At 35.2% G+C, this 60,948-nt stretch overlaps 1 protein-coding gene across 1 annotated transcript; it reads right to left on the reverse strand.

The window, feature by feature from the left end:
* Nucleotides 1–3,661: 3,661 nt before the first annotated feature.
* TBC1D8B (TBC1 domain family member 8B) lies at nt 3,662–60,204 on the reverse strand. Its single transcript, XM_082717353.1, has 21 exons — nt 59,902–60,204; nt 43,522–43,632; nt 40,804–40,922; nt 40,070–40,295; nt 38,948–39,188; nt 36,038–36,245; nt 34,966–35,133; nt 28,928–29,077; nt 28,210–28,360; nt 27,533–27,747; nt 19,444–19,561; nt 18,213–18,498; nt 17,119–17,248; nt 16,305–16,403; nt 13,350–13,418; nt 12,942–13,182; nt 12,125–12,190; nt 10,394–10,477; nt 9,082–9,138; nt 7,622–7,719; nt 3,662–6,080 (listed from the first exon to the last, which is right to left on the reverse strand). The coding sequence occupies exons 1-21, from the start codon at nt 60,029–60,031 to the stop codon at nt 5,685–5,687; spliced, it is 3,363 nt and encodes a 1,120-aa protein (XP_082573479.1). The 5' UTR covers nt 60,032–60,204; the 3' UTR covers nt 3,662–5,684.
* Nucleotides 60,205–60,948: the final 744 nt, after the last annotated feature.

A 60,948-nucleotide genomic window follows, 5' to 3' on the forward strand; every position in this document is an offset into this window, starting at 1 on the left:
TCCCTCAGGAGAGAGGATTAACGTATTTTTGTTTGTATGAGGATTTATGTTACAACAGGTAGCAGCTTGTCACTGATGTTATTAGCTGTTATGTATAAATATGGGAAGAAGGGCATGGTAAAAGAGGTGAATAACATAGAGAGGTGCTTACAGTGGACAGTTACAGTTACAGTGGACAGACTCTAGGGTACACCCCCTATGGACCCTGCTTCTGATGTACATGCCACTGTGTAATCTCCCCATGAGAGTGGGTCTTTAACCACTTGCCTTTAACCAACAGAGTATGACAAAGGGGATGAGATGCTGCCGCTGGGAGATGTTACATTATATAAGATACTGTCTTGTTCTAGAGACACTCCTTACTAGATTGATGAAGTAAGTGGCCATTTGGGGGAAGCCCACATGGCAAGGAACTGTGCGCAGCCTGAAGAAGTTGAGAGCAGCTGTTAGGAACTGAGCGAAGCCTCTAGGAGCCAAGGACAGCCTTAAGGAACCATAAGGAAATAAAATTTTCCCAAAAGCCTAAGTAAGCATAGAAGTCGATTCTTCCCCAGTTGAACCTCTATGTGAGAACCAGCCTGGCTGATTCCTTGGTTGCAGCCCCGTGAGAGCCTAATCACAGCACCCAGATAAGTTGAGCCCAGAGTTCTAACCCACTGAAATGGTAAGATAAATGTGTCTTCATAACTTGTTACACGGCAATAGAAAACAAATGCAGTGTTCCGTGTCCATTCTGGCCTCTTGGTGTCCCTTCCTGCACTGCAGAGGCTAAAAAAGCTGCAAGGATATTTTCCAGATTCCCTTGCAACTAGGATTCTGGAAATATTATAGGTCAATCAGATGCACACTCATGAGACTTGAATGGCAGAAGGGAGGCGAAGGCTATGCTTTGCCATTTCTGCTGGTAAACATGGTTGTGAAGATGTTTGCTTGTTCTATTGCAATTTAGTCACTAGCTTGTGGGTGGTAAGAGGTGGGATGCTGGGCATCTCTTTTGCTGCTATAAATCATAGCAGGTGGAGCATGGATCAGTGAGTAGCAGCTGTGGTGTTGGCTTCATATCATGGTAGCAGGAAGTAGCAGTTTCCTAATGGCAGAAGAATTAGCAACTCCCTTGGTGGCCTGGTTCTGTGGTGTGGTTTTGGAAGCTGTTCTTGAAAGTTCAATTTAGAGTCAGTCCTCTTGATAATTCTGTAAGCCACTTAATGTCTGGTAATAAATCTTTTCTGCCTTAACTAGAGTAAATTCTGTGTTCTGCAACCTAACTTTAATAGAGAAGTCCTCAAGTGATAAGTGAGTTAAGTGTGAATAAAAATAGAGGGAACATTCATGAACTTCATCAAATCTATCTATGAAAGACCCACAGCAAATATCATCCTCAATGGAAAAAAGCTTGCAGCCTTCCCGTTGAGATCAGGAACAAGACAAGGATGCCCACTTTCACCACTCTTGTTCAACATAGTATTAGAAGTCCTAGCAACAGCAATCAGACAACAAAGAGAAATAAAAGGTATCTAAATTGGCAATGAAGAAGTCAAACTCTCTCTACTCGCAGATGACATGATTGTTTATATGGAAAACCCAAAAGACACCACCCCCAAACTACTGGAACTCATACAGCAATTCAGCAACGTGGCAGGATACAAAGTCAATGTGCAGAAATCAGTGGCTTTCTTATACACTAACAATGAAAATACAGAAAGGGAAATTAGAGAATCGATTCCATTTACTATAGCACCAAGAACCATAAGATACCTGGGAATAAACCTAACCAAAGAGGTAAAGGATCTGTACTTGAGGAACTACAGAACACTCATGAAAGAAATTGAAGAAGACACACAAAAGATGGAAGACCATTCCATGCTCTTGGATCGGAAGAATAAACATTGTTAAAATGTCTATACTGCCTAGAGCAATCTATACCTTTAATGCCATTCTGATCAAAATTCCACCAGTATTCTTCAAAGAGCTGGAGCAAATAATCCTAAAATTTGTATGGAATCAGAAGAGACCCCAAATCGCTAAAGAAATGTTGAAAAACAAAAATAAAACTAGGGGCATCATGTTACCTGATTTCAAGCTTTATTACAAAGCTGTGATCACCAAGACAGCATGGTACTGGCATAAAAACGGACACAGAGACCAGTGGAACAGAGTAGAGAGCCCAGATATGGACCCTCAACTCTATGGTCAATTAATCTTCGACAAAACAGGAAAAAAATATACAGTGGAAAAAAGACAGTCTCTTCAATAAATGGTGCTGGGAAAACTGGACAGCTTTATGTAGAAGAACGAAACTCGACCATTCTCTTACACCATACACAAAGATAAACTCAAAATGGATAAAAGACCTCAACGTGAGACAGGAATCATCAGAATCCCAGAGGAGAACATAGGCAGTAATCTCTTCGATATCAGCCACAGCAACTTCTTCCAAGATATGTCTCCAAAGGCAAAGGAAACAAAAGCGAAAATAAACTTTTGGGACTTCATCAAAATCAAAAGCTTCTGCACAGCAAAGGAAACAGTCAAGAAAACAAAGAGGCAATCCACGGAATGGGAGAAGATATTTGCAAATGACAGTACAGACAAAAGGCTGATATCCAGGATCTATAATGAACTCCTCAAACTCAACACACACAAAACAGGCAATCATATCAAAAAATGGGCAGAAGATATGAACAGATACTTCTCCAGTGAAGACATACAAATGGCTCTCAGACACATGAAAAAATGTTCATCATCACTAGCCCTCAGGGAGATTCAAATTAAAACCACATTGAGATATCACCTTATACCAGTTAGAATGGCCAAAATTAACAAGACAGGAAACATGTGTTGGAGAGGATGTGAAGAAAGGGGAACCCTCTTCCACTGTTGGTGGGAATGCAAGTTGGTGCAGCCTCTTTGGAGAACAATGTGGAGATTCCTCAAGAAATTAAAAATAGAACTTCCCTATATGATTTTATTTATTTATTTGACAGGGATCACAAGTAGGCAGAGAGAGAGAGAGAGGGAAGCAGGCTCCCTGCTGAGCAGAGAGCCCAATGTGGGGCTTGATCCCAGGACCCTGGGATCATGACCTGAGCCAAAGGCAGAGGTTTTAACCCACTGAGCCACCCAGGCACCCAAGAGTAATATCTTTTAGTAAACAATTTTTCTTTTTTACTGTAGGAGATTTGTAATATTTATTTATTTATTTTTATTTATTTTTTAAAAGATTATTTATTATTTGACAGAGAGAGAGAGAGAGAGAGAGCAAGAGATCACAAGTAGGCAGAGAGACAGGCAGAAGCAGAGGGGGAAGCTGGCTCCCTGCTGAGCAGAGAGCCTGATGCGGGGCTCCATCCTGGGACCCTGAGATCATGATCTGAGCCGAAGGCAGAGGTTTAACCCACTGAGCCACCTAGGCACCCCTGTAATATTTAATTTTTTTTAAAGATTATTTATTTATTTATTTGACAGAGAGAGATGACAAGCAGGCAGAGAGGCAGGCAGAGAGAGGGGAGGAAGCAGGCTCCCTGCTGAGCAGAGAGCCCGATGCGGGGCTCTATCCCATGACCCTGGGATCATGACCTGAGCCGAAGGCAGCGGTTTAACCCACTGAGCCACCCAGGCGCCCCTGTAATATTTAATTTTATAAAGACAAGTAAAGCCAACCTTATAACACATTTAATTTAATATATAAGGTATAACACAGTGGTTCAGTTTAACACAACAACGTAAGATTTTTCATATTAAAACAACTTATTTGCTTAACAAGGTAGCAACTATAAAACTATGTGTTCATCTTATTTCTCCTGCAGACTCTGAAAATAAATGTTTGCCTTTTTAACTTGCATTTATAACCACTTTGCAATTCAAAAATCTAAGTATTTAATTTTAATTAATATAGGCTGAGCTTTAATATTCAGACTTTAAAATCATATCAAATATTAATAACATATGCTTTTAAGAAAGTATCTTTTTTGTAAATATAATTGACAAAATATTCAACAAAGTATGTGTAATAGTGCCTTTGTATATAAGCATAAAACCTTGTGTCTTTCTAGAGCTACTATAATTAAACAATCATTGCAAAATAGCAGATGTATGATAGTTTACATATAAACTATTAAGTAAACTCTAAAATTTGGACACATTTCAGCAAATTATTTCCAAGAAAAGGCATAGATGCGTACTGAGCAACTGTATCTTTAAGTGATAATTTCCTTGAAAAGAAAAAATTGACCAAATCATTTTAAAGACAACACTAGTAAGTATTTGGCCAAGTCCAATTTATGAGATTTAATTGAAAGTAACATATTCTGTGATGAGGAATCCCTTTGTTTTAGGCCTTGTTCACAGTGGACTCTTGTCAGAGGCTGACTATACCAATTCCTTTCCAGAAAGGGAGACGTCTTGGAATACTCTAAAGAATTTTTGCCCTTTTATTGTTTCAAATCTGAAAAGTCAAAGGGTTTAAAACCAAAGCCTTTCATGAAAAAAGAAGCTCCAAAGGATGATCTCTCCCCATAATCTCCTAAATGAATTGATGAATAAATTGCTCTTGTCAAAAATAGCACAGAAGATTGAATAGGTGTGGTTTGCCTGTTTTTGTTTTTTTTCTTTAAAGTGCTAACAAAAGCCCATTATCTCTAAATGGGCTTTCACTGTAATGACTGAAATATAAGCAGCATGAAATATAGAAATCACACATCTAAATCAGACAGATGGTCAAAACTTTTAAGATAGACACCAGCAACTACCTTAACTATTATTACAGACAAGTATACTTTATGAACTTGCCAGAAAAAACACCGTAATTCAGTCTATTTAATGCAGCTTAAAACATGACTGGTGAAAATTCAAAATCTAAAGCTAGAACTAAAGCAGTCACAGGCTACTCTGAAACAAATGCCACAAAAAGCAGTGCTCAGAAGAATTTCAAGTAATTGCTCAGTCTAATGGGAGACCTATATAGTTAACTGAATTGTTTAACCCTTCTGAAGAGACTGGCTTTATCCAGCTTAAAATTAAATCCAACATTTTTTCTCCTTATATTAGTCCAGAATTTTGAGTTCTTGACTTGTTTTTATCACAGAGTTAGAAGTGTGTCAGCAGCTTCTGAACCGCTCTCAGGTAGGAAGAATGTAGAAGTTATTAAAAAACCATTCATTATTATAAAACTGAATGATATTAACTTTAAAAAGTTAGTATTATTTCAGTTAGATAACTTGAAAATGAGGTTTCCGTATGGTAATCACTTAGATAATTAAGGCTACAGATCTAAAGGCCTGGATTTCTAAAGCATTCTAATAGGACCGAGGCAATTTGGAAAGTAAGGTTTATCAATGACATGTCAGCATTACATTTTCAAAATCAGTAATTCATATGTAAATAGCAGTACAAATTAGGTATTTTCTTACTAAAAGTGATATGGTAGTGCCCTCTGGTGGTAACATTTAGCATATTCCCCTGATATTTCATATACTACGAACTATAAAAAGTTCATTTATAATGAAGAATATCAAAATTAGAGATTACCACAAAGCAATGAATCACTGTGCTTCCACATCTTTTTTTTTAACCTTCAAACACACCGGTAACAAGATAAATCCCTGATCCCTATTCCCAAAAATCAAACTGACAGCTATAGGAATCTCAGTAAACTTGTCTATAATAGGCAATTCCTGTTAAGAGATTTACATCTTGGTTCTACAGCTTAACTGAGAGGTTTTTGCATTTTCTAGTTTCACTTTTACATCTATGGGTTTCTCAAAAAACCTCACCAATGCTGGTTCATTCAACAAAGACGCAAGAATCTGTTCAAATGCAAATGACCACTGAGGTTCTTCCTTCAAAGAGGAGGGATCTTTCTTCAAGTGGCTCTCTGTTTTCCCCTCACTGGGTACTCCAGAAGCACAGACTGTACCAGAGAATTCTTTGGCTGATGCTGTAGGGCTATGTAGTTTCCTTCCAACTTCTTCCATCCTGAGCAAAAGGCTGGTTACAACAGCAATGGCTTGATACAGCGACTCTTCTTCAGGGTCCCCATGAAATAAGTTATATAGAGTCTTTGAAAACTGAATGAATTGTGACTGAAAGATATAAGTTAGAAATACCACATTTGATATTAGATTGAGCAAAAAGAAGAGAACTTAGAAGTAAACAGTCTCCTATTTAGAATTTATACCATTTAACCCGCACCATAGAAGTTGCAAAAAACTAAAGACTAATTCCCCAAATAAATCTTGGCTCTAGAGAGATGGGTATAAGCCATGGAGGAAAATGCCTTTTAAATCTTCTCAGATGTTGCCTAATAGGAGTACATTATATACATATATATACAATAATTCTTGGGCAGCTTACCTGTCAGCGTTCCTTCAATGTTAGATGGTACTTCTTTAGAAAAGATTTATTTTGCAGGCGGCAGAGGGAGAGGAAGATTCTTTCCTAAGCCAGATCTTGATCTCAGGACCCTGAGATCACGACCTGAGCTGAAACCAGGAGCCAAATACTAAACCACTGTCTGAGCCACCCAAGAACCCCAGTGGTCCTTTTAATTAGGCAAATTCACCTATTTCCTTACATATGAATTATATATTCATTAACCAATCTTAATGAAAGGCTTAATAAGGAGTTCCCCTTAATCTCTCCAAAGGGCTACAGTGGGCAGATCAGCTAGAAGGACTTAAATTTATGCAAGAATGTTTTGGAAACTATCTAGTAGTACAAGGTAGCTCCACAGGGCCCATTTAGACATGTTTCTCTTTGAAGGCTGAGGTGGGACCCAAATGGAGAAATAAATTGGTGTGTTTGCTAACTGCCCCTAGATAATCCATAGACATTCCTAAAAGATATTTGTCAATTAAAAAAAAAGCTGATTCTAACACAATAAGTCAATCACCCTAACAGAAAAGTTTATCTGTAAATAAAAAGCAAATATAAGGATTAAGAGTTTGGTACTATTTATTTTAAGTACATCCTTAATCAAAATAAATAGTACCAAACTCTTAAGTTTTATTTCTCTTTCTTAGTCTGTAGCACTGCTTATTTATAAAAATTTTAGAACATCATATTGATTCATTTTAAAAAGTACTTATTCAGCTACCATACTGCCCAGTCCATGAGGAATACCGCAGTTTGATTGTTCTCATTTTGGTAAAGTTCTGGAAATCCTCAGTATCTACACCAACAGATTTTAATTTAAAAAACATAAGAGCATAAACTGAACAGTTTAAGAGACAGATTTGGAATTTTGACAAGTAGTATTCATTAGTATTGTTCCAGCAGGTTAAATACAAGATGATCAGAAACCAGCATGTGACCTATTTTAGTAACTTCTTACTCCTAGTACCACCTAACATTAGGTGTATCATCTAGTAGGCACCAAAAAAATGTTTACTGAATAAATGAACACTTCTAATAAAGCTGGAAATAGGAAACATTGCATTAAAGGCATTAAAGCAGAAAATCATTTAAAAATTTGCTATTCTTCTGTGCACATATGAAACTTACAGAGATGATATGTAGATTAACTATTTTTCTAATAGCATGTTAGCTATTTTAGAGCTGAATACACCCATATTCATAAAAACAAACAAGAACCTAGAATTTTTTATTTGAAAAAACACTATACCTGATTCATTCTTGGTAAATCCTTAATGTTTTCTTCTTTTTTGGAAAGCTCATCTTGCCATTGACTTAGATATGCTTGAATATCAACTTTTCCTTTGCCTGTATGAGTGGAATAAAACCATTTCATAATGAACAGTCCACTCTATTTCTTCAAATCTCGGAAGGAATAACTACTATTGGACATTATTTCATTAAGATGTGAGATTCTATTAATAACCCAGAAAATTATCTGAATTTACCTTTTATCTCATCCACTGGCTTTCAGAATCTGTTCTCCATTTCCATTAAACTAAAACTTTTACTTTGGTAAGTCTGGGGACTGGGGAAGATGTAAAGAGAGAGGGAGAAGGATGCATTTTAAATAGTACACCCTGACTTGACAATGTAAATTTCACCTAGATGTTCTCATGCATACTATTAAGTTTAAAATAGCTTCTATATGATGTTCTTATATGCAGATTCTGAAGTGGTCTATAGTGGCTCTTCTTAAAAAAATTCGAAACACTACTATCCATTCATTCCTCTGAAGAGTTTAATGAAGATAATTTATGTGACTATTAATAATTACTTAAAACTCATTGGAAAACTAGGTAGATATACTGAACAACCTAGGGAAGATGTTGTTGTATTTAAATAGCTCTTTAGCAATTTGTTATTTTTTGACTAAATATTACTCAAAAACATAAAAAGGATGATGGATTTTTAGAGAACAATTTGACAGCCTTGATCAAAATATTAAATGTACATATTCTTTGACACAGCATTCTCATACCTCTATGAATTTATCCTATTCTAAAGAAATGTGTATAAAAGTATTCTACAACATAAGTATAAAATGTTTGTTCCAACAGAGTTTGTAATACAAATAACTGGAAGTGACCTAAATGTCCATCAGTACTGGGCTAGTTATTGAGTTACAGTACAACCAAAGAATGGAATACTCTATACCCATTAAAAAGAATAAGACAGATTCAAATGTACTGATAGGAAAACTCCCATGATATATCACAAAACTGAAAAAGCCAATTGTAGAACAGTATTTATGGAATTTTCCTTTCTTTCTTTCCTTTTTTTTTTTAATAAAAGAGATGTCTGTATGTGTGTATACACAGAAATGGGTCTGAAAAGGATATAGAACAAAATGTTTTCACATTTACTTCAGGGTGGAGTTCAGTAGGGGTATGAAGACTTCTGTTTAAATTTATTTTATTATCTACTAATCTCATAATTGAAAATAAATATTTTCAAAATAGTAAAATTAAATGAATATGGGCCATTGACTGTAAGTTCTGAGACTTAATTATCAAGACAAGAAAGATTAAATTGTTAAACACACAGAAAAGTGAAAAGGCTCTCAGGACAAATCAATAACCTTTAAACAGAATCCACTACTTGCCTTTGTAGCTAACCCCATTCACAAAAAGAGTGACTTAAACTAAATGATATTCTTAATCATAGTACCTTTTTCTGGGCTGTTTTTCAGTGATTCTGCTTCCTTCACATTTGTAGGCTTGGAAACTACAGGAAAAAAAAAGGCATTCTGTAAAATATTTAACAAGTAAATACCTTTTGAAAGTAAAATAATATTTTATATAAAGACTTAGGGACATGTTATTTTCTTCAATTCAGGAAGCCAATTTTAGCTGACATGACCTCCTCTCATCAGAAGAAAAAATTCCAAGAACGTTTATAGTAGAGATTTTTTTAAAAGATTTTATTTATTTATTTGACAGGCAGAAATCATAAGTAGGCAGAGAGGCAGGCAGGCAGAGAGAGAGGAGGAAGCAGGCTTTCCGCTGAGCAGAGAGCCCGAAGCGGGGCTCCATCCTAGGATCCTGAGATCATGACCTGAGCTGAAGGCAGAGGCTTTAAACCCACTAAGCCACCCAGGCGCCCCTACAGTAGAGATGTTTATAGAAAAATATTTATGAAAAAAATCCTAGAAGTACACCAATTATTATTTATTTCTGGGTGGTATTTTCTTCCTTATGACCTTCTTCAAACTAAACTGTGTTACTTTTATTATTAGGGGTAAAAAAGCATGCAGAAGGTCAGAAGATTGAGCTACTAATCCTGATTGTGGCAATAACGCATTGTGAACTCTTGCACAAGTCACTTCTCTATTCTGGGTCTCCATGCCCTTACCCATATAAATTAAGGGATTTGATGAGTTGATTTATAAGGACTCTTCAAACTTAATATTCAAACACCAACATACAGTAATTATAAACATATATTAATCAGCACTTATCCCTCTATAAGACATTCATGTTTATTTAAAAAAAAGGCGAAGGACACAAAAATGAGCTCATAACACTTCCAAATTATGTCTTGGAGACAGACTCATCCCTGTCTCCTACACCTACAGTGATTTATAATAAGTATTCACTGCCTGAATAATAGCTATGACCTTCAATCATCAAAGATTCTATTGTTTCCACTGTATTTTAACAAGGCATGAAAATGGTCAGATACATTTTAGAAATTTCTGCAACATAAAGAAGAAACAAAATGAGTTTTCTTTTTAATCCTCCAGTAGACAAAAAAATTCCATAAATCAAAACCCAAAACACATTTCAGTTAATTAGTCAAATATTTATGGGGTACTTACCATGCATTTAGCTCTGTGCTAAGTGTTATGGTAGCATAAAAGAAATATAAAGTAAAATTATCTCAAATTTTATTAATGGTAGCTGGGGTAAAAAATTTTTTAGCCAAGAAGATCCCTATGAGTGACTATTCATCAAAAAAGACATTTTTAACTGATATTTACCATGGAGCTGACTGAAATAAAGTAATTCTTCCTTGGAAAGTTCATCTCCTTGTGAAGGGTCCTTAGAGTTCACTTCAGTATAAGCTGAAAACAGATAACCCAAATCAATTTACTAACAATAACAATTTCCTGGTCAAGGAAATCTGGGGGCAGAAAGTTAAACAAAAGGTCACTATAAGAAAGACATTTGTGAGGAAATGTAGAAGTGGTACTACTCTATAGCAAATAACAAGAAGAACTTGATCACTCTGAGCTCCATGAGTTCTCTTACTTGCTTTTTAAGAGTTTTCTGAGAGGGCGCCTGGGTGGCTCAGTGGGTTAAGCTGCTGCCTTTGGCTCAGGTCATGATCTCAGGGTCTTGGGATCGAGTCCCGCATTGGGATCTCTGCTCAGCAGGGAGCCCGCTTCCTCCTCTCTCTCTGCCTGCCTCTCTGCCTACTTGTAATCTCTCTCTGTCAAATAAATAAATAAATCTTTAAAAAAAGAGAGTTTTCTGAGAAAACTAAGAAAACCTGGCATTTCAAAATCTCTGAAAATGTAACCTCGGTCATTTAAGAACATCTTTGATAATAAGGCAAAATGAAGTTGAGTGCTGTAGCAGATACACAGTTGTTTTTTCTTTCCATTTCTGATCTTCTACTGAAAGCATATTCATTCCATAGCAACATTAAACATTCTAACAGTAATTTGATTTGACAATGTAAAGTCCTTCATAATTAAATTATTAGGTGGTTTAGCTTTGGTTTTTAATGCTCTGTTTGTGATCTGAGTGTGTGAAGAGTCAAAGATGGCTTTTAGATTTTTGGTCGGTAAAGAATGGTTCCTGGCTATCCTGGGAAGACTCTGAAAGAAATCCCAGGTGTGGCTTTAGACAAATTATGAGATGCTGTTTGCTTGTGTGAATTAACCCTATCTAAACTAAATGGTACTTTTGCAATGTTCCTTTAGCTTAAAACCCAAGACTGTTTTCCCAAAATATGGAAAGGTTGGTGGAAAACACTGAAGAAAACTGGCATTATATGGTAACATTAGGGCAATATGGTAGAATAGAAAGAAACCTGAGCTTTTAAGTCAGACCTCGGTTTGAATCCCAGCTATGCAATTTATTAACTATGTGATCTTGGCCCAATAATTTAATCTTTCTGAGCCTTAGTTTCCTTATCATCAAAATTGGAAGGACATTACCACTTCTCAGGGATATTGTGAGAATTAAGTAAAAATACCTTAAAAAATACCTTAAAGTAAATGTCTCAACAGAGCAAGTGCTCAATAAATGGTAGCTTTTATTTTGCTTCCTCTTCCAAATGTTTAATATTTCTGCTGTCTAGTCTCATTTTTTTCTGGATAATCTGCAGTATTCCACAAGTTTGGCAGTTTGTCTAGAGTTAAATTCTACTCCCCAACTGACAACAATAACAACAATATCACATTTCAATATTATACCAATATTCAAATGGTAGGTAGTTCTTATACATGACCTACCATTAAACTACTATCTTTGTTTGCTGGAAGAAAACTTGTGAAACTTGTGAACCCATCTGTTACAAAGAATATCTTCCACAGATTTCACTGTAACTAAGCAAAAGTACTGGACATATGATCCAAGGGCCACAGTGAAGTAATGACCTGATATCATATTGAAAATTATGTTATTAAAATTTAATATCTGCAATTATACTTGTTAAAATGGAATCAACTCCTATACATCACTAAAGACTGTTAAGCTCTTACCTGGAGGAATATGCAGCTTAAAAAGCAGCTTAAGTTTCTCAGTGAAACTTCCATTGTACATTATATCTGTTCAATAAAATTCAATGACAAATTATCATTATTTTCAAAGATCATTCAATCAATTCCAGTGATACAAATTAAGGTACAGATATTAGCCAGTAATTAGGATTCAAAAACCTTCTGTTACTTAACCTAACAGTTAAACCACCACCTAGACAGCCAGATTCTCTCCTTCAAGTGTATAAGCAAAATACCCTTTATCAGAAGGAAAAATGCTGGTTTCCCTTCCCCCAAAACTAAATTTTCTTTTTTCTTTTAAATGAGGCCTTATGCCTCATCTGAGGAGAGAACAACTCTTAAAGGGACAATTCCTGATAAGAAAGTATGCTGGGGTCTCTGGAAAAGCAAAGGAACAATGTAACTGGTGAACTATCTACAGGTACAACATGGTTGTTGGATTACTTCTCTACCAATTTTCTAGGTTATGTGGTTGATTTTTACTGATGGGTGAAGAAGCTCTTTTTGAAGTATCGATGTGCCTGATTGGGGGAAGATACAGATATTCTCTTTCTTCATGTTAACCTTTAAAACATCCATATGTAACAGCTTGCTCTTCTGAGAGGGCTAAGTCAAAATGAGACCAATATACTTAGTTTCAGTTATAAACCCAGAAAAAGGTCCACTTATTGCTCAAGTTGGAGATAATGTAACTCAGGCTGATAAAATCTGACTAAATTAGCAATAACAGGCACTACTAAGTACTTCTAGGAGTAGCTTTATTTTTGGCTTAAAAAAAAATTACTGGACATCATCCTACCAATTGCAGAGGAGAATTCTTTGAAGTTTATAAGGCAGTCAGAGTTTTCATCCAATAATCTGAATGTCCATAAGGCTAGTGAATCTTTGTTTGCAGAATGAGCCCAGGGACTCAACAAGTGATATAACACTCTGAACTGCTGGCAGTCAATCTGATACTGTTCCAAATATGGCAGACTGGGGTCATGGTACTTCAGTACTGGACAACTCAAGCACCAATAATAAGAAAAAAACAGCTCTTTCTATGAAAAATAAAGAGGAAAGTCAGTAAGTCATAAGAAATAATTTTATAAAATTATTTTCTTTTAAGCATGCGTACTAAAAGAATTAAAGATAAAATATTTAAGAGTGGTTGTGGTAAAATTTTGCCTAAAAGTATTATTTTTCACTTGAAGAAGAACAACAGTACCTTAAAGATGACATAAAGTTCATCCAATTCATGAAGGCTCAATTTCACATCTTGTGATACAACACGCAGCTTTAAAAAGATTAAAAGCAGTTTAGATTTTAACACTTCAGTATTGAAATTCTTCTTGAATCCACTGAGAAATCCCCCTCTGCTAGAATAAAATCATTTTCTTCTTTTTAAAAGAATAACAAAGATAAATACACCAATTTTGCCCTTTAAAGAGGTTGTACATAGACTACAATTCAATTCTACTCTGACATGTACTTTCGCCTTCATCACTTCATACCCAGAGATCATTGCCAAAGGACATCCATTTAATGTCTATAAATATAAGCAACAGTATTCTAAGTCTCCTTCCACATATTCCTCTCTTGCCTCTGAGAAGTCATCAAGTGGGGCTGTCATTAAACACTTCAAAGACATTGGGAGAGATGTGCATTCCCCTCTCTGTGCCAAGTAACATAATCCAATAAGTAATAAACTTAGACAATATGCAGCTTTATCCTACTACATGATGAATAAGCATCAATGGTACAATGAGTTTGGTATTCGGTAAATTTAAAAGAGTAAAGATAAAAGAATTAGTAAAACTGGAAATTAAAAATAAATGAAATAATAAAACACTCAATAAAACAAAGAGGTGATTAATTTAAAAAAAGTAAAATTGGCTAATACCTGGCAAGTGTGATAAAATAAAGCAAAAATAAACATCATTGAGAAGTAAAATGAAAATGTAAACATAGGTATAGAGGTCACTTTTAAAGTGTCCAGCACAGAGGAGGTAGCATTAAATATCTATTGAATGAATTCTAGAAACTTTACACCAAGCTATCTGAAAGTCTAGATGAAATGGATAATTTTCTAGGAAAAAAATTAAAATACCGAAGTAACCCAGGAAGAACAAATTCTGGATAGAACTGAAAAGGTAATAAAAAATTTGCTTTCTACCAAAAGGCAGCAGATCCAGATGGTTTTATAGGCTCAATTACTCAGACTTTCAGGTAATGTATAATTCCTATGTGATCTAAACTATTCTCGGGCGCCTGAGTGGCTCAGTGGGTTAAGCCGCTGCCTTCGGCTCAGATCATGATCTCGGGGTCCCGGGATCGAGTCCCGCATAGGGCTCTCTGCTCAGCAGGGAGCCTGCTTCCTCCTCTCTCTCTGCCTGCCTCTCTGCCTACTTGTGATCTCTCTCTGTCAAATAAATAAATAAAATCTTAAAAAAATTATAAAAAAAAATAAACTATTCTCAAGCATAGTAAAATATAATTTATTTCAAAATTCATTTTATGAAAAAAAATTCATTTTATGACATGAGTGCAACAGTGATATGAAAACTAAAGTTAGCACACACACAGAAAGAAAACTGTAAGCCAGTGTCACTTTAACACAGATGTAAAGAACATAGCTATGTAGCAAAATCATCAAAACAGAATGTTAAAATAACAATATGACATGACCAAATAGGATTCATTTCAAGAATCCAACAGAAGCCTAACATTAGGAATTCCTTAATATAATCCACTACATTAACAAAGCAGGAAAAATATATAATCGCAAGATATGGAAAGTTCTTTTGATCAAAGTTAACATTCAATATTCATTTTTTAAAAATGTTTGAGCCTGAGTGAATCAGTAAGGCTCCTGGTCAACAATAGGCTACTAGTATGGTTGACCCTTGGGGGTTAGGAGCACTGAATACCCCCCCACAGTAAAAAATCAACATATAACTTTTGACTCCCCCAAAACTTAACTACTAATAGCCTATTATTGACCAGAAGCCTTACTGATAACCTAAACAGTGGATCAACACATATTTTGTATGTTATTTGTATGTATTTATATGTATATTATATACTGTGTTCTTAAAATAAGCTAGAGAAAATATTAAGAAAATCATAAAAGAAAATACATCCACAGCACTATATTTATCAAAAAAGATCCACGTATAAATGAACCCACATAGTCCAAACCTATGTTGCCCAAGGGTCAACTGTACTTAATTTTTTGGGAAGTCAAAAGTAATAGGTGGATTTTTGAGTGCACAGGGAACTGGGGCCTCTAACCTCTATGTTGTTCAAGGGTCAACTGTATAGTATGTCCATACTATGGTATATTTTCAGTATGTTAAGAGAAGTAAGGGAGGTCTATATGTACTGATATGCAATGACCATCATATATTTCTGAGTGAAAAAAGTAAGCTGCAGAACAAAGTAACTGATATGATCTCATTTAAAAAACTATATCACCCCCCCACACACGAAAACCAAAACAAGGGGGCTTATGCCAACTACATCACAGTAACATCATTGAATTATTTAATTGAAAGCTAAACCTAGAATCTTCAAAAATGTTTTTTTTCCCAGACTGGCATCTCTGAGGACATGGTCTTTAAGCAAGTAGTTTTACAAAAACAGTACATGCTTATGATAAAAGCTCAAACAGAAGGATGCATACACAGCCAAGTAAAACTCTCTCCCTTCCAACCAGCAATTTATTAATCCCATTCACCAGAGGCAACCAATGCTAACAGCTTCTTATGCAGTCACCCTAATATTGAAAGTAGAGTATTTAAAACACAGTTTTATATCTTTTTCACTGTATCTTAGATTTCTGAGGATAATAATATATATTAGCAGCACTGACTGCTATGTAGGTCCGCTGTTCTTACTGATGCAGCACATCACAAATATGTTATGCTTAAATGCCTGTATCATAATATTCAACAGTAAAGGTCAAATAACAAAACATTTTGGAGAAATCAACATAATTCAACTAGAAGAGAATAATTTACTTCCTCTCAAAAAAATTTAGAGTAAGCTAAGCTGTGGCAAGAATCTAGCTCAAAAATTTAGTTATATTCATTTTTTTGCATGCAATGTCAATTTTTTAAAGGAAGTTGGAAAAAAAACTGTTACTCCAATTGCTTCTCCCTCATTGGGTAGAGATACTCACCACATTTTGCTTTGTTGTTTCCTCTAGGGTCTGTATGACATATAACCTATTTCGACAGCGCATGCTGTGTATATCTTCATAGCGAATATTACCATATTTCTGCAAAAAATATGATTTCAGTAGATACTCATTCATAATAAATATCCACTTATCCTACAATTGAATTTCATCAGACTCAATTCTCAGAGGCCTTGGTTCTATTTCTAGCTATTTTCTTAACTTGTTCAGTGGTTATGCCAATTTTCACCTCCCACATTTCAGTTTTTCATATATTTACTGGAGAGAATTCCACCTACTATCTGTCTAGACTAAGTACAAGAACATAGGAAAAAATTCTTAGTCTCTAAGAAGAGAATAATTTTCACCTTTTTATATGGTGATAGATATTTAAAAGTGGTCATTACCTGTGAAAGCAAATGAATTTCGTTTCATTTAAAGAATAGCGAACTGAAGCACAGGAGGCTATATAATCTAGGAACAGTTCACAGAAATCACTTTTATACAATGGACTATTACTCAGTCATAAAAAGAAGGAAGTCTTGGCATTTGCAACAACATGGATGGACCTGAGGGTATTATGCTAAGTGAAATAAGTCAGACAGAGAAAGACAAATATGACATGATTTCAATTATAAGTAGAATCTAAAAAATAAACAAAACAAAATTCAGACTCATAAAGTGAAATTGGATTTTAAATTATGTCTTTACTTGTATTATCATCTTACTTTTAACATGCCACTAGAGATAGAACTAGAGTACCAATCATTTAAATTATACTATGCAATTATATTTGTGGTATTAAAAAAAAACTTACCTCATTTGACTCTCTAATCAAATCTGTAATATCCACTTTCATATGACTGCTTTTTTCATCACTCACATTTGAACCCTGCTGAACACTTGAAGGCAATGGGCTATCCTTATTAGTGACATTGTCAAAGAACCTATCCAAAAATAACAGTATACAAGAATGAGTGGAAGTAAAATGCAAGAGGAAGTAACAGCTAATTTCTCCCTAGTTAGTTAGAGGTTAGTGTCAACTGAGAGAACAGAGGATGGTCTTATGAAGAAGTGGAATTTGAAGGTGGTTAGGAATTAGGAGGACAAGGGAGCAGGGAATGGGATGGTGAAATTATTTCAGAGGCAGGGAGGAGAGTACAAGGAAAGCAAACAGGCTCAGAGAGTACTCAGCAAACACCACATAGCCCAGTAAGGGTGGAATATAGGCTATGTAGAGGCAGGAGAGGAGAAATAAGAAAGGTACACTGAGGCCTTAACACAGAGTATTCTGAATGTTCTGAATGCTCTCAGTGTTTAGCTTTTATTCTGTACAAAATGGTATTTGATGCATCATTCCAGCAGTTACCCTCATCAAATATTCATTCATTTAGCACACACATATATGGTATACACACACACACACACACACACACACACACACACTACACAAGTGCTCCAATATAAAATAACATTCACAGAAAAAGCACTGGATAAATAAAACTCAGCCTACCTGACTGAAATTGCTTGAAAGCCAGAACAATTTCTTCCACTGGATATTTAGCATTATTAACTACTCTTCCCCCTTCAAGTCACTTTTACACAATAACACTTCATGGCTCAACCTGGGACTATGAAAAGTCCCAGCATACTGAACCAACAATAGTAGTATAAATGTGTATGTTACCAAGTGGTTTACTTCAAAAGGGATTTACTCTTATTGTATTCTATTTGGAAATAGAGAAGGGGACTTTAGTCCTAGATTTTTCATGCAACTAGCTCTGTGGCATTGGGCAAATTGTTTGAAGTTTCTAGGGCTCAGTTTCCACATCTATAAAATAAAATAAGGGAGCTGAACAACATCATCTCCAAGCGGCTCTCCAGACTGAAACACTATGATTCTGACAGTACCTGTTTAAAGCTGTCACGGCTTCAGCATCATCTTTACATGTGAGCAGTTTGTCCAAATTATAGTCAAGTATTGCCAATCCCAGCTGTAAAATAGCCTTTATTCCATCATAGAAGAAGCAGTCCACCACATTCACAGCACTTTCAATAGGCAGCACACTAATAAAAAGTGTGAGGAACCATGAGAGAGAAACTGAGGAAAAGAATGTCATATCAGTCATGTGTTCTGTCAGCTGGGGAAGGTGATCCCTGATAAGTTCTTCAAAGACTGCCTGATCCACCAAGGCACCTGGCAAACATAAAAGGAAGTTTAAAAATGAACACTTTCAAAAGGATTTGTTTCTGAGACCTTCCCACTTATTAGTATGCCAATATATCTCATTTCTATTCCTTAAATTATGAAATTCTTCAGTGCCTTTTCTGTATTTCACACATCTCTTTAGCTGCTAGCAAAGTGTCATGCATCAAGAAGCACTTGAGAGCCTCAGTTCAAATTTGTTTGAAGAGTAATTTATTGAATCTTTATTATGTGCAGAAACCTGTAATAGGTACCATAAGAGATATATCAATTAATGAAATAGCCTCATCTTCAAATGGCTTAATATCTGGTAGATCTAATATCTAGTAGATTTATCCAGTAAGATAAATATACAAACTGTAATGAAAGACAATATAATCAATAGCCCAGCCATGATACTGAAGGCTTACAAGGGCACAAAGCAGAGACTACATATGGTATTGTGGTAGTTTCAAAATCTACAAATATCTGATGACTAAAGAAAATATCATATAATTAACTAACCAAGAACTTGATCCTTCTTTCAAATCTGGCAAGTATAAATACAGTTCGTATAAACATGAAGACTTTAAGCTGGTTAAAAATCTACCTTTCATCAAGAAACAATTAACAATGTTCCAGTAGCTCTGGATACTTTAGATCACCACTGTTTCAGCAAAACAGAGAAAGTAAACCTAAAATTTCTATTTAATTAAGAAACGGACCAAGTATTTTCTTAGAAAATCAATGTATTAAACAATCTTTCCAATCATATACTCAGTACAAAAAGCACTTCTCTTCAGCATGTCAGTGAAGAGACATTTTGATACTGCTTGCATTTTATATATTTCAAAACCTAATTGATCAGTTCTCCCATCTGATATGTAATTGGATAGATAACAGACATATAAGAAAAGAAATATGTGCTTATCTATGGGATGTATGTGTGTGTTTTACCAATGATTCGACGGTTAAAATAATCAGGCAACATTCGTTCACACACAGCAACCAGAAGCCAAAAAGCTTCTTCCTCTTTTGCATAGAGAAGCAGCACTGAAGTTAAGATGTTCATTGCCTAAAATTCACAGAAAAAAAATGATAAACAAACAAACAATAAATAAATAAATATTGTTTGGGTGATAATTACATTTCTTCTTCAAACCCTAGTTTTCAGCAATAAAAACTATGAAAAAATAATCATAATGGAAACATATAAGAACTCTGAGCCAGTCCAAAGCAAAACAAGGTGACAGGCTAATATTGGCTGATCAGTTTACTTAAGAGCAAATTCAAAGAAAATAAAGCAGTAATACAAATGTAGAACAAAATAAGTAAAACCTCTATAATCTTAGACTAATTTCAATGAGTAAAATATGTTAATTATCACAAATCTGGGAAAAAAATAATGCTCAAAAACACATTAAAAATTGGAGAAAGAAATTTCATCTGTATTTTTTTTATTGTGCTGTTAGTCACCATAAAATACATCATTAGTTTTTGATGCAGTGTTCCATGATTCATTGTTTATGCACAATACCCAGTGCTCCATGTAATAATACATGCCCTCCTTATTCATCAGTATTTTCAACTACCAACAGAACATCCTTCTATCATCCTCAATTATGTTCAAAATGACGTCAATTATCCTCAACTGTGTTCAAACTAAACTTATTTTTTCTATTAAATAGGATTCTCTTCTTTGCTCTCCTAATTTTCATCATGCTAGAAATCCTTTATCTGCCACATCCAATTTGTCTTTATAGCCTAGAATTTCTTCTTATAAAATGTCTTTTAGATCTGCTTTATCTTCTCTATTCCACCTTTTCTCCTTCTAATCTATCTTGCATACAAATATCAGATCATTACTTTTATATAACATTTGGCCACAGCAAATCCTTTTATTATAAAGGAATAAAACTTTAATATATAGAATCTGGAAAAAATGGAGATGTGTGAAGAAAATTAAATCTCCTGTATCTTACCTACCCAGAGATCACCACTGTTAACAAGTTGATGTGTGTGTGTGTGTGTGTGTGTGTATCTTTTCCTTCCTTTTTCTGCCTTCTAAAATCTGGAAAAAATCTGTTGATTTTTTTCACTAAGCATCACATTATACATTTTTGATGACATTAAATAATTCTTTTCAAACAGTGTATTTAATGACTATAAAATAATCCAGTAAATTGAATATACTCTAAGTTATTTAACCATTCTACTACTGTTGGACATTGGGTTTGGATCCAATTTTTCACCGTTATGTATAACACAGCAATGAACATCTTTGTATATAAATCTTCATCCAACTGTTTTACTCTTTTCTCAGGAAAGATATACAGCAATGAAAGTATTCAATCAAAGAATGCTATTTTTATTTTTTATCTTTAAAGCTTTTATTTATTATTTGAGAGACAGATAGAGAATGCACAAATGGGGGAGAGGGGCAAAGGGAGAGGGAGAAGTAGGCTTCCCACTGAGCATTGAGCCCAAGCAGGGGCTCAATCCCAGGACCCTGAGGATCATGACCTGAGCTGAAGGCAGATGCCTAAATGACTAAGCCACCCAGGAGCCCCAAGAATATACTACTTTTAAAGACATGATATTATTGCCAAATTGTATTACAGAAAGACTACCAATTTATATTTCTGACCAATAGTGTTTGAATGTTTATTTCACTACTTCTTTGCCAATACTAAATACTGAGAATTGAAATAATTATAATTGTCCTTGTTGATTTGATATTGAAAATAGTATTTCATGGTTTTAACTTTAATTTCTTTGAGACTAAACTTTCTTTTTTAGGCCTTATTAATCCATCTGTACTTTTGGTTCTATAACTAATCTTTTCATGTTCATTGCTCATTTTTATATTTTAACATTTTTCTTATAGATTTGTGTACTAAGGATGTCGATTATTTGCTAGATCTGGCACAGTATTTGACCTCAGGTTTAGTTTTTTAAAAATATTTATTTATTTATTTGAGAGAGAGAGAGGAAGAGAGTGTGCCCAAGCACAACAGGTGGGGGCAGGGTGTGTGGTGGGGAGTGGAGGGGGTAGCTGGGTGGAGGGAGTGACAGAGATAATCTCAAGCAGACTCTTTGCTGAGCATGGAGCCTGATCTGGGGCTGATCTCAGGACCTGAGATCATAACCTGAGCCAAAACCAAGAGTCAGTCAGATGCTGAACTGACTGAGCCACAGAGGCGCCCCTCAAGTTTACTTTTTACTCCATCAAGTTTCCTATTCAAGAAGTCATAATGGGTGGGGTGTCAGTGAAAATGGCAGAGTAAGTCCTTCTGAAAATGTTCTCCTCTATACAGGCAACAAGAACACTGGCTAATATTGTCAGAATCAATTTTTCAGAACTCTGGAAATTAACTGAAATCTTAAAACAATTCAGAAAGCATTTATTTAATAAAATGGCTGAATCTCATTAAAAAGTGAGCTCTTTGGCATTTTAAATTGCCCTATACCCAGCCTCCCTCCTCAGCTTCATAGTGGTCTTAAAAACCAACATTTCAGCAATCGTGGTTAAAAACACCTAGCAGCCAGCCACCTTACAGAACAGACAGGGGCTAGAGCTCTTTAGGAGCTCCATTTCCACATAATTGTCATTATTTGACCTCTCTGATGGTTTCCTTCCACTGAAAGACCCCACTCACAAGGCTGCATTTACTTGACCTAACACAGGGTTCATGGTAAGCAAAGAGCCTTTCCCCAGAGTGTTTGTTGAAAACAACTGGAGACAGTTGTTGAACACATCTGTGGCTTGCTGAGGCAGTGGTTAACAGCTGGGTCAAACGACAGACTAAGAAAGGGTTAAAATGAAAAGCTGGGGAATGAGATATCCATAGGGGTACTAACCAAAAAATAAAAAGCAGAGAGAGAAAGGACTTAAATTATTAAAATCAGAAAATAGTGAACATTATTACCAATCTTAACAGAAATAAAAAGGACTATAAGGGAATGTGCTAACAAATTAGATAACCTAGATAAAATGGATAAATTCCTAGAAAAACACAAACTACAGAGACCCAATTAAGAAGAAATAAAAAAATCTGAATAGACTTATAACAAGCAGAGACTGAATTAGTAATGAAACAATTTCCTGCAAAGAACCCTCTAGGAACAGATAGCTTCATTAGCAAATTCTACCCAACATTTAAAGAAGAATTAACATTAATTCATTATAAACTCTTAAAAAAACAGGAGAGAAAGAAATACTACCCAGCTCATTCTTTGAGGCCCTGATGCCAAAACCAAAGTTATCTCAAGAAAACTATGTATCAATATATTTTATGAAAATAAATTCTATGTTCAAATTTATGAACAAAAAATTCTAAACAAAACACTAGCAAACTGAATCTAATAACACATAAAAATAATTATACACCGAGACCCAGTGAGATTTATCTTGGAAATACAAAGTGGTTCAACATGTGAAAATCAATCAATGTACTATAGGATATTAATAGAATAAAGGGAAAAAAATCACATGATTATCTCAATGGACAAAAATCGTTTGACAAAAATCCAACACCCTTTCATGATAAAAACATTGAAAAGAGTAGGAGTATATGGAAACTTCCTCAACCTAATAGAGAACCTACAAAAAACCCACAGCTAACATCATACTTAATGATGAAACACTAATTGCTTTCCCCTAAGATAAATCGTAAGACAGGAATATGCATTCTCACTACCTCTCTTCAACACTGTACCAAAGGTTATAGCCATGTCAATTAGTCAAGAAAAAGGAAAAAAAAAGATATCCTGATTGGAATGGAAGAATAAAAATATCACCATTCAGAGTCTGATTTTATATGTAGAAATTCTAAGGAATCCACAAAAAATCTACTAAAACTTAATAAGCTCAGCAAGATTGCAGTATACGAGATTAATATATATAAATATCAATCTTATTTCTATATGCTGGCAGTGAACAATTCAAAAATTAAATCAAGAAAACAATTCTATTTACTATATCAAAAAGAATAAAATATTTAGAAATAAAATTAACAAAGGAAATGCAAGGCTTACGCAGTAGAAACTATAAAACAACTTTGAATGAAATTTAAAAAGAACTAAATAAATGGGAAAGAAAGATATCCTGTGCTTGTTGATTAGAAGACTTAATTGTTAATATGTGGTATTCCCCAAGTTCACCTACAGAGTCAATATAAAGGATTATCAAAATCACAACTGGCTTTTTCTTTTCTTCCCAGAAATTAACAAGCTAATACTAAAATGCATGTGGAAATGCAAGGAACCCAAAAGAGCCAAAACAATCTTGGAAAAGAATAAAGATACAGGACTCACATTTCCTTACTTCAAAAGTTACCACCTAGCTGTAGTAAAGAAAAAAAGTGTGATACTAGCATAAGAACAGAAATATAAATCAATGAGACAGAATTCCAAGTCCAGAAATAAACCCTAATATTTATGGTCAACTGATTTCCAACAAGGGTGCTAGGGTGATTCAATGAATGAAAGAATAGTTTTTTCAGCAAATAGCACTGGAACAACTGGTTATCCACAAGTAAAGTAATGAAGCTGAACTCCCTCCATACACCATATACAAAAATTAACACCAAATAGTTCAGAGACCTAAATTTAATCATCAAAACTATAAAACTCATAGAAGAAAACATAGTAAATCTTTTTAAGCTTGGATTAGGCAGTGGCTTCTTAGACAAGACATCAAAGGCACATACAACAAAGAAACACAGATAGACTGGACATTATTAAAGCTTTAAAAAAAAACTTTAACAGATTAAATTAAATCAAGTTAAAACTTTTGTGCTTTAAAGGACACCATCAAGAAAGTGAAAGGACAACATACAAGGTAGGAGAAAAATTTGCAAATATTATATATGATAAGGGATTGGTAACCAGAATATATAAAGAACCATTAAAACTCAACAGTACCAAGATAAAGAACACAACTTTACAAACGGGCAAGGGATTTGAATAGCTTTTTCTTCAAAGAAGATATATAAATAGTCAATAAGCATATTAGGGAAATGCAAATCAAGACCACAATGAACTACCACTTCACATTCACTAGAATGGCTATAATCAAAAAGAGAGACAATAAAAAGTGTTATTAAGGATGTAGAGAAATTGGAACCCTCAGTACATTGCTGGTGGGAAGTTAAAATGGTGCCGTCTCTGGGAAATAGTCTGGCAGTGCCCCAACATGTTAAACATAGAGTGACCATATAATTCAGCAATTCCACTTCTAGGTATATACCCAAAATAATAAAAAAAATGTCTACACAAGAAGTTGTACATGAATATCCATGGCAGCATTATTCATAATAGCCAAAATATTGAAATAACCCCAAATGCCCATCAACCATTGAATAAACAAATATGGTATATCCATACAATGGAATGTCATTCAGCCATACAAGGAATGAAGTAATAATGCATGATATAAAATGGATGACCCTAAGTGAAAGAAAGTAGACACAAAAGATCATACATTTTATCATTCCATTTACATAAAATGTCCTTAACAAGCAAATTCACAGAGGTAGAAAAGTAGATTAGTGATTGCCTAGAATTGGGGATGGGGTGAATGGGGAGCAACTTAATGGATATGGGGCTTCTTCTGGGGGTGAGGAAAGTGTTTTGGAATTAGGTAGTAATAGTGGTTGCATGACATTGTGAATATAATAAAAACACTAAAGGGTCAAGTTTGTGGTATGTGAGTTATATCTATCTCTCTCTCTATAGATAATCTCCCCCCCCCCCCTCTCTCTCTCTCTCTATGAGAGAGAGAGAGAGAGAGAGAGAGAGAGGGGGAGATTAAAGGAAAGGAAAGAGAAAAGAGAGGAAGGGAAGAAAGAAAAAGAAGAAAATAGATTAAATAGATGGAAAGAAAGGAGGGAGGAAGGACAGAGTGAAAGATAAATAAAGCTAGCCAGTTAGTCCTAATGAGTCAGTATGGCTTACATGGCTTCTTGATCAAAAGAAACAAAACCTGCTTATCAGATTTAGAGTTTTCCCAGGCTTGAATGAATCTCCATGATCTTGTCCCACACAAACTTATTTACTTCTTTGATTCCAGAATCAACCTAGCCAGCCTGATCTCCATGACAGGCTTATTCTCACCTGAATGGTATTGCTTATATTGTTACCTTAACTCAGAATAACTTTCCTCTTGCCCTCCATGTTTCTAACCTTATTCTCATCTTTTAGAGAGTTTTATTTATTTATTGAGGGAGTGACTGAGAGAGAGAGAGTACATGTGTGTGAGCGGGGCAGAGGGAGAGGGAGAGAGAGCACTTCAAGCAGACTCTGCTGAGCATGGAGCCTGACATGGGCCTGATCCCACGACCCTGAGGTCATGACTGGAGCAGAAACCAAGAGTCAGATGCTTAGCTGACTGAGCTACCCAGGCGCCCTCTAATCTTTAAGAAGTCAAAAGCAAGTGCCACCTACTCTGAAGGTGGCTCTACACTACTACATATAGATAACGTCATAGACTCTGTGAGTGTTCATTCTTTGAGGAAAGAAGCACTATGCTTCTTACCTCTCAGAGATCCTTAAATACCCTAAATACTTGTGATTTAGGTGATTCATTCACTTAAATTGCTTTTTAAAAAAATTCTCTATTGATAAGATTAATGAATAGATAGGATTGATACATAATCATTATGAGTGCTCAGCTGATTATAAAGGAATGTGTGGCTGAGAGTACTAGCTATCCATCACAATCCAATCTCCCATTTTTCCATAGAATCTGGACACATATACGCTGTTACACTCTATTTTGCAGACTTTTTTATAAATAGGTGTGGCCATAAGTCCAAGATCCTCCAACATAATGTGGATGAAGTGATGTATGCACATTCTAGGCCTTACAAGCCAATAAAATCTACCACAATTGTTTCTCCATGCTCTCTCCTGACTCCTGTGAGGGTAATGGCAATGAAAGAGCACCTTGGAAGCCATGTTTTGAAGATGACAGGGCCTGCTGTCAGCAAAAGTCCCTGAATAATTTCATAAAGGAGAGCTGCCTACTGACTTAAATACTTGCTCTTCTCTATTTATTCCTTTGAGGAAATTTCTATTGTGTTTAAGCTATTATCTCTTTGAAATTATTTTTGTTAGCAATCTAGCATCCCTAATTAATACAGTGTGCTCCTAAAGGATTTTTTTCAATGATTTCCCCCACTACCTACAAAAAAATTCAAACTCCTGACCTATCCCAATCTACCTTATTGATTTTTTTCTCTACTTTGCTTCATTCACCCTACATTTCTACTAAACAAAACATGGTTCTATATATAATCCATGTTTACCTCCCTGTGTTTTTTTTATAATGATCCCTTTACCTAGAACATTCTTTCATTCCAGCTCCATACATCCAAAATTCACCAATTAGCAAGACCTAAAAAAGCGACCTCTTCCCTGGGGCCTTTTCTGATTCCTCCAGATGAAAATAATTTATCCCTATTATAAATCTTAATAGAACTTCACGTTTCTTTAATTTTGCCCACTTGTTTATTTGCCAAAGAGTATGTTTTAATACTTACTCATCTGTAAGTTTCAAGGGCAGGCTCCTTATATGATTCATCTTTATAGTCTTAAGCACTTAGTACAGTATCTTTTTTTTTTTAAAGATTATTTACTTATTTATTTGACAGATCACAAGTAGGCAGAGAGGCAGGCAGAGAGTGGGGGGGAAGCGGGCTCCCCACTGAGCAGAGAGCCCAATGCGGGGCTCGATCCCAGGACCCTGGGATCATGATCTGAGCCCAAGGCAGAGGCTTTAACCCACTGAGCCACCCAGGCACCCCGGCGCAGTATCTTTTACTGAGCAGAAATTCAATAAATATTTGTTAAATGTAAAAGAAAAATGAAGTAATATCAATTCTCTTAAGTATTCCCACTACCATCCTACTTAGATTAATAATACCTCCCATCGATCTCAGGCTTCTCTGTCCTTCTTATCACAATTTTCAAATTAATGGAGCTCTATTTAATGTGATTTTACGATTGGAACATACACACAGATGGGTTCATAATGAAGTCATACCTGGCAGTATCCAATTTTAGGATTCCTGTATGCATAAGCAGTAAGCACCCGCCTCAGAGCAGATATGCCAGTGTCACTCTGAAAGGCTGGGTGTTCAGGCAGGGAGCGACGCAAATCACGTTCAATTTCTTCAGTAGCCAAGTTGCAGGTCCCTAAGGACTGCTCAACCACTTCAGCATAATAGCCAGGATTAGCAGCCATGTCATTAACAGCACCTGTATAGATGATTGCATTAACATACAAAAGAAGAAGAATGTAATAAACCTACTCTTTGCATATATACATAAAGAATCGGATTACTTTAAATTTAGCTTTGTACTCAAGTGATGTCCTAGTACAAACAAAAGAAAAGGCATCACTAGAATCTATAACACTGGGATACCAATTTTATCCAATTGAATTTTCACGAACTGTTTTTTCCCATTTAAGTTTCCTTTGAAGGTAGAGATAGAGATACCCCCAATTAGCTGTATCTTGCCTAATAAACTAATTTGCTCAAATAATAGATTTGTGGATACACAGGTAAATACACAGAACTACCTTATTCTTTTTGACTAATCTGAATTCATGATGAATGAGACTTTATTCTAGCCATCCTTATAATTATTTTTACTTAGTGTATAACTTCTAGAAGGGGCATAGCTAATGTCTATTAATAAAGTGAATATATGTAATACCTGAAAAAAGCATCCAGAGCTCTCCTCTTAAGGTCTCTGGAATCCCTCTTACAACCAGGTCTCGAGTCTTTTTGGTCCGAAACATGCTAACACCACGCCCACATTCTGTAAATAGAATGTTCCATGACTGTTCCTTCATCTTTTCTTTCAACTGTAACAAAAAATCAACCAAGGAAACACGGTGAGAAATTAACTTCTTTCAAACAATCTGAAAACTCTCTTCACTGTGAAACAATACTTATGGAAATCAAGAACACAGAAAATCAAAATCAGTATTCACAGAGGGGTCAAACACTGGACCACTCGTCACAACTCTTCTGAATCCATATGAGCATAACAGCTTTAATTTGCTATTTTAATTCTTATCCAAACTCACATAAAAATGGGAAAAGCATCAATACTTCAGTGATAAAGCTCTGAATCATCATTATCCCCCAATCACCTTGATTTTAGGATTATTGACAACCTATGCAAATAAAACCCAATGTTCAATTTTTATTAATTCTTGATAACAGCCCTTTTGTTTTTTTATTTGTTTTTTTTTTCTGTAATAGCCCTTTTGTGTAATGGAATGAAAGAAGTCACACAATAGTACCTGCTAGAAAACGTTTTCAAGCACCAAAAGAAGTTTTCAGTTGTGATACCTTCTAATCTGCTCTAAGATTTTTATTTTTGATCAACTGTTTCAGTCATAGATTCAAGTATTTTGTTTTCCTACCATTTTGGAATTAAGAGTCTCCAAATTCTGAGGGTGAAATACTGTCATTAAGGCTTCGGTGTTCACAGTTTTACTGCATTCTCTCTGACATGTCAAAGATTGTACCTCAGTATTATCAGATGGATCTGTAGAATCAGAGCTAATAGGAACCTGAAAAAGATAAAATGTAAATTGTCCCAAATGTATGCTTAAAAATTTCTGCAAGAAGAAAATGTACTAATGCTTTATGTGTCATTTATAAACCACAATCTACATAATAAAGATTAAAGCAATGTCTCACATTGTTTTTCTATCAAAATCAGAGATGTCAACAAATCAACATCTGGACTCATATGCATACTCAGGACTTCAGTGAACCCACTCCCTTACAAAAACAACAAAATACTGGCAAAAGATTTTAAAAGTACCAGTTCAGAACACTGGAAATTTACCAAAGGCACAGAACGAACTGAAAAACATCGATTACAACTGAAACTAATGAAGCGCAGTAGGAACACCAGATTCCGTGAAGTTTTGTCTTAAGGCTAGTGTCATCATCCCTCCCTCCCAAGCTCAGAGGTGTGGTAGCCATGAAAGCCTGCGTTAACACAGCCAATGGATCTTTCCGAGCTTCATTAAATTCCCCCTCCCCAAGAACAGTATTTTGGCCCAAACAAACAGCTCCCTAGAAAATCTCCATTCCAGAGTGGCGTTATCATTTGATTTGATTCAGAGCTCAGGTCTAGGAAAAAATCCTCATTCCCCAGGGCCTTTGAGAAAGCCAGGGTAATCAGCTGATAACATCACAGCCTCCGAAGGCTATGATTTCAGTTTGGAGCAAACAAGAGTCTGGCTAAAAATCTAAAAGGAAGATCTGGATAACTAGGTAAACGCAGGGAACTTTGAAAGATTGTAAAGTATTCTTGAGGATCTAGATGTATGTATGCATGTACAAGGGTGTGAAACTGCCCAGGAAAGAAACGGGACATTGGAAGGCCCCAGTCACTCAATTCTGGCTGATTTTGAAGGTAAGTAAGCAATGAAACCTAGGCTGGATTTATAAACTGCATGAAGTTTGAGATATAACTTCACGTAAAAATTTCCCTGGTAAAAAGTAGAAACTTAATGGTTCAAGGCATCTATAAGGAGCTCTTCTGATCCATCACTGGCTGACCACCAATTTATACTGATTCATGGGGGTAATCCATAAAAGCCAGGTTTAAAAATAAAAACAAGAACTATTAAAAAAAAAAAAAAAAAGCAACCAACAGAAAATGGCTTCGAGAGGGCCCAGCTCCTGGATTTTGTAAACTAAGAATGTAAAGTAGCTATTGTAAATATATTAAAAGAATGAAAGGAAATTATGTTTTAAAAAATAAAAGACCAAGTTAAAAAGTGGGCAAAAAATCTGAATAGAGACCTCACCAAAGAAGATATAAAGATGACAAATAATCATACAAAAATGCTCAATATTATATCATTGAGGAAATGCAAATTAAAAAAAAACAATGAAATACTATTGGCTATTATAATGGTTAAAATCCAAAACACTGACAATAACAAGTACTTGTGGCTGAGGATATGGAAAAAGAACTCTCATTAATTACTGGTAGAAATGTAAATGGTACATCCACTTTGGAAGATCGTTTGGCAGTTTCTTAGAAAGCAAAACATAGCCCTACCATATGAATCAGGAATTGTGCTCCTAGGTATATAACCAAGTAGTTGAAAACGTATGTCTACATAAAAATCTGCATGTGAATGTTTATAGCAGCTTTATTCACAGTTGCCAAAAATTGAAGGCAAATAATGTGTCAAGAGGTGAATGGATAAACACAGTGGTATATCCAGATAATGAAATATTTTTCAGCAATAAAAAATAGACTATTAACAAAACATAAAGAAAAAGAAAATTTGAACTTACTAATAACATGTAAGGGCACTGAATCTGTAATCCAAAACCTCCCACCAGAGAAAAACCCTGGACCAGATGGCTTCATGGGTGAATTCTATCAAACATTTAAAGAAGAATGAATGCCAATCCTTCTCAAATTCTTCCAAAAAAGTGAAGGGGATGGGAACACTCCCAGACTAATTTTACAAGGCCTGCATGCCCTTGATATTAAAGCCAAATAAGAACACTACAAGAAATTATAAGCCAAAATCTCAATGAGTACAGAGGCAAAAATTCTCAACATACTAGCAGATCAAATTCAACAGCACATTACAAGGATCATATACCATAATCAAGGAGAACTTATTCCTGGGAAGCAAAGATAGTTCAACATACACAAATCAATAAATGTGATATACCACATGAATAGAATAAAGGATAAAAATCATCTGATCATACCCATAGATGCAGAAAAAACATTTGACAAAATTCAATATCCTCTCATGACTAAAAACTCTCAACAAAGTGGGTATAAAAGAAATATAACCCAATATAATAAAGGTCATATATGGCAAGCCCACAGCTAACATACTCCAAGGTAAAAGGTTGAAATCTTTTCCTATGAGATCAGGAACAAGATATAGTTGCCTAGTCTCACTACTCCCATTCAACATAGTACTACAGGTTCTAGCTAGAGCCATCAGACAAGATAAAGAAATAAAATATGTCCAAATAGAAAAGGAAGAAGTAAAATTGTCTCTGCTGACTAAAATGATTTTGTCTACAGAAAACCCTGAAGACTCTACCGAAAAACTACTACAACTGATCAATGAATTCAGTTAAGTTGCCGAACACAAAATCAATGTACAGAAATCTGCTTCATTCCTATACACTAACAATGAAGCAGCAGAAAGTGAAATTAACAAAACAATTTCATTTACAACTGCAACAAAAACAATAAAGTAGAAATAAACTTAACCAAATAGGTGAAAGAACTGTACTCTGAAAACTATAAAACACTGATCAAAGAATTCAAGACAACACCAAAAAATGGAAAGATATTCCAGGCTTATGGGTTGGAAGAAAGAATATTGTTAAAATGTCTTTTTTACCCAAAGCAATCTACACATTTAATGCAATCCTTATAAAAATTCCAACAGCATTTTTTACAGAATTAGAACAAACAATCCTAAAATGTGTATGGAACCACAAAAGACTTCAAAAAGCCAAAGCAATTTTGGAAAAACAAAACCGAAAGTATCATAATTCTAGATTCCAAGTGATATTACTAAGTGGTAGTAATTAAGACAGCATGGTACTGGTATAGATACACAGATCAATGGAATTTAATGGAAAACGCAGACATAAACCCACAATTATAGAGTCAATTAATCTTCAACAATAGAGGAATGAATATCCAATGAGAAAAAGTCTCTTCAAAAAATGGTGGGAAAACAGGGCGGCCCCATGTAAAAGAATAAAACTGGACCACTTTCTTACACCATACACAAAAATAAACTTAAAATGGATTAAAGATCTAAATGTGAGACCTGAATCCATAAAAAATAATTGAAGAGAGTATAGCAGTAATATCTCTCACGTCAGCTGTAGCAACATTTTTGTAGATATGTCTCCTGAGGAGAGGGAAACAAAAGCAAAAATAAACTATTGGGACTGCATCAAAATAAAAATTTCTGCACAGTGAAGGAAATAATAAACAAAACTAAACGGCAACCTACTGAATGGCAGAAGATCTTTGCAAATGACATATCTGACAAAGGGTTAGTATCCAAAATATATATAGAACTAAAACAACTCAATACCCACAAAACAAACAATGCAACTTAAAAATAGGCAGAAGACATGAACAGACATTTCTCCAAAGACATCCAGATGGCCAACAGACACATGATAAGATGCTCAACTTCAGTCATCATCAGGGAAACGCAAATCAAAACTATAATGAGATATCAGATACCTCACACGTGTTAGAATGGTTAAAATCAACAACACAAGATATAGTGTTGGCAAGGATGTTCAGGAAAAAGGCACCCTCTTGCACTGTTGGTGGGAATACAAACTAGAGCAGCCACTCTGGAAAACAGTATAGAAGTTCCTCAAAAAGTTAAAAATACAACTATCCTACTGTCCAGTAATCACACTACTGGGTATTTACACAAAAAATACAAAACCGCTAATTCAAATGGATACAGGCACCTCTATATATATTGCAGCATTATTTATAATAGCCAAACTATAGAAGCAGCCCAAGTGTCCATGAATAGGTTCATGGATAAAGAAGGTATATAAATATTATATATGTAATATTTCACTATATGAAATATTATTATATGAATCATTATATAAGTATGTTATATATACTACATATGAATATATGTATTGTGTATGAATATATATATGTGAATAATGTGAAATATTTCATATAATGAAATATTAAATATACATTATACATAATATATAAAATATTATATAATGAAGTGTGCAAAATATATATAATGAAATATTATTTAGCCATAAAAATGAATGAAACCTTGCCATTTGCAACAACATGGATAGAGCTAGAAAGCATAATGAGGAGCAAAGTAAGGCAGTCAGAGAAAGACAAATACCACATGATCTCACTCATAATGTGAAATTTAGGGAAAAAACAAATAAGCAAAGGAAAAAAGGAAAGAGAGAGACAAACCAAAAAACAGACTGTTGGCAACAGAGAACAAATTGATGATTACCAGAGAGGAGGTATATGGTAGATGGGGCAAATAGGAAACGGGGATTAAAGAATACACTTAAAAAAAAAACATTTCCTAGCAAACCAGTATACCGACTGGTATTTTGTAAATACTCTTACTAAAACCTCTAAAAATGGGTAAGAGAAACCAGAAAACCTTAGAACTCTGACATACATCTGAAAAGATGATAAACTCATTTTGAAACAAAATCCTTTCTTTACCATTGATCATACCTAACTACTAGAGACACCTGAGAGTTTTGGGGGGAAATGCCAGTTCTTTGGGTATAAGAGACACAGATAGATTGAGGAGAAAGAAAGAAAAGCAGAGCATTAAATCTAACACAGGGAATGAATCTGGAGTGGAACAGGACAGGAAAAAAGTGATATAACAAGAATATGGAAGCACTGTGAGAGAAACTACCAGGACTACAGGTTTTACCGTGTCCTCAATATCAAACTAAGGAATATCTTGGGCACACACCTGAGGAGAATGAAAGATTATAAAGTTGGGGCATGAAAATTCTTGATGGTTAACTTGATTCTGGTTCTGGAACTGAGACATATATTTTTTAATTACATGTTTTTATTGTTTTTCCATTATCAAAGAAAAAGCTAGTCTTATCAATACTGCACTGTAACTGACTTAGCTTAATATTTTTAGTTTCTACTCTGGAGAGGTAAAAGCCACTGTAATCCTATCTAAATAAAATAACACAGCCAGTAAAGCCAATGTTGATTTTTTCCTTTGAATTCCTAATTAAAACACAATAGTTATAATGTGATAAGTTTTATCAATCTATTAAAACATGAGTTTCCTAGGCACTGAAAATGAAAATTAATTTGAATTGAAAGTATCTACATTTCCATAGAGGACTCACTAAACATCAAAATCAGTCTCTTAACCATTCTTTGCCAAGATTTGCCTTCTTCAATATTTTACTAGTAAATAGCTTTGCCACTATTTTGCTGTGAGCTATATTATGTAAGTAAGGCTAAGCTACTCGATATTAAATAAAAGATATTTATTTAGACTGGTTTAAAACTGCTGTCTCTCTACAGCAGTCAGAGGAGAGTCTTTTTTAAGGCCTTACTGAATTCCCAAATAGTCTGGAGTTATTAAAAGCCATATTACATGAAAGTATAAGATGTATATAACTGAAATACTGCAGATATATAGTCAAGAAAGATCAGATGATAATAATTTTTAAAATATAGTTCCTAAAGAAGGATAAAGTTCCTAATTCTCACTTCTGCTTTAAAAAGTGACTTAGAGAATGTAATTTCTTTGGTTTTAGTCTTTAAAAAAATAAACCTAAGCATGAATAGAAAAAGTACTCTGAGTTCCTTTGGAAAGAATGGAGCACATGAAAGAATTTTTTTGGAAAAAAAATGATTTGATTGCTATATAATTACCTCTGTGCTAATATCGTGATACTGACTTGAAGCTGCCCCACACTTGAGTCTGAGTTTTGTCACCAGCTGCTCAAAATCTTTAACTTCACTGAAGCGAAAAGCTGTTTTTCCTTTGATGCTAATGATGACAGATTTGCTGGAATCATTTGGCTTATCTATAGCTAAGACCTGGGGGGTGAAAACATAAATGAATCACATTCTCCCTTGTTGCTAACGCTTTCAGGCAAAATATGTTTTAGCTTAATCTTTTGTGGCTAAGGCTTTGATCCATAGTATGACTTATTAAGAAATAGACTTTGGGTACTAGCTGCACCAATGACACAAGTAAACTCAGTGAAAGTTATTACAATTCTCAAGAAAAACGCTTAATTAACATGTAGCCTTAAAAAATGACAAGATAAATGTAAAAATTCAGCGCTACAATGCTGACAATCCATTTCTAACCTACATAAAAGCTATCAATTATATTCTTTTTGACTATGTCTCTCTCTCTCTATATATATATATATATACATATACATATACATATACATATACATATAGTCTTTTTGACTATATGTCAATAATCTAAGTATTTATGTCATAAATGTCTGGCCGATCATGTTCCATCTCGAGTAATCCTGAACCCTTATCTGATTTGTAAATTTTTAATTTTTTTCTATTCTCACTTTTAATGAAAGCTATAATGCTCTTATCCTAGTATTCTTATCCTAAAGAATAATACTGAACTTAAAAAATGAATATTGGGGCACCTGGATGGCTTAGTTGGTTAAGCATTTGACTCTTGATTTTGGCTCAGGTCATCATCTCAGGGTTGTGAGATCAAGCCCTGCATTGGGCTCACACTGAGTGTGGAGCCTGCTTGAGATTCTCTCTCTCTCTGCCCCTCCTTCCTCCCTCCCAACCTGCTTGTTTGTGTTCTCTGTCTCAGAAAAAAAATTCTTTAAAAAAAAAAAATTACTAAAATGGTGGTGCATATAGAGTTTTCAATAATTTACAGTTAAGTGATATTTTATTCTTTGAAAGGTAGCATGTTCAAACTAAAATTGCTATGTAACCAAATTTGTATTACCTCTCGTAATGGAATGATTACACTATGTTGATTGCCATCCTGGCTAGCAAAGCAGATATAGTTTTCTGAGATACACATTTTTCCATGAGTATTAAAATGGCTGAATGGTACCCATAAGAAACACTCATGTACTTCTTTCAAAGTCTCTTCTTTGGGGAGCCTAAAAAAAGCACTGAACTGCTCACTGTGGGCTCGAATTTCCAAACCTCTGCAGAAAAGAAAAAAGAGGGTTCAAATAATGACTTCTAAAGAGCACACATGCCCATATTGATTAATTGAAATGTACTTTAAAGCAGAAAGATTACACACTACATGCTATGTTTTTCAACAAATTATGTAATGGAAGAAACACATGGATTCATAACAAATATATTTTCTTTGTTCCCTTTTCGAATTTTGTTTTATTACTAAATACAATGCACAAAAGTTAGAGATGATGTAGGACTTTAAACCATCTGTTAAGGAGTGATTTGCTGGAAGATTTTTGCTATATTATTGTACATTCATAATATGTGAATATAGTTAAAACCAGTATTAGCAAACAACTTTTATATGTGGTTATCAGATAATCAAGAGTCACCCAGTTTAAACAAAATAAAAATGAAAAATAAAAAAAGGAAGAGAAAAATTAAAAACGAAAATTTACAGGATCAAAATTTAGACAAGAAGAAAAATATATAAAAATAGTATTAAAATTAAGTGAAACAAACATTTAAATGAAAGTTTAAAGAAATCCACACTAGCAGCAAAATTAAAAGCATTGCTTGCACAGTACTGGGCACCGGATAGGTGTCAAGAAATAAAGATGACTTGTTAACTGATATATAAATATATGAATAAAAATCAATTACTTAAAATAGTATAATTTTTCTAGAGGCAGTAAACACTTGTGTTAAGCAGCAATGCCATCTGGGGTAGTAAGTAAATTATGCAAGTTCTAACTCAAAGCAAACACAGTTAAAACCAAATTCATCCTTCCAGCATATATTATTTGAATACGTGGTATTTCATCATGTCTTTCAAAAGAATTCTGATTAGCAAAAAACCACATTAATTTTACCTCACTTAAGTTATAATTTGGTGGGTTAGTATTATTTTAAAAGCAGAGGACTGCTTATATAAATGAAAAGATGTCCATGATATATTATTTTAAGGTGGGGAGAAAAGGAGACTGTGCAATAATATGTGATGTTTAGTTCCAATAATGCTTTTTGCAAATACTTTTTATTTAATGCATTAAAAAGCCTGGAAGGATATACTACCAAACGTAACCATTGCTAATGTGTTTCTATACTATTTAAGTTATAGAAGAAATACATATTTGTAAATAAAGGTAATAAAAGGTAATAAAGGTAATAAAGATACTCAATTTTAGAAAAAAGTCATTTGTAGGCTAAGTCTAAATAAGTTATTGTTCTTTTTAACTTACTAGTAAGAAGGATTTAGATATATATGATTTTCAATAGGCTCTCTTAAAAATACACATAGACAAAAGTAGATTTCCTATGTCATTTAAATACAGACTTGGTAATGAATGACTCATTGATAGATGGCTTTTTAAAGGATATTCTAAGGGAAATAAAATGGCTAAAAAGTTTATGTTTATGGTGGCCAATCAAGGAACAAACTACAAAAACGAAGGCTCAACTATAATATAACATAAACTGAATTCCTAATCCTCACAGAGTTCTATTTATAAATGATGCACACTGGGACCTTTAAAAAATTCACCTTGCTGATCTATTTTCCAGAAAAGCAGACACACTCACAAAGAAGTCCTTATGTATACATATTTTAGAAAATGGTTAGAAATAGGCAAATAGAACAACTATATCCAGTTAGGGTTATGTAGTAATCACACAACCCTCTAGGTCACTTGTTCTGGTCTATCCATAGGACTGCAACTTAGGTTCCTCTTAGTTTCTCATACAGTCTATAGCCTCATGCTCCTTGCCAGAAGAATCTGTATTCACTAGCTATTTCTAGATCCTCTCTTCTCTCCCTCTCCTTTGGCATGCTTATTTCAGTCAACTGTTCTGAGTGTTGAGCAGTATGAAAGGGCTCTGGTCAGTTTCAGCAAACCAAATATAGTGGCAAAAAGCTATCAGAGATACTTCTCATGCAGGCATTAATAATGATTAACATTTATCTAGTGTTTTATATTTTACAAAGTGTTCTCACATGTTACATTGTTCATTCCTCACAAGTGCTCTGTGAGGTAGAAATGATTCATGAGGATACTAAGGTCCTGAGAGATAATGACTTGTCCAAGTGTTGTTATACTCTTATTATAAAGCCCATGCTCCACTGACTCCACTAACTTGCCTCTTCATAAAAAATTATGCGGTCTAGGGGCACCTGGGTGGCTCAGTTGGTTAAGTGGCCAACTCTCGATTTCAGCTCAGGTCATGATCTCAGGGTTGGGAGAGTAAGCCCCAAGTCAGGCTCTGCACTCAGTATGGAGCCTGCTTGTCCCTCTCCCTGCCCCTTCTCCCCATACATAAATAAAATCTTTAAAAAAATGATGCTGTCTATGAATTATGTTTAAAAGTAAACAATACATTTTACAATATCAGATCTGAAACTGTTCAGACTACTCATAGAGAAATGTATACTAACCATGCATATAAAAATCTCTATATTTCTAAAAGCACTCCAGGGAAAATCCTATTGGGATTTTGATAAATAATTTTCAATCCTAACTTCTACCACTTCATAAGATTAAACTTTATGGAGGGACTACTATTTGTGAAATGCATATGTTTAAACTAAATAAATACCCCACACATCAATGATTAAGTCCAAAGAAAGATTATCATATAACATAGAACAGTTAACTTTTAATGATAATCAATGTTATGATTCTTTGGTAAAACAATACTTAAAAAGTGTTAATCAAGCTTTGAATACCTCTTGGTGATTTGTAGAGGATCATCAAGGATTGGGTCATTAGCAAAAGTTTCCTTATCAAAAAGTCTCTTTATAGCATAGTTTGCCAGCTGTTCCATAAGAAGGTATGTTTCATTAATATGCAAAAACATTGAAAAGTAGTGATTCTCCCCTTGGGAACACACATGAATACTCTCTGTTAGTATAACATTTGAAGTCTTTTCAAGTTTTGAGACTGCATCCCAGGAGATAATGAGTTTTACTGCAAAAAAGAATTATAAGCAGATATGATTAAGTTTTTCAATATTGATTAATGTTTATCAATCAGGTCTTTTAAAATAGTTAACTACTTGAAAAATGCTATGAACAACTAAAATACTTTAGACTTCAAGGTTAGTTAAAATTCTGAAGCATAAACATGAACATAACAATAGTTGATGATTCTAGGAACAGATACAATTTTTTTAAAAATTATTCTGATTTTTTTTAAAGATTTTATTTTTTTATTTATTTGACAGAGAGAAATCACAAGTAGACGGAGAGGCAGGCAGAAAGAGAGAGAGAGGGAAGCAGGCTCCCTGCTGAGTAGAGAGCCCGATGCGGGACTCGATCTCAGGACCCTGAGATCATGACCTGAGCTGAAGGCAGCGGTTTAACCCACTGAGCCACCCAGGCGCCCCAATTATCCTGATTTTATATTTGAATCTGTTACTTTACATATTTGCATAATCACTGTTGTAAAAGCTATATGTATGCTCTTAACATTACTGTCTGATTCTTCTTTACAACGGTGGGCCATTAGATACTATGGTTACTATCTTATACTGTATTTCTAAAACAAGGATTAAAACATGAATTGCAGAGAGTCGAGAGTTTAGAACAAGACAAAGAAAGGAACTATATGCCAGGTCACCATCATTATTTAATATTCATTCACTTCTCACAATATGCAAGGCATTCTACATATACTTTCAGTAGCTCCTATGTTAAGGATTCTTTCTCTAGATGAAGTGAACTTTTTAATGTACAGTTTAATTACTCTTAATATCAATCCTATTGCTTTATATACAATCTAACAATACTACAGAGTTGACAGGTCAGTCAGCAAATTCAAAGTCATGATAAGCAACAGAAACCACTTACTTTCTGATCCCAACAGAAAAGAATAGAAGCTCAGAAAGTTGGTGCTAAGATAGAGCCAACCCTGACAAGGAACCCGTCCTTTCCAATAACTGCATGAGTAATAGGTCACTAACTTCTCCTGCTCTGGTAAACCAAAACATTTTTCAAATTTCAAAAGGGCTTCTCGAAATTTCTCAGGATCATCTTCTTTTGCAAAAGAATGTTTTCCCTCTTCAGCAATCAATCCCTAAAGGAGGTAAAATATTTTTTTAAAAAATTAATTATTACTTACTAATAAAAACACATTTTATGTATTTAAAAAGTTCACTAAAAACAACTGTGTATGTAAACACTTCTTTTAGGACAGAGGTGAGAAAATTTTCTTTAATTAGGTAATTGGATTTTTTCTAATGCCTCACAAGGAGCTACTACAAATATGGGTGCTAATTTCTTTTTTTTTGGTGCCGAAACTCAGGATCGAAGCTGCTAAATATTTTTTGAGTGAAGGATTCATCCAAACTCCAAATTCAGGAAATACTGAAATGAAAATATCCCTAAGAGCACTCACAAGGGCACCAAAAACTAATTACTGACTTTGTAATTTCCTTTAGCACTGATTCTGACATTCCTATGTGTATTTCTGCCAATCCTGAAAGGTGTCAGTAAAACAATGACCTTTCCCCATGGCCTTTGATCCTAAAATAAGAGGTTCAAAGATTTTTGTATTCCACCTACAAAATATATCCATCACTTACTCTTATCTTTCCTTGTACAAAATTAGTAATATCTTCATTTGAATCAAACACAGATAAGGTCTTCATGATATTTTGTTCCAACCAATCCCAATGTTTGGTTATTTCCTCTCTGTTGGCTCCTGATTAATAATGAAAGATAATAAAAGATTCAAGGGAAACTCCACAACAAAACTGCTCTTGATATTTACAAGTTCAGTTTAAAAAGAAATAAAATTATATTTGCTTGTTTTCAGAAATGATGATCATAAAAGAATAAATATATTAATTACATTTATTCTCCTCTTCATCTGTATATGTAGGGATAAATACTATTTTTTATTATAAACAAAAGACTTAAATATTTAATGAAAGGGGAAAAAAGTAAACAAAACTCATGAGAAAAGATATAAAATTCTGAAAACAAGATGCCAGTAACTGGTGCCTACAGCAACCAATACTTTTTAAGAGAATATACAGTTTGCCAGAACATAAATATATAATTTAATCCATAGCCTTCAAAAAATACAGTCAGTATTGTCCCTATAATCTGTGTGACTGCAAACAGCATCCACATCACAATACTATGTACACTGTGTAAAAAATATGGATTTCAACTGTGGCAACTCTACTTATCTTAGAAGGTAAAGCTTTTGTTCAGTCACCCTTTTCATTAAAAGCCCTAGTTAACCTAAAGAAGTTTCATCAAAGAGGTTAGAAACCCTATAGCAAGTAAATCCACGTGACTGCCAGATCAGTGTTAGGTAGGTAGCTTGTCAAGGGTTAAATATTACAGTTAGCTCTGGGTTGCTTTGGCTTAAACAGCATAACATGTTTAAGATCTTAAGGCATTTAAGATCTCCCCAGCATTGTAGATTATAAAAGATCTTTAAGATATTTTTACCTTTAAGATATCCTTTAATAAGGGGCACCTAAGTGGTTCAGTGGGTTAAACCTCTGCCCTCGGCTCAGGTCATGATCTCAGGATCCTGGAATCGAGCCCCACATCCGGCTCTCTGCTAAGCAGGGAGCCTGCTTCCCCATCTCTCTCTCTCTCTGCCTGCCTCTCTGCCTGCCTCTCTGCCTACTTGCGATCTCTTTCTCTGTCAAATAAATTAATAAAATCTTTAAAAAAAGAGAGAGAAAAAAAGATATCCTTTAATAAGATACCTTTAAAATCTCCCCAGCACTGTGGATTATAAAAATCTCATTCAAAAGGAACATCTTGGCTCCTTGGTATGTTTTATGATACATGGAAGTGATACATTAACTGAAACTGCAGAACTGCCTATTTCTTATACTCCAGTAGAAACTGTATTCATGTTACTAATGTCACAATACCAAGTCTAATAACTTTCTTTAATGAATCACAAATAAAAGTCATGGGAAAATTTTAAGCCTTTATTTTGGTTCTTTAGGTATAAGGAAGTTGGTAATTATTATATTTCTTCAAGTTGGTAATTATTATATTTCTGCATCATGTTATATTGGGGGAATAAGTTATGTAATAGTCCCTCTTCTTTAAAGTAGAATGGATATTTTTCCCTGAATAATTTCTACCAACCAGATTTAGATGAGGTTACAAATGTCTCATAATGTCAGCAGGCATAATGTCATCTTCATTTAGTTTAAAGGTTTTTGTTTGTTTATTTTTTATTTGACAGATGGATATCACAAGTAGGCAGAGAGACAAGCAGAGAGAGAGGAAGGGAAACAGGATCCCCGCTGAGCAGAGAGCCCGATGTGGGGCTCAATCCCAGCACCCTGGAATCATGACCTGAGTAGAAGGCAGAGGCTTTAACCCACTGAGCCACCCAGGTGCCCCATGGTCTTCATTTAGTTTAAATGACATTCAATTTAAGAAAGCCAAAAGAAAACACTCACTGGCAATGCTTAAATAAATATATAGGGAGATGCAAAAGATAAGCCCCATCTTTAAAAATTCATGGTATGCTGTATGTTCACACATATGAACTATCTAGGAATTTACATGCTTTTTTTTAAAGCGTATCTATCTACTTGAGAAGAGAGGGGGAGATGAAAGAAAGAGAATAATGCAGTCTTTCAACATGAAAAAGGCCAGAAATCCAGGATTTTAATTTAAACCAACATTATAATGGCATCATAAGAGAAATAAACTGTCATTGTGGGTTTTTAAAAAAATTTTGAGTTGTTTTATTAGGAAGAACATCCTAATTCATTTTCTTTCTACTATGTATATAAATGTAGATCTGAAGTACATCAGCATAAATGAGAATGTAGCATTACCAGTAAAACATCTCTTTTATTTCAAGGATATAATGCCTTGTGTGAGAAAGTAGATGTGTAACTAAAAATGTTTCAATTTTTCAGACTTATACTTTCTTAGGGGACAATCTTTAGTTTTGGGCTTGATTCTCCTAATCTGAGTTATTACAGATGAAATGTGAGGATTTCTCATCTTCTCAGCGGTTGGGTGAAGCAGATGTAAGTTGAAGAAAGGAATCCTATAGCAGTAGTGCTGACCAAAATTTGCTGGAATACATGTTTCAGGTCCCTCACACTAATGGATTTTTAAAAAAAAATTTTAATAATCTGTAATCCTTCTTTCCTAAACAATTAGATATCTGGCTATTCTCTTAATGTAGAGTTACATATTTAACTCCTTTCTAAATCAAAACTGGGGAGTATAAATACATGTAAATATTCAATTTCTTAGTATGCTTATTTGTTTGGATTACACATTTTAAAAATTGTACTCACCACATGCAATTGACAGGTAAACTTGAGAATCTGGTGTCTGGTGTAGGATGCGAAATGGAGCAACTTTAGCAGTAGAATCTAAAACTGAATCAAGAGTCCCAACTAGGAGTCCTGTTGTAATAAAGAGACCGCTAAAATAAAGATTTTACAAAACATAAAGCCAGTATCACTTCATCTAAAAACTCATGGATTAATCTTTTTAAAAATTTCTAGCCCAGAGTTTTCCTTATAAAGATTTTCTTAAAGAAAAAATATCTTCAGACCAATACGAGTAATCCTTGAGAAAATTATCTTTCAATTAAAAAAAAAAGTCAGGTTCAATTGTATGAATATCACTGTATATTTACAGCACTTGTATATATCCTTTATAAGGTTGTATATATAGCAGAAAAGAATGTAGATTCTTGTACCAGAGATTTCCTGGGTTTGAATACTGGCTCTGTCACCTGTGCCAAATCGAATCAGCTGTACTTACTTTTTCTTCATCTTCATTTGTAATACAGGGGGTTAAAATAGACCTTACCACAAAAAGTTGTTGCAAAGAGGAAATGAGCTATTATTACATATGAAAATTAGAAAAATGTTTACCATATAGTAAAGCACTCAATGTTAACAAATACTATAATTATATAAGAAAATCTTGGATATTCAAACAAGGTAAAACCTTGACTAACTAAAATGTATAAGAAGGGGATTTTCTTTTTAACAATTCTCAATTCCTCAATTCAGAATTCAAGGCTTTTGATCAATTAGTTCCAATGCATCATCGGATTATATCTCCTACTCTTCCCTAGAAAAATGTTTGGTGCTTTAATAATCAACTAATTTAATTTCTTTGTTAAGAGTCTTTGCTAAGCAATTTTCTTTTTACCTATGCATGCTAATGTAAGTCTTCTAGTTCAGTCCATAACCCAAATTCTACATTTTCCTCAAGACCTACTTCCCACATAAAATCTTTTGTGGCAACCCCAAGCAATAATACCTTCTCTTTTTCCTGATTACTTTGAACACTTAAAATCTATACCATAAACCTAGCATTTTGATTATTAGGCTAGTTATTAAAACTATTTCTAAATGTTTCACGTATATGAATCTAGACTCCTTATCTAGATTATTAGTTCTCGGAGGACAATAATCATGTCTCCTACTTCTGGGTTTGTACTCCATCTACCTTTCAACATGTTGCTAGGCACAACAGGAGCAAAATTTCAATGGGATGACTGAAATATATAAAACTACCTTCCCTTGATTGATTGAGTGTTGGTGTTGTTTTATAAGGCATTTCTCTTTAATTTAGCATAGAGATTTGAGAAAAAAATTTAAACCAATTACAAAATAGGCTTTTGGCTATTTTCCTATTCCTATCTTTACTCACTTAAAAGGAATTAAGATTACAAGCAAGCTTTGAATGAGAATATAGGTAGGTTGGCAGATGTGTGGTAGAAAGTTATAATGAGCATTGAGGGAGGTGGTAAATTAGAACATTAGGTGGTAGAATAGAGATACAAAGAGAAATCTGGCTCAGATGAAAGGAAAGGTTAAGAGTGTAAATGTAAGAAATCAGTAAAAAATAAAATCAGGAGTCACAAATGCAGCCTAATATCAATTAGCAATCTGACAGAGAGTTTCATGGATTTTTTTTTTAAAGATTTTACTTATTTATTTGACAGACAGAGATCACAGGTAGGCAGAGAGGCAGGCAGAGAGAGAGGGAGGGAAGCAGGCTCCCTCAATCCCAGGATCCTGGGATCATGACCTGAGCCAAAGGCAGAGGCTTTAACCCACTGAGCCACCAGGCACCCCTGATAGAGGGTTTTGATAGTGGAGGTAAAGTATCAAGATTTTGGCAATGGCAACATGTACAGATTACAGAGAAAAAAAGTCATCTGATATGAAAAATGTTCTGGTATGAGTGGAAGAATTTAAGAAACAGAAATAAGAAAATCCAGATAACATTATTAAAGAGTAGGTGCTGGGGAAGAGAGAATGGGAATGAGGAGGAGAGACAGAGGAGGTGATTATATTTCATCTAATAATCATGGAATTCCTGGAGGGTTTAGAGAAAAAAGAAAAAAATAATTCTATCACTTTCAGCATGAAAAAGAGACTGTGAGAAATTGGATTTGGCTAAAAGATGAAGGATAAAGAAAGAAAAGTAGAAGCTAAACATTGCAGATAGCCTCTTCAGAGCAATGTGATTGAAATTATTCAGGAAATGCAAAAAAAAAAAAGGAGACTGTTCTCAGTTTGAAGACCAGAAAGGGAAAATATTCAGAAGAAAGATAAAAGAATAGAAAGAAGAACCAAAAAAGGTAACTCTCCTCAAAATCAAGTGTATGAATGTCTGTGTATATAAATATACATATAACAACTTGACAACATTGTCAAAATAAAGGAATTATAACTTTAAATAAAAGCACTTATCAAACTGAACACCCAAAGAACAAATAATCCAATCAAGAAATGGGCAGAGGACAAGAACAGACATTTTTGCAAAGAAGACATCCAGATGGCCAACAGACACATGAAAAAGGGCTCCCCATCACTCGACATCAGGGAAATACAAATCAAAACCACGATGAGATACCACCTCACACCAGTCAGAATGGCTAAAATTAGCAAGTCAGGAAATGACAGATGCTGGCAAGGATGCAGAGAAAGGGGAAACCTCCTACACTGTTGGTGGGAATGCAAGCTGCTGCAGCCACACTGGAAAACAGCATGGAGGTTCCTCAAAAAGTTGAAAATAGAACTACCCTATGACCCAGCAATTGCACTACTGGGTATTTACCCTAAAGATACAAATGCAGTGATCTGAAGGGGCACGTGCACCTGAATGTCTATAGCAGCAATGTCCACAATAGCCAAACTATGGAAAGAACCTGATGTCCATCTACAGATGAATGGATAAAGAAGTGGTGTATATATATACAATGGAATACTATGCAGCCATCAAAAGAAATGAAATATTGCCATTTGTGATGATGTGGATGGAACTAGAGGGTATTATGTTTAGCAAAATAAGTCAATCAGAGAAAGACAACTATCATATGATCTCCCTGATATGAGGAAGTTGAGATGCAACGTGGTGGGTTTGGGGGGTAGGAAAAGAATAAATGAAACAAGATGGGATCAGAAGAGAGACAAACCATAAGAGACTCTTAATCTCACAAAACAAACTGAGGGTTGCTGGGGGTAGTAGGGTAGGGAGAGGGTGGTGGGGTTATGGACATTGGGGAAAGTATGTGTTATGGTGAGTGCTGTGAAATGTGTAAACCTGGTGGTTCACAGACCTGTACCCCTGGGGCTAATAATACATTATGTTAATTAATTTTTTTTAAAGCACTTATTAGGGGCACCTGGGTGGCTCAGTGAGTTAAAGCCTCTGCCTTCAGCTCAGGTCATGATCCCAGGGTCCTGGGATCGAGCCCCACGTCGGGCTCTCTGCTGGTCAGGAAGCCTGCTTCCCTTCCTCTCTCTGCCTGCCTCTCTGCTTACTTGTGGTCTCTGTCTGTCAAATATATAAATAAAAATCTTTTTTTAAAAAATCACTTATTAAACAGCATTGTTTTAGCTGCTGGAATTGCCTCCCAAGAATTTAAATTCTAAAAATTTCAAAAAAAATTTTCAAATTTATAAGGAAAATCACTTATTTTGCCTTTACCACATTTTATTTTAAGATTTCATTTATTTATTTTTGCAAGAGAGAGAGAGAGCACAAGCAGGGGGAGAGTCAGAGAGAGCGGGAGAAGCAGATTCCCTGCTGAGCAGGGAGCCCCAGGTGAGACTTGATTTCAAGACTCTGAGATCTGAGATCATGACCTATGCTAAAAGCAGACACTTAACTGAGCCACCCAGGCACCACTGGCCTTACCACATTTTAAGTAAAACTAGCTTAAATTCTATTGCCTTACTTACATACACTAGAAAAAATAGTATTAGAACAGGAGAAAGAGCAAAATGGTTAAAAAAAAAAAGTATGCCTCAGCTGAAAAATAATGGTGGGAGAGTGGATGTGTGAGGAGGCAGAAAAGAAAGGAGAGGCCATGGATAATCATTCCTGAGTAATGTAATAATAACAATTAGTTCTATGCTAGAAAGTTGTGAGACTGGGGACAACCTAGTCAAAATCACTGACAAGAAAGGTCATTTTTTCCCACCACCAGCAGCAGAAATGTGTTCACAAGATTATAAGTGTCTTACACTATGTAGAAAGGAAATTGTTCAGTTTTTGTAAGTACATTAAATCAGCCAGTTAGTTTAAAGCTATTCGACAAATAATTTGGAACCTAGTGCTAGAATATATTTCTAGTCATTTGGGGGAACTCTTCTAGCTCATTAAGCTATAATCATCATCAAGTCCTTGCAAGTCAATCAGGAATTAATATGTGCCAATGTCTGGGTTGTAAAAGTACAAGAAAATAAGCAGTTAACTTTGGGTTGCTTTTCTACGTACATAGAGGTTTATTATCTGACAGCCTGGGCATCCAAGGTCATCAATCAGCTTATACATGGGAGTTTCTGTAGCTATAGTAAATTGAGAAGAGAATAGACACTGTCATTATTATGACAGAACAAGAGATTAAAAATTATAAAGAAGTTCAAATCATCCTTTGAATGTCTACATTGAGTAAGGTACCAATGCTCTAGAGCCTGGTAATGTCTATGGAGTTTTTGGTAGCATCCAGCCATACAAATAACACCAAGCCTCTTAAGGATATACACCATCACAATACTGTTTATTGAATGGCATAGGAAGATCACAAAAAAGCAAGGTCCCACCATTTTTTTAAATAGGCTATTTGCAGGTAATGATTATTGCTCATGAACCAATTCTTTTTAGCTATATAGAGATAAAGCACAACTGAGCTGAAAAATACCCTAACAGGTCATGTAGTCCAACCTCTAGCATATTCTATAGTATCTCTGATTAAAAAGCCTGGCTTATTCCTTTAGAACTCCAGAAAGTTTACTTTTCTCTAGGTAGACTATTGCTTTGGTGGGATTTTCTATTAATTGGAAAGTCCCTAAACACTACATCAAAAACTTATGGTGTACTATATGCTGGCTAACTAAACACAATAAAAAATTGGAAAGTCCTTTCTAAAATATGAAAGGATTTATATATCCAAATATTATAGTCAAGGCTAGCTTCATGGGCTTGTGACCTGTCCAAAGGGCTCCATGCTCAGAAAGGCCCCTGCTTAGTTTAATTCTCTGCTGTCTATGTCTTGAAATTCTCAATTTTTGAACAAAGATTTCTGAATTTTCATTTTGCACTGGGCCCCACAAATAAGGTAGGTGATCCTAGTTATAGTGGTTATCTCTAGGCAGAGGGATGATGGGTGATCATTATTTTTTAATACCTATACATATTGTTGCAAACTTTTACAATGAACATTTTTTATCTTTAAGATAAAAAAATAAAGCTACTTTTTACACATTTTTAAATAAGAAAAAAGAAAGTTTTTCTTAGAATAAATAAAATGCTATTTCCTGGGTAGCATTTGGGACCATGCAAAACATACTCTCTATTGAACACGATGGGTCTTCAAATACTATGATTATTTTATAATTATTCTGTCTTCCTTGCTTATTCTTCTCTTCTCCTAACTTAAAATATTCCTAGTTTTTTTCATTTGTTTGTTGTATGAGATTGTCTGGTATGTGAGATTTTTCTTCTATCATTCTCTTAACATACCTATTTGTCAAAGTCTCTTATAAAATGTGGCATTCAAATCTGAATGTCAGATATGGTCTGAATAAAGGCAGGTTTTTTATATTGTGGGCTCCAAGTTTCTATTAATGTAGTCTAAGATCATACTACCTTTTTAAGCCATTATATCACATTACATGTGATAAGCCATTACATCACATTATATTAAACCTGTTATTGACTAATCTACTTCAATCTATTTCACAAATACAAGTACCAACCCAGGTATTCTCTGTCCTGTACAGTTGATTTCAAAAAAAACCCAAAAAACAAAAAAACAAAAAAAACACCTAAATGCAGTTTACACTTACCCATGTTGAATTTTATCCCACTGATGTCAACTGAGCATTCTAACTTGCCCAGGTATTTCTGAATCTTGATTTTATTTTCTATGACAGTGATTCTCAACTGAAACTTCAAATTTGAATCATTTGGAATTTTTGAAACTATTCAAGCTCAAGTTTCAAAACTACTAAAGCCCAGACATTCTAATTTAATTTATTTGGGATATGGTCTGGGTGTTCTGTTTTTTTCCCTTAGCTCTGTATTATTAAATTTTTCAAATGTAAAAAAATAATAGAGGAAATAATATATTGACACTTATTTGTGCCCATCACCTAACTTCAATAATTATGAACATTTCATCTATCTTCTGTCATTTATCCCTCCTGGGGTCATTTAGTTTGTTTTAAAAGGCTCTCAGTTGAATATAAGATGCAGTCAGTGTTGAGATAACTGATCTATGGTGTTAATTGTCATTTTCAATTTTTTTAAAAGATTTTATTTATTTATTTGACAGAAAGAGACACAGCAAGAGACAGAACACAAGCAGGAGGAGTGGGAGAGTGAGAAACAGGTTTCCTGCAGAGCAGGGGATCATGACCTGAGCTAAAGGCAGATGCTTAATGACTGAGCCACCCAGGCACCCTGTCCCTTTTAAGTTTTAGACATTTGCAAACTTGATAAAATTTTTTTAATTGTTTAGATTGTTTATTTTTTTTATTATGTTCAGTTAGCCAACATATAGTCTATCCTTAGTTTTTGGGGTAGTGTTCAATGATTCATTAGTTGTGCATAAAATTTTTTAAAAGATTTCTTTGTTTATTTTGGGGGAGAGAGAGAAAGAGAAAGAGATAGCAAGTGGGGGGAGGGGCGGACAGAGAGAGAATCCTGAAGCAGACTCTCCACTGAGCGTTTTGGGGGACACGGAGGCTAAATCCCAGGACCCCACGATCATGACCTGAGCTCAAATCAAGAGCCAGCCACTGGACCAAATGAGCCACCCAGGTGCCCCAAACATTTCTTTTTTGTATTACGTCAATGATAATGACAAACAGGTAGGATCCCAAGAGATGAGTGTTGGAGAGGCTGTTAAAAAACAGCCACAGCTTGAAGATGGTTCTCATTATCTATGTACTAATTTCAGACACTTCAGTTTGACAAGTGTCTCTTTCTGCTTGCAAACTAGATTGAGGGCACTGTGTAAGGCAACACTGCTCTAGTTGCAAAAGAGTCATTTAAATGAACTTCTAAATTACTACCAAGATTTTATTTCAATTCTACGTAAAACGTGTGATTATAAATCTTGGCCATAGAAATGACTGCTAGAACTTTATAGTGGATTCTAGATCTTGTCATAAATTGCCATGTTTTCAAAGTCAAACAACTATACCTTTACTGAATTTTTTATAATCTCAACTTCATTAAATGTTAATGAACAAACTAATTAGTAAACTGCCAACACACTTAGTAGAAAATACATTTCAAGAAGAGAAAATTAGTGTTCTCAGTGGAGGTTATGGGTATAGTTCGTTCTACTGCTTTTGCTACCAGAACTAAGCCCTTAAAACAGGACTGTGAATGCTTATTTTAGAATAATCCAATAGCCACAGTTGGCATTTTCAAAGCTGCCAACTTTACAGTAAGAGCTTTGGAAAACAGTTAATAAAAATAACTCTTCTTTGTCTTGTTTTCCCTCTCCCTGCATTCTTTTAAAGACATTTACTTGAAAACTAGATATACAAATGATACAGCACTTTATTTATTTTTTTTTAAGATTTTATTTATTCATTTGAAAGGCAGAGATTACAAGTAGGCAGAGAGGCAGGCAGAGAGAGAGAGGAGGAAGCAAGCTCCCCACCGAGCAGAGAGCCCGATGTGGGGCTCGATCCCAGGACTCCGAGACCATGACCTGAGCCGAAGGCAGAGGCCCCAACCCACTGAGCCACCCAGGCGCCCCTATACAGCACTTTAAATAAACATTACTTAGAGGATCTAAAGCTGACCCTAATCTTGGTTAGTATAAAACGAGAGGACAATTAATACAATGATTAAAAAAAATCAACAAATGTGATCGTTTTAAAACTTCACTTTTTTATACCGGAGCAAGGGAGGAAAAAAAAAAAAAAAAAACAAGACCATCTAGACTGGAGTTGAAAGAACAGTGGGGACAAAAAAACAAAAAAAGGTTTAATTCTCAAGTACCTTTAATTCTCTATCTCAGGTTTTCCTATTCTGTAGATGAGGGCATTCCTTTTAACAACCTTTTCTAGTTGCTCAGGGCATTATTTCTTGAGTCTTATATTTCCATCCACAAATAAATCAATCTGGAATATTTGCTGTGTTCCCAATGACTGCCATTTTCTTTCTTTTTTTTGCTTTTACACTATCATATAATTTGTTCTGCTTAGAGTGTTCTCCTCATTTCTCTCTATCATACCACATCCCAGATTTTATTAGTTTCCATATTTGGCTGATTTAATTCAAAAACAAACAGAAACTGCTTTTTGACAAAATGCTTTTCAGATGTCAGGTTGGAATACTGCCACCAGAATACCACCTATTGTTATTAATCACTGCTTTTAGGAATCCTTGTATTATTTAACAGGACATCTGATAAGCATACTTCACACCAGAACTGGCCTTGGAAAATTGTGTTGGGGGTTTCAAATAACCCTCATTCATGACTTTAAGTCACCAAAATCAGGCAGATATCATTACTGACTACCCCAGTAATTACGTATTTGCTGGTTTACTTGGTTATTATCTGTCCCACTAAATTATGAATTCTGTGAAGGGAGAATTTCTGTTTTATTCACTATATTTGTATACCCAATACTCAGGACAGTAACTAGCTACTACTCCATTTTTCTGTTTCTCTTCACAGCAAAATTCCTAGAAAGAATTATATATATTCACTCTGCCTCCAAGTATCCACTTGGCTTCATATGCTCTAGTCCCTCTGGTCTCTGCTATTAGGTCATCTTGAAAAGGTCTTCCTAGACCAAATTTATCTAAAATACCAACCTCCTCCCCTATCACTACAGCTTATTTTATATTTCTTCATATGGCTTATTACCACCAGCCATGTATTTTTTATTTGCCTCCCTCAACTAGAATGTTAGCCCCATGAGAATAAGGATTTTGTTTTGCTCACTTGCTATTATCTCGAGCACATAAAACAGTGCTTGTTTTTAGAAAGCACTTGGTAAGTATCTGTTAAATGAATGTATCCTCTACAACCACCTATGGAATTTACTCTTATCTTTTGTGCTTATATAGCAGCAGCAAAAGGTGGAAAACTGGGCAGATTTTCTAAGGTAAATGTAATATAAAATACATGTCATAGTTGTACTCCAACAGGGTAAACATTATACTGCCATTTATTTTATTATTGGTTTTTATTTTATTTATTTATTATTTATTTATTTTATTTTATTTATTTATTATTAGTTTTGGGCAGCTTACTTTACATCCATAGTCCTTCCACAACTGCAACTGTCCACGAGAAGCATGGGTTTTCACCAGCTGAATCATTTCTATTCAAGTATGTTTTGAAAACTATAACTAATGTGACTCAAGTTATATGTATTCTTCAATATCACTCAGTAAGACAAGTGGTGCTTTTATCTGTAGAAGTACTGTTGGAGAACTTCCACGTTTTGGCCAATCATAGATCAAAATGAAATGTTGCTGTGATATTTTATTCTACTACATGTATATCATTCCGGTTATAAATAATAAATGCATAATCACTATTATACCAAAATTATTGAATAACTATCAGTGTTTTACTTTCATAGTGGAATCGTTGCAGATTGAACATATTCAATGTTAGTACTCCAAATCAATTTCTGTATACAACATGGGAAAAGTAAATACAGGGAAAATAATATAAATATAGATGCTCCTTTGGCCCTACAGAAAATGGCACTCCATTAGTGGATAAATGAATATCAGATGTTTATATAGTTGCTCACAAGTTTTAAAACTCATTTGACTCTCAGAACAGTGCTGTAAGGTAGGGAAGACAAGTTTTGTTCCCATTTTACAGATGAGGAAACAAAGCCTTTATAAAACAATTACAGGTCAATAGAGACATAAAAATATTAAATAAGGGAAAACAAAGGTAGTAGGGTTAATGAGGCAAGTGCAGTCAATGAACTCAGTGGTGTATTGATGTATTTATGGATGTTGGCTTGTAGCTGACTTATTACAAAAAGAATCCCATAGGGTAACCCCTGGGAGGGCAAAGTACACCATGCTCTGTTCCCTCCCTGGAACATTTTGATCCATGTGAAATCAAGTAAAAAGTTATTTTTAAAGATCTCTTTAAATGATAAAGGTCAGCTTTGCAGGGGGTTTGGAAAAATGAAAGTTGGTCAATGTCATAATTTTTAGTCTTTTTTTTTTCATTAGAATGAAAGCCACTTGCTAGCAAATACCAGCTTCCTACTTACATTATAAATTTCCAATATCTTAGCCAAAAAAGCCCCTCTTTACATAATGCACATCATCTTTATTATTTTAATTTAACTTTTGAGGATTGAAGATTGAAGATCCTAAATGAATGTAAGTAGTGTTTTCTTGTATGCTTATAGAAAGACCTCAGAAACAAGCAAGGGAGGGGAAAGGAAGAGAGAACAAACGGTGTTATCAACAGGTAACTAAAAAAACTCCTGAGGCTTATAGTTATGCAATCAATAATCCTTCCACTACTACCAAGAAAAAGTGGTAACAATGATCATCTTTCGCATGGTAAGACCACCAATGAAGTTCTCACTCAAAACCACACAGATGGATCTAGAGGGTATGATGTTAAGTGAAGTCAGATAAAGACAAATACTATATAAATTTCACTCAAATGTGGAATTTAAGAAACAAAACAAATGAATAAATTAATAGAGGTGAACAAAAAACAAGACTCAAATACACAGAACTGGTGAATGCCAGAGGGGAGGTGGGTGGGGGATGTGTGAAACAGATAAGGGGAATTAAGAGTACACTTACTGTGATGAGCACTGAATAATGTATAAAATTGTTGAATCACTCTATTGTACACCTAAAACTAATATCACACTGTATGTTAATTATACTGGAATTAAATATTTGTATTATTATTTTTTAAATTTAATTTAATTTAAAAAAAATTTTTAATAAACATATATTTTTATCCCCAGGGGTACAGGTCTGTGAATCGCCAGGTTTACACACTTCACAGCACTCACCATAGCACATACCCTCGAATTAAATATTTTTTTAAAAAGAGATCTTTATTACTTTTTATTTTTGTAGTTTCAAGTTTTTATTTAAATTTCAGCTAATTAAGATACAGTGCAATATTAGTTTCAGGTGTAGAATTCAGTGATTCATTACTTACATATAACATCTAGTGCTTATCACAACAAGTGCCCTCATTAATAGCCATCAGCCATTTAACCCACCCCCCTGCCCACCTCCCCTCCAGCAAGCCTTAGTTTGTTCTCTATAATTAAGAGTCTGTTTCTTGGTTTGCCTCTCTCTTTTTTTTCCCCTATGTTCATCTGTTTTGTTTCTTAAATTCCACATATGAGTGAAATCATACAGTATTTGTCTTACTTGGGCTGACTTTATTTTGCTTAGCATAATACTCTCTAGCTCCATCCACATCACTGCAATGGCAAAATCTCATTCTTTTTATAGCTGAGTAATATTCCATTTTACACACACACACACACACACACACACCACAAGTTCTTCATCTACTCATCAGTTGATGGTGGACATTTGGGCTCTTTCTATAATTTGGCTATTGTTGATAATGCTGCTATAAACATCAGCGTGCATGTGCCCCTCTGAATCAGTATTTTTGTATTTTTGGGGTAAATACCTAGTAGTGCAATTGCTGGATTGTAGGGTAGCTCTATTTTTAACTTTTTGAGGAACCTCCATACTGTTTTCCAGAGTGGCTGCACCAGTTTGCATTTCCACCAATAGCATAAAAGTGTTCCCCTTTCTCCACATCCTCGACAACATCCGTTCCTTCCTATGTTGTTAATTTTAGCCATCTTTAAAGTACACATGAAAAGAAAATAATAAAGTACACTTGACCCTTGAATAACATGGGTTTGAACTGTGCAGGCCCACTTATACGTAGATTTTTACCCATACATACAGTGCAATGATACAAATGTATTTATTCTTTCTTATGATTTAATAACACTCTCTTTTCTCTAGTTTACTTTATTGGAAGAATACAATATACAATATGCAAAATATAGGTAAATTTACTATTTATGTTATTGGTAAGATTTCCCGTCAATGGTAGGGTATGAGTCGTTAAATTTTAGGAGTCAAAATTTATACGTGGATTTGTGACTGCACATGGCAGGGTGGGGGTGGGGAGGCCTGTCATGTCTAACCTCCACATTGTTCAAGGGTCAACTGTAATTTTTTACTTGATTTCATGTGCATCAAAATGTTCTAGGGAGGGAGTAAAGGAAGGAAGCACACGGTGTGATTTGTCCTCCTGAGGTTTGCCCTATGGGGTTTTCTCTTCAATAAGTCAAAATAATATTTATTAATTTACAGTGTGTGGGGGGGTTGATATTTCCTTATCTAAAATGTGATATCATGGCCACCATTTGCGTACTCTCGTCCCAATAATAAAGCACCTGGGAAGCCAAAAATTTTATCAGATAGCTCCTTTGTGAACATGGAATGCAGGCATAGTTTGCTAAGAAAAAGTGAGAACATTTTCAGAGATGGGCTCCTTGAGCTGGGAGTGGGGAAAAAGAGAGAAAGCCTTATATTTTTGACAGATGGTCATTAAGAAATTCTTTAAAAGGCTACCTTATTATTATGTGTGTGTATAATTATGATGAATCATTTATATGGTGATTTGTTAAGCTTATATAAATATCATAAAACATTTTGAAATGGAAAGCTCATTTAAAATGTTACTTTGTTCTAGTTTTTACATCTGATTTAATTCCAAAGTAATGGTGCCAAGATGAAAGAGGAGATAAGAAAACAGAATGTCTAAAACTTCTCAATTTTAATAAATTTTACTTTTTAGTTTTGTTCTACAATCCCCAAACAAGATCTACTGAGGGAGATTATCAATCTAACACATAAGAACCTGCTTACACTTTTCAGATATGGAATATTCAAGAATAGTCTCAACAAATAATCTAAATTAAAGCTTCCTGATTGTCAGGTCTTCCTAATTCCCATACATTAGAATGCAGCCTCATAATTCCACTCATGTAGTAGTTCCAATCTACCAAGCAGAGCAAATTGTTTATTTCTGCTTAACAATCCAAATATGCATACATTATTTTCAATTACATAAAGCCAGTTGCTAAATTTAGATGCCACAGCAAAGTCATTATCCTTATCAGCCAGGAGGATCAAAGGATAATGTAAGATACCTGCAAAAATCCAGATGGGTGAATTACTTCTCTAGATGTAAGAAAATTACTTTATCTATAAAATAAGTTTTATGTATAACAAAAATTTCCACAAGATATCCTACCCTGTTGTGAACCAGGACAATTAAGTAAGATAAATTAGCCAAATAAGTAATCTACCAGATATTCATTAGAGATGTTTCAGAAATTTAGAAAAGGACCTTGGAGTTCTAACTTACATATCAGTCTCCTGTTATAACCACCCTAGAGTTCTCTGCTGCTCCAATTCCATTATTAGAAAAAAAAAGAGTCAACTAACTTCACCAAGTCATAGCTCAAGTCATTACATTGCTGGTGATTATTGCCAATTATCACATAACAATGAAATAAAATCTTAAAGAAAGTATAACTATTAACATTTCTAGATGGTTATTATCTCCATTAAACAGAACATATAAAGGAATCATTTAAAGGGGTAGGACATAACTTTGAATTTCAGCAAACAAAACAGACAAAGGCAAGCTTATGCTGGCACCCAGTCAAACTCCTGTGAGAGCTAATCCAAATGTGGATTTGCAGTAAAGCATAGCAAAGCTCTTGGCTTCACAATTTTAAGTAAGAATACAGTAATTGAGCAGTTATGAAAATCAGCATACACTTTTCCTCTGGAACAAAAAGAACCAAACAAACCTTAAAAACACCTCTGCTCCTTTCTGACCCATTTTGCTTACTTTACATGGAATATAGTGGCAGCACTTATGTGGAAATTTCAAGCATTTTGAAAATACCACAGGTAAAACAATCAAGCAGACAGACACACTGACCACATTAGGGGTTATGGCTATTCTCAACATACACGTGTGATAGAAATCTTGGTTTATTTCTGCAGACAAATCTCTTATCCTACAGATATGCATTTGAAGAGTACATGGGAGTGGGTGGAATAGAGAAACTGGTGCTACTGGCCCATGTTTTAAGAAAATATGTCAAATGAAAAACTAAAAACAGAAAACAAGGAATGATTATTTAAAGGAAATTTGCAACAAGTGAAAAACTATTTCATACTACATTACACTGATCTGATTTACCTATTATTTTTCAGGAACACAGTTGTATGAAGTGAAATATACTTCTCTGGTAATGTGAACAAGAGCACCATAAAAATTCTGGTCAAATAAAATGGGGAACCAAAATATTGTGCTGTAACACAGGGCTATTAAGATCTATTTTAAATATACTCTGATCTGTTCTCCATGGACTGAAGAGGGTAAATTGCATCACTTGGTATTTATCAAGATTGATTTTCAACTGTTAATCTGGAAAATATATCCATCTATTAAATGGAAAGGATCCTCTGCAAAATAACACTTGTAATTAAAAAAAAATCAGAAAATGACAAAGCCTGAAGTTTAACAAGGCAATTTTTGTTGCCATATTTTCAAGGGGGTCTTTTTAGAAGTTGGATGAGTTGAAGAGATCTTGCAAAATAAAAAAAAAAAAAATCCTGTAGAACCCCAGAATTCTCTCCACCTCACCTTGAAAAGGAAAGAACAGCACACAGTTATCAATATCTTAACAATATATATTGATTTGGCACCTATTACCTTTCATTTCATCCTTTCAGTTCTGTTGAGGTAGACATCATTTCACAGAAGAGGAAAAGCTATGCCATCTCCTTCATAAATCTTTACACAACCTTTCAGTTATTTGGTTCTAATTATAATTTGCCTGTTTACTAGTTACTGATTATAATTATAATTTGCCTGGTTTACTGGTTACTTGCCTCTAACCCGACCCTCTCCCCCCTTATCCAGATAATGAGCAATGAATTCAAAGGCGGGGAAGTGAATCCTAATTGTCTTTGTACAGTAGCATTCCATGTGGCACACAGCAGGCGTTTTTGGTTGAATAAATTAAAGAATTTGTCGAATGCCATTCAACAAGACATGAGGACGGACTAAAATGCAGATTTTTGTATTCTTCCCTCTTCCCGCAACATCACGCTGCCTAAATGAAGTCTGGCCCACCACTTCAAGGCCACAATACCAAACTGCAAATTGTCACCAAAAAGAGCTCTGCGTTCGCCCATGTCCAAAAGTTTGAATACCTCCGCCCCAGACGGAAGGTCTCAAAATAAAATTCTCTGAGGCTTTCAACACTTGACCAAGGGACAGTTCTGGATTTGCAAATCAAATCACCGAAGGCAGGGTGGATTTTAGGCGGCCAGAGTTAAACTTCCATTTGTTTCACCGGTTTGCTTACGGTCGTGGCTTTGAAAGAAAGGGCAGCTCCAAACCCCGGAGAGGGAAACGAATTACGGAGGTTACTCTGAAATAAGATCCCAAGGACTAAAAACGGGGTGACAAAGTAAAAGATGCTAAATTTGGAGAGGTCAGCAATTCTGAGACCTATCCCTCGCCCCTCGCCACTCCGACCCGCTCACCACCCCCCTTCTTAATCTCTCATTTGAAGCCCATCCCTCAGGATGTGACTGGGGCTCCTCCCTTTCTCCTCACCATCCTCCCCGCCCACACACACACGCACACCACACACACCCGCACTCCCCAGGACGGTGATTATTGATAGGGAATTCTGTATAAAAAGTTAAGTCCACAACTGCGAACTGGCCCCTGTCACCAGCCTCAATGCTACCTGTCGAGGACTAACACTCGTCATTAGCCCCCTCCCCCGTGGGAAGAGACCGGGCAGGTACTTTGCTTAAAATCCTCTTCTCCGCCTCTGATTGTTCTTCCGCCTCAAAAAGGACCCCTCCAACCTCTCCTCCTCCCACCCAAAGAGCAGTGGCTCGCCCGGGGAGGCACTGTCAGGACTCAGGGAGAGCGGCGGAAAGGTGGTGGCGGGAGGAGAACCCCAGCCCCTCCGCCCGGGGTATAAAATCGGGCGGCGGGTGGCGACGAGTAACAGTTTTCCCTCACCGCCTTTTAAGTACCAGCGAGCACGGCCCCGGGGTGGGTGGGGGTGGCCGCAGCTTACCTGTGAGACCCCCTCCTCCTTCCTCACCGTAGCCCCGACGCCGCTGCAGCACGAAGTAGTCGTTGGATCTTTCCATCAGCCACAGCTTCAGCGCATTTTTCAGGAGCACTTCCTCAGGCTTCAACCACATCGCGAACTTTGTGCCGCCCGGCAGCAGCGACCCAGATGCCCTCCTCACCTTACCCTCTGCCCGTGTATTTCCCTCTACTTCTCCTCCCACCAAATCTTCCTCAGGCAGCAGCGGCTTGGGTTCAGGTTTTCCACTTCCCCCACCCCTCCCTTCTCTCCCACGTAGGCAGAGAGATTGCCAATTCCCTCCTACAGCTCTACCGCCCGACTGGGAAATAGTCCCGCTTCTTTGCCTCCTGGGAGTTGTAGTTTTCTACTCGCTTTTCTGTGCTCAAACAATGAGAGCTAGGGACTACATTTCCCACAATCCACAGCGATGAGAACGGGCTTGGGGGTGCTTTCAAAGAGCGTCCCGCCACCGCTTAAGTGTATTTTGCCTATCGTTTAAAGAGGTTTTTATTCAAGTAAGTGAGCCCCAGGTATGAATGTGTTGTTTCTTCCCATGCGTTTACAGCCGAGGGTGGTAAACTGTAGAAAACGAAATTTCTGGAATTTTGGAGTCATTAACGGCCCATTCCGGGAAGCAGCAGTTGCAGCGCTGACATTTAATGAGTTCTTACTTTGCACTAAAGCGATTTCATATACATTATCTCACGTAATTCTCACAGAATTCTTGCTAAGTGGATATTATTTCCCACTTCGTACATAAATAAACAAGAGCACAGACGGGTGAGGTGACTTACCCAAGGTCACGCCGTGAGTAGCGTCTGATACAACTCGTTGTCTAATTCAAAATCTTAGATTAAGTTCTTTCTGGGCATACAGGAGGACCATAAAATCTCCAGAATGCGCAGGATTTTCTTAACGTCATGGGCGCCTCCCTCTCCCCATTGCCACCCCTATCTGTTTATTTAACTATTGTAATCAGCCACAGAATACGTCTTCTCTGACTTTACTTTTCAGGATCTAAACAATTTA

Source organism: Mustela nivalis, assembly GCF_964662115.1.
Source record: "Mustela nivalis genome assembly, chromosome: X".
NCBI classification, from domain to species: domain Eukaryota; kingdom Metazoa; phylum Chordata; class Mammalia; order Carnivora; family Mustelidae; genus Mustela; species Mustela nivalis.

Bases quoted from the DNA above. Each gene is read 5' to 3' on its own strand.
- TBC1D8B (XM_082717353.1), bottom strand. From the start codon at position 60,031: ATGTGGTTGAAGCCTGAGGAAGTGCTCCTGAAAAATGCGCTGAAGCTG. The intron at 16,404-17,118 runs GTAAGTTTTTTT...TATTTTTTGCAG, and splicing joins TGATTAGAGAGTCAAATGAG to AAATATGGTAATATTCGCTA. The intron at 12,191-12,941 runs GTAGGATGATGT...TTTATTGAACAG, and splicing joins AGAATTCTCCTCTGCAATTG to ATATAATGTACAATGGAAGT.